The sequence below is a fragment of the Oncorhynchus clarkii genome, chromosome 20 (genome assembly GCF_045791955.1).
Source record: "Oncorhynchus clarkii lewisi isolate Uvic-CL-2024 chromosome 20, UVic_Ocla_1.0, whole genome shotgun sequence".
Taxonomy (NCBI): Eukaryota; Metazoa; Chordata; class Actinopteri; order Salmoniformes; family Salmonidae; genus Oncorhynchus; species Oncorhynchus clarkii.
Genome location: NC_092166.1, coordinates 26,832,400 through 26,904,488, shown reverse-complemented (window position 1 = coordinate 26,904,488; position 72,089 = coordinate 26,832,400). Strand labels below are relative to the sequence as shown.

At 42.3% G+C, this 72,089-nt stretch overlaps 2 protein-coding genes across 4 annotated transcripts; one reads left to right on the top strand and one right to left on the bottom strand.

Moving 5' to 3' along the window:
• Window positions 1–2,693: 2,693 nt before the first annotated feature.
• LOC139376138 (desmoglein-2-like protein) lies at window positions 2,694–11,295 on the bottom strand. The gene is made up of 14 exons (XM_071118377.1): window positions 11,049–11,295; window positions 10,013–10,138; window positions 9,107–9,262; window positions 8,865–9,006; window positions 8,441–8,604; window positions 8,163–8,297; window positions 7,762–7,947; window positions 7,069–7,343; window positions 6,785–6,927; window positions 6,381–6,602; window positions 5,920–6,153; window positions 5,429–5,556; window positions 4,913–5,260; window positions 2,694–4,777 (listed from the first exon to the last, which is right to left on the bottom strand). The coding sequence occupies exons 1-14, from the start codon at window positions 11,094–11,096 to the stop codon at window positions 3,572–3,574; spliced, it is 3,513 nt and encodes a 1,170-aa protein (XP_070974478.1). The 5' UTR covers window positions 11,097–11,295; the 3' UTR covers window positions 2,694–3,571.
• A 20,187-nt stretch (window positions 11,296–31,482) lies between these two features.
• Window positions 31,483–44,125, top strand: LOC139376137 (desmocollin 2-like protein). 3 transcript variants are annotated; one of them, XM_071118374.1, is made up of 16 exons: window positions 31,483–31,756; window positions 35,853–35,943; window positions 36,143–36,342; window positions 36,470–36,574; window positions 37,439–37,594; window positions 37,747–37,891; window positions 38,091–38,245; window positions 38,372–38,506; window positions 38,658–38,843; window positions 39,064–39,311; window positions 39,630–39,772; window positions 41,177–41,401; window positions 41,727–41,948; window positions 42,177–42,292; window positions 42,422–42,769; window positions 43,098–44,125. In XM_071118374.1, exons 1-16 carry the CDS (start codon window positions 31,718–31,720, stop codon window positions 43,296–43,298), a joined length of 2,715 nt encoding a protein of 904 aa, XP_070974475.1. In that variant the 5' UTR covers window positions 31,483–31,717; the 3' UTR covers window positions 43,299–44,125. The 3 variants fall into 3 exon arrangements, with proteins under 3 accessions (XP_070974475.1, XP_070974476.1, XP_070974477.1); XM_071118376.1 differs by having other exon boundaries at window positions 31,713–31,760; XM_071118375.1 differs by lacking the exon at window positions 35,853–35,943 and having other exon boundaries at window positions 31,611–31,756.
• Window positions 44,126–72,089: the final 27,964 nt, after the last annotated feature.

Below are 72,089 nucleotides of genomic sequence, written 5' to 3'. Positions count from 1 at the left end.
TGTATTTTTTTGTGAAGAATCAACAACAAGTGGGACACAATCATGAAGTGGAACGACATTTATTGGATATTTCAAACTTTTTTAACAAATCAAAAACTGAAAAATAAGGCGTGCAAAATTATTCAGCCCCTTTACTTTCAGTGCAGCAAACTATCTCCAGAAGTTCAGTGAGGATGTCTGAATGATCCAATGTTGACCTAAATGACTAATGATGATAAATACAATCCACCTGTGTGTAATCAAGTCTCCGTATAAATGCACCTGCACTGTGATGGTCTCAGAGGTCTGTTAAAAGCGCAGAGAGCATCATGAAGAACAAGGAACACACCAGGCAGGTCCGAGATACTGTTGTGAAGAAGTTTAAAGCCGGATTTGGATACAAAAAGATTTCCCAAGCTTTAAACATCCCAAGGAGCACTGTGCAAGCGATAATATTGAAATGGAAGGAGTATCAGACCACTGCAAATCTACCAAGACCTGGCCGTCCCTCTAAACTTTCAGCTCATACAAGGAGAAGACTGATCAGAGATGCAGCCAAGAGGCCCATGATCACTCTGGATGAACTGCAGAGATCTACAGCTGAGGTGGGAGACTCTGTCCATAGGACAACAATCAGTCGTATATTGCACAAATCTGGCCTTTATGGAAGAGTGGCAAGAAGAAAGCCATTTCTTAAAGATATCCATAAAAAGTGTCGTTTAAAGTTTGCCACAAGCCACCTGGGAGACACACCAAACATGTGGAAGAAGGTGCTCTGGTCAGATGAAACCAAAATTGAACTTTTTGGCAACAATGCAAAACGTTATGTTTGGCGTAAAAGCAACACAGCTCATCACCTTGAACACACCATCCCCACTGTCAAACATGGTGGTGGCAGCATCATGGTTTGGGCCTGCTTTTCTTCAGCAGGGACAGGGAAGATGGTTAAAATTGATGGGAAGATGGATGGAGCCAAATACAGGACCATTCTGGAAGAAAACCTGATGGAGTCTGCAAAAGACCTGAGACTGGGACGGAGATTTGTCTTCCAACAAGACAATGATCCAAAACATAAAGCAAAATCTACAATGGAATGGTTCAAAAATAAACATATCCAGGTGTTAGCATGGCCAAGTCAAAGTCCAGACCTGAATCCAATCAAGAATCTGTGGAAAGAACTGAAAACTGCTGTTCACAAATGCTCTCCATCCAACCTCACTGAGCTCAAGCTGTTTTGCAAGGAGGAATGGGAAAAAATGTCAGTCTCTCGATGTGCAAAACTGATAGAGACATACCCCAAGCGACTTACAGCTGTAATCGCAGCAAAAGGTGGCGCTACAAAGTATTAACTTAAGGGGGCTGAATAATTTTGCACGCCCAATTTTTCAGTTTTTGATTTGTTAAAAAAGTTTAAAATATCCAATAAATGTCGTTCCACTTCATGATTGTGTCCCACTTGTTGTTGATTCTTCACAAAAAAATACAGTTTTATATCTTTATGTTTGAAGCCTGAAATGTGGCAAAAGGTCGCAAAGTTCAAGGGGGCCGAATACTTTCGCAAGGCACTGTATATAGCATAATAACCAATTCAATCTAAAACACTGAGGAAAATAGAAATTTCATCAATTGCAAATTACATGACCCTCCACTAGACTAGACTTAAACAACACTAAACCCTCCACCTGACTGAAATTGAAAAACAATGAGCCTCCCCCATTTTCCTCCAGGGTCCCATTCTGTCCCTGCCCTAAAGTAACCTGGCAACGCTACTTGCATTACTCCTTTGTTGCCCATTGCTTACAGCAACAGTTGAGATTGCTCCCCCCCTTCTCATTATATTGTTCTGTATTGTGAATCCAGCACTATATCATGCACTTCAGGTCCATGCACAGTAGCAAGTCAGAACTGGTTTCAAACATCCTTATCGAATCAAATAGATCTATAGACCTAACATTCTCCTGGTAATTCACCTGTGATAATATTGTACCTGTCAGACTTCCGTGGGAAACAACTCTGAAAGATCAAAAGATACTCCCATTGCATTCTTGGAGGGGGTGGGAGGTGAGTCAATATTTCACTGAAGACTGGTAAAGACATGTAGTCCTCTCTTGTAGAGTCCCCTTTTGTTTTTGTGGATGAGCAGTGACAACGTCCGAGATTACATAAGGTACAGTGCTTTGCGAAAGTATTCGGCCCCCTTGAACTTTGCGACCTTTTGCCACATTTCAGTCTTCAAACATAAAGATATAAAACTGTATTTTTTTGTGAAGAATCAACAACAAGTGGGACACAATCATGAAGTGGAACGACATTTATTGGATATTTCAAACTTCCCAAAATTTTGCACGCCCAATTTTTCAGTTTTTGATTTGTTAAAAAAGTTTGAAATATCCAATAAATGTCGTTCCACTTCATGATTGTGTCCCACTTGTTGTTGATTCTTCACAAAAAAATACAGTTTTATATCTTTATGTTTGAAGCCTGAAATGTGGCAAAAGTTCGCAAAGTTCAAGGGGGCCGAATACTTTCGCAAGGCACTGTATGTAAACATGTTGAGGTGTGATACAGGAATGATACTATAAAACGGGATTTTCCACTCTCTCTCCCCAGAAGAACCACGAACAGTACCGGGGTAGGAAGGATCTCTTTCCAGCCACACGACTATAACATATGGGTCAATATTAAACCTTTACACATGACTAACAGAGCGTGTATGTTATCACTCAAGTTTTATTGTTACTCTCAAAACATTTGATCAAACTTTTTGATACAGAATGAGACACACAGCAGGAAAATCCCTTATATTGCCACAAAGCATTATATGTGAAATAACTGGCAAAAAAATATCATTAGCATTAAAAGCAACATCCGTGTGATACTTTAATGCATATCAGTGCATAATAAGCCAACCTCATGGTAAATATCCTACGTAATCTCTATTTTTATATTGCATGAACGGAAAAAAATATATGCAACAATTTAAAATACATTTTCTGTAAATTATATTAACTTGGCATCAATAACACACTTTTTTTTATCATGGGATAAGTTAATGCATGTGAGGCCAAACAGCAAAAACAAGGCACTATTTGGCTTAAAATGTAAACTATTTACAATAGAAAAATAGGATCTGTTTGAGGGGTCCCACACTTCTATGTCACAATATTTTAGTATGTACCGTTTGTACAACTGTAACATTGGAAACATTGGCCTACTCAACTATGAATTAGATCAATAATTGACCATCCCAGAAAGAAAAGCTAAATCAAAGATACAGAAAGATTTTGTTACCTGAACAATTAATACATCATCCACCACAGCCACAGATTTATCAACTCATCATATCAAGGATGAAATACCCGCTGGTAATCGTAATAAAGCCCATCGCTCCAGTAAAAACTAAAATCATTATAAAACAGTAGTGTTAACAGTCAGTAGACGTATTCATGAATCATTTCAGACCAGCAGAGAGCACCAATCCCTCTGTCTCTCCCTTGACTGTTGTTTCATTGACTAAAAAGAAAACATCTCTTTTAAACCCACAGTGACTTGGCTGTACTGTATGTTTTCAAGCAAATGTGAGGTTGTTTTTCTACGCTATAGTACTGGTCTCAGTGTATTTCTCAGTGACAGAGGATTTCTTCTCTTGCACAACAGCGGTGTGGCTCCTGCTACGTGGTGCAGCCGTGGGCATGGGTGTGGTGGTGACTGTGACAGCAGCAGCAGAGGCCTGATTTGACCCCTTCAAGCCACACAGGGAGCTAGAGGTCAAGGTGGAAGCACCCCTCTGACCTATCACCTCTACACTATGACCACCTGAGGAAAAGGTGGAGGATGACCCCTGGTCTCTCTGCAGGGTGACCTGGGGTGCCCATAAGCCTGCACTGCCCCCTACTGCCGAGGCTGGCCCGGACCCGCTCTCAACAACCAGCACTTTCCTAGAACCCTGTGAGAAGCTTCCTCCTGGCGAGAGATGGCCTCCTCCAATCATGGTCTGCCCTGCCCCCTGTAGAATCTGGCCTCCCTGCGTAATGGTTTGGCTCGTCTCTGTAATAACGTGACCTCCCCCAGTAATAGTCTGGCCGGCTCCCTGTAAGAACTGGCCTCCGCCCATAACGACATGACCATGGCCTCCCCCACCACCACCCACCCCCATCTGCTTCTCTACTAGCAGCATACCCTGAGAACCATTGAGCCCTCCTGTCTGCACCATCCCCTGACCGGTCCCTACCCCCACATGGCCTACCGCCTGCTGGGCATGGACATAACCACCTCCTCCTCTCTGCTCCACCAGCAACAACTGGGGCTGAGGCTCCACCATGTACATGGTGGGGGCAGCGGCATAGTACATGGTGGGCTGCTGGATGAGGACGGTCTGCCTGGGGATCACCATGTTCTCCTGGATATGAGACCTGGGGATGGTGACTGATCCCTGGTCCCGAGTAATCAGGCTCTCCTGTAGGGGGACGGAGGGGATGGAGGTAGTGACGGAGGTGTTCAGGGTATTGACATTGAGAGCAGTATTTCTGCTGACCTCTGTGTGAATGGATGTGGTAGGTCTAGGACGAGTGGGTGACACAGACACATTGACAGTCTCCGCCTCCATAGCTATCGACCCCTGGCAGATCTGGGCCAGGGTCTTGAACTTGTGCCCCAGGTCGTTGAGGAAGTCCAAGTCATCATCAGCCCCCAGTAGACTGCAGCAGCCCACAGACCCTACCGGTGACCCCTGACCTTCATAGTCGTAAATCAGCAGGGCATCTCTCTGTTGGTCGATCTGCGCAGTGTGATTGGCTTTCTGCAAAGGTAATTTGATAGGGACAGATTTATTAAGACAATGACTGAATTTAATCAAAATGGCTACAATAACACTGCCCCTCAACTCATATGTCAAAGGAGTAGTCCAAGAAGTTGGATGATGTAAGATACTCACTGCAGAGTAGTACTCCTCTAGGACTTCCTCAGAGAGTGCCATCCCGTCGTAAGCACCAGCAGGTAATCTGGAGAACATTGAGTGTTCATGATGTTCTGTCATGATTCCTCCGCCCATGCCATAGTCCACCTCTAATCTGCCACTGGGCTGGTGGAAGCCATGGTACTGTTGGTGCGCTCCTATGAACATTGAGGATGAGGTGAAGCCGTCCCCTGACACGCCTCCTGCTGCTCCTCCTATCTTCCCTACTCTTCCTATGAATCCCGCATTTCCCCCGTACTTCCCTACATTCACAGTTTTGATGGGGCCATGCTCCAACTCCACGGGAACGTTCAGGAGAGGAACTTCCTGTGAGGGGGAATGCGTGGGTCAATCAGAGGAGGCAACTTCAGAGCAATACACATTTTAACTTGAGCCATAATGGAACATAACATGTATTTCCAAAGATCATTCTTATTCACTAACTCTAGAATATTTCCATGTCATCCATTGGCAGTGCCATTATGTATAAAATACCTTGTCTTCTCCTTGTCCTTCAGTGTGATATGCAATCAGGTGTTCTTTCGTGTCAAACGGGATGGGCTTAAAGTCTCCAATGGCCGCTGCTCCTCCACATAGACAGAACAGCAGCAGGAGAGGAACCACTGTGAACCCACATTCCACATTTCAACTCATGGACACAAGACAAAAGCACAAGACATGTTGCTAGGTGAGAGGCCTGGATGTCTTCCCACTGGGCACAGACGTCAATTCAACATCTATTCTACGTTGGTTCCACGGTAAACGATGTTGATTCAACCAGTGCGTGCCCTGTGGGTTGGCTTAAAGGCCTGTTGTGGACATGACTCATTAATGACTTGTCTTGGCCATCTTACTAATCACTCAAAGCATGCTGAAACAGGTGTAGTTTTACGAGCATGATGAAGCAGTCTCTCCTTCCTAGATTCTTATCAGGTAAGCAGTCTGAGGAAGCCAATGAGTATGAAGATAACAGAGGGCCTACTCACGCAGCAACAGCAGGAGGCCTAGGAGGAGCAGCAGGATGGCAGGCGCTCCTAACGTGATGTCAGTGCCCGTCCGCCGCTCGAAGCAGACCTTATTGACCTGATCACAGGTACACACAACCACGTTCAGAACCTGGGTGTTAGCACAGGCCTTCCCCTGCTGGTCACTGATCTCCACAGCAACCTTGTAGTGACCTGGCCACATATGGGCATGGTCTCGTAAAATGGCAGTGGTGGCTAAAAGAAACATGAAAGGGAAAATAAAAATGAATTATACAAATTGTAAAATTAAATCTATCAATCAAATCCATTAAAACAAACAACAAGATATAATTTAAATTCAGTTTAAGACTGCACTTTTAAAAACAGGCTCAACAAAATAACTCCAAAACAGTCCCTTAGTGAGAAGCTTGTCTATCTGCTTCCTACATGCCAAACCTAAATGTCCTCGACTAGGCTGTTACCATTGAGGTGCTCCACCATCCACTTCTGTTTGCTGTCGTCCTGAATCACTCTGAACTTGAAGGGAGCTCCGTTGGGGAAGGCATCCCCATCCACAGCCGTGACGTACACAGCGGTATCCCCCAGACACATGGTTGTAGTCGTAGCTGTCAGCGTGGGACAGTGGTCGTTAAAGTCTTCCACCTGGATGGCTATTGTCCCTGTGGCCGTTTTGGATGGCAGATCTGGACACCAAAAGAAAATACAGAATTAGATACAGACCTGACTTGTTCTCTTTTAGCTTCTTGTGGAGCAAAGGTCCTAGAGTGCATCTCCAACTACAACTGTTCTGGGTAGATTTCTTGACTTAATTCCATATCTTACAGAATTGCATTAGGACCAATTGATTATTACTATGGGTACTTGCCTGTTGTGATGGCTATTATCTTGGCATAGTATGTTCCATTGACCAGGTATTTGGACTCCCGATCAGGCAGTTTGTTCAGCTTGATCTCCGCTGTCTTTTCATCTATGATCAGCCAGTGGTCTTCGTCATATATTTTGGCATACCTGAGAAGATGATCATGACAACGGCACGCGATCGGGATGAACTTAAGGATTCTTTAGTACTGTATGATGGAGATTAACACAACATCACACCACATAATCTTCAACCCCAATAAAACAATATGAAAACATCTGGGACCTCACCTGACATTAGTAGCGATCTGTAATGTGTCGCTGTCGATGGCTGTGTAGGTAGTGATAACCTTGTTAATGGTGACCAAGCTGGAGTCCTCAGAGATGGTCACCACTTTAACCGTTGGCTTGAATTTGGGGCCCTCTTTCTGGTTGATCACATTGATCTTGATGGGGTAAGCTTTTCCCATATCCTCTAATCCTTTGGAGGAGCCAAAGTAGTACTCTGCTTTGTTGGAAACACGTATAGCAAGGTTGAGCACTTTCAGCTCCTCATAGTCCAGTGCCTTTAGATTCAAACAAAAGGGAACAAACAGTAGAATCAGTCAAGTGATACAAACAATGTTGGAATAAGGTGAGAACACTAGTAGTTACAACCCGCTGGGCACAGACGTCATTTCAACATCTAGTTTTGATATATAGTACATTTGGTTGAGCTGTCAACTAACGTGAAATCAACAATAAATGTCTCCATGCCATTGGATTTAGGTTAAAAGTTATTTATTTTTTTAAAAATGGAAATCCAATCAGTTTTCCATGTTGATTCAACATCATGACATTGCATTTTTTGTTGTTGAAATGAAGTGGAAACTATTTTGATTCAACTAGTTTTTGCCCAGTGGGGACACTGAAGCTGGAATTCAATCTAAAAGAGAATGTTAACTGTCCTTCGGTTCAATTCTAGCCTCAGAGTCAATCTCTTACCTTGGTTATCCATATAATGCCTTCGTTGGTCTTAGCGTCTGTGGTGATGTTGAAGTAGCCGGCCTCATTGCCTGTGATGATGGTGAACACAGACAGCCAGTTCTCAGTGTACATCAGATCCAGATCAATGGCTTTGATCCTCAGTACTTCCACACCGACCGTGTTCTCCTCCACACTGCCCTCGTACTGCAAACACACATACACTCTTCATAAAGGTCATACAGCCCAGGAACATATTGCAGTGAATTCGGGGAGTCCAGCAACTGTCAACCCAACACCTTAGCCAAGGGATCTGAACCTATTGACGTTAGGTGTTAGGTTAAGGTTGCTACAATATAATAAATATAATTCCCTATTATGCTGAATAGAAAATAGAAAAGTAGTGGAGGTTTTGTCCTTACAGATTCTTTCTCCAGGGTGGGGATGTTGTCATTGATGTCCAGGATTTTAATCACAACTTCTGCTGTTCCCGTGTTTCCTCCGAATGCTCCGTTCATGTCTGAACCTTTTACAGTCAGGGTGTAGGTGTCTTGAGTCTAGACAACCAGGAAATACAATGGAGCTTACAGTCACTTACAGTTACTCAAATATTGACAAAATGGCCACTGAAAGTGTCACATAGATGCTCACATAGATGCACTGTGTACTGTATAATAGTATACCAAGGCATCTCTCTCACCTCTCTGTCCAGTGTAGTCCTGCGAACCAGTATCTCTCCAGTCTGGTAGTTGATGGCGAACATCTTATCTGAAGCACTCTTCTCCACTATGCTGTAGTAAATCTGAGAGTGTAGAGTGTTCACTTCATCCGCATCTGTGGCAGTCACTTTCATGACAACGGTCTCTGGAATTGACCAAGGGGAAGGTTTACTTGTGCAGCACAGCAGTACTATACTGTGGTATTATTACTATTCATTTTACTACTACTACTACTACTACTACTACTATTACTACTACTATTGTATCACTACTGTCACTATTCTACTGATTACACTGGTACCAGCAATAATAGTACAACAGCTGCTACAACTTCAACCATTACCACTACTCTGACTACCAACTCTGATAGAAACATATACAATAGTTGGAAACTACTGTACATGCCTGCAGCACTGGACTCATTGACGGATCCAGATTGGCCAAAAACGAACACTGGTGGGCAGTCATTCTGGTCCTCAACAAAAATATTCAGTTCAATGTCCTTCTCTGCACGGCTTCCATTGTTGTACTTCGCTACTCCTAGTAACTAAAAGAGACCATGATAGAACAACATATTTTGTATAAATTTCTTACATTTTGAGCACAAGCATTCCACGCCTTGGATTAGATTTTAGTGGGTAGCTTACATGGTAGGAAGCGATCTTCTCTCTGTCCAGAATGCCGTTGATTCTGACAAGGCCTTTATCTGGGTTGACGGTGAATAAGTTCGCGGGGTTTTGGTCTGCACCGATCCCGGTCAGTGAGTACGTCACTCTTGACTTGTACTGCTCATCAGAACGAATCTGGCACAGACACACATTCCAATCAGCCAAGATAGTAAAACACCATTGTTATTGTAATAGTATTCATATAGCAGCCTCATTTGTCCAAAGAAAAATGCAGTAACATGAGGCCCCTTTCAAACACTTCACACGTCTATATTTATACAGCTGGATTATGGTCACCAAGAATGACCCTAAATGCAGATACAATGTGTTATAAGCATCGGGGGAATAGCTAGGTTGGTACACTACAATGCTATAATGTTATTTTATTGCCAAAATGTTTTTAGTTTTTTTTCAATATAGCTTTCATGTCAAGGTATAGGTATGTAACTATAGATCAATGAATTGTATGTCTGAGTTCTAGAAAAGCAGGCATACAACAATATTTGTTGAGAGACTTCATATTTAGTTTTTAGCCTGAACCATTCCTCAGCTAGAATGACTGTACGTGCCCACACATTGGGCTTGTATCTCTGAGCAGCTTGTTCACAACACATACATCTTTATTTTTATTACTTGTTAAACGAAACCTCATTCTCTGAGCAACTGTATTAGTATAAAAATAATAAACAATATATATATATATTTAGCATACAATGTAGCTCAGTATTTGTATTGTTCATTTTACAGTATCTTTTTGCTCGTCTTTATCAAGGGTGCCGATCATTAGACCTGACTGTATGTCATGCTCCAGACAAAGGCATGGTTTTATGGTAGTCGGAAACATCTGAACCACTCCACGAGTTTGACAAAGAGACGAGCTCATACCTTTGCGATGTACTCCCTTTTACTGTAATCTACATTCTCCTTCAACGTTTTAGGAGGAATGATCCATTCTCTCTTCTGTCTTCTCAGGTTCAGCCCGCCGCTTTCTACAGCCGCCACACATATAAACTACAGAGAAAAACACAACAAATAACGTTGACTCCTCATTTAACATTACGGCAATAACACTGTAATACCAATGTATCTCTTCTAAATCACGCAACACTGTACAAGTTGTACAAAAACGTATATTTTCTAGCACAGTAGTTATAGCTTAACGTAACTAAGTGTGCTGTGCACAGATCCATGTCATGATTGTTTCCTCGGTGTCTGTTCCACTTTGTACAGATTAATGTGTGTGGTTTCTTGACAGGCCAAATTATAATTGCGTGTTTAGGCCTGTTCATAATGAAAACCATATGACATGCATACTTAAAATTATATAACTTTAGGCAATTAGGCCAATTAGTTTTCGTTCACTATCACAAGGCCTACAAAAAGAAGCTGGATCTATTCAGTTTATGAAAGAAGAAAACATATTACGTATGCTGAGGACCAATGAAAATATCTCACTAATTAATTTCACGACGTTTAAAGGAGAACGTTGTAATAGTGATATCACTGTCGATAGTGGGTGTCGGTATCATTTTTGGTTTTCAAAATCTGAGCTAAAACTGACATTGACCAGATGTGGTCTGGCATTCTTTAGGCTATGACTCCCTGGAGAACCACTACGCAGCTAAACGCTTTTTCTTCTCATGTAGTCGTTGTCACTTGCACGCAAACAATGACAGAGAAATTGCAATTAAATGACGGGATATAGAGTAAGCACTCTCTTCTTGTCGGTTTAAGGGATGGCTACAATGCTAAAAAAGAAAACGGTAAATTAATTCGAGATATAAACTGTATTGTCGAGATTGACGCTTAAATCTACTTGAGCAGTGCCACACCCCAAAAAGAGAGAACTGTTATAAATGTTAGGGTATATATATCATTATCAACACCTGTTACGATATGAAACGTATTATTCTTTACTTACCGTTAGTATGAACGGCAACAATATAACAACAGTTTCTATACGGGCCATTGCAATTCAGTAAAACGTTCCCCTCTTGAAGTACAATCCGCTTTAAATCCGCGGTTAGTATTTTCTATTCTGCATTGGACTTTGGCCTCTTCGAAGGTGTAGACACAACTTTTCTGAGATTATACCAACTGCAATAGGCGGCGCCTCGACGAGTTTCACCACAGCACATATGCTGATTACAAGAAACGCCAATCGAGGCGAAACTAGGGAGGGAATATGTGTGCACAGTCCCGACAGGGAAAGCTATTATTATTGTGTTGAAAATGAAATATAAACTATTACAATCTCATGTACAACACGCATCACAATATATTGACCAACATTGTTTTGATTTCTTTAGTAGTCCAAAACTGCAGCTAATGCATCCACAATCATTAATATTCTATAAAATGTTAGGACACCATCTTGTGTCCAGTGCTTTCTCATTCAGGTGTAAAACCTCATTCAGGGATGTGAGATTCCCAAATCTCTGTTTCTGCTAGGAAGGACTACACTCAGAACTTGAAAGACACTCCTGATGTTTACATTTTCAACAGTCTTTAGCCTGGTAATAAATTGATTAACCTAGTTAAATATTATTGCAGTGTGCCTGTCTGTGTGTGTGTGTGTGTCTGTGAGAGAGAGACAGACAGACAGACAGACAGGCACAGATTAAGAAAGTGTACTGATAAAATAAAACAATTCCACTTTTGCATATGTTGCCAAATTACAAGGAACTACTTAATGGTCTTTGGGGAGTAGGGCGGGTGATTTCATCTTTCATCTGGACTGATAAAACCATGGGTTTATTATGGGTGCAGTCTGTCTTCATACAGTAAAAGTCCATCAGGTCCCTTTATGAAAAAAATGCATTCAGAGTGCAGTATAACTGCAGTACACTGTAGTATAACTGTAGTTAGAGTGCAGTATAACTACAATTCAACTATCAAACACTCCAGTTATTCTGTAATTACTGCGTCCAAAATAATACAGTCAACTGCAGTTACTGCACTTTTACTGCAATTTCAAAACTGCAATCTTTTTTTTTAAGGGGTGGATTGCACTGTGTGGATTGGGGGTGGATTGCACAGTGAGACACGGTGTCACGCCCTGACCTTAGTTATCTTTGTTTTCTTTATTATTTTGGTTAGGTCAGGGTGTGACGAGGGTGGTATGTGTGTTTTTGCTTCTCTAGAGTTTTTTGTATATCTATGGGGTTTTGGTTTGTCTAGGTAAATGCAGGTCGATGGTGGCCTGAATTGGTTCCCAATCAGAGGCAGCTGTTTATCGTTGTCTCTGATTGGGGATCCTATTTAGGTTGCCATTTTCCATTTTGGTTTTGTGGGTTATTGTCTATGTGTAGTTGCCTGTCAGCACTCGTGTCTTATAGCGTCACGGTTGTTTGGTCTCCTCGCTATGACGAACGTGACACACGGATGCTAGGGATGTTGCAATCACAACCAAGTGAGAACCTAAGGGAAGGGAGAGGGAGGCAGGATGACAAGATAGAAGGGCAGGATGACAAGATAGAAGGGCAGGACTTCTACAGAAATTATTATTCAATGTTTTTCCTTAATGTGCATCCTGGCCGCCCTAGGCTAAACCAACAAATGTAGAAAAGACCCAGTAGGCAAAATTATGTCGACAAGAGGTCTAAAATACGTATTTTCCAGACGTTTAATTTTGGTTTATTTTATGTTCTGAATGAAATGTGAAAATACTTATTTTGTGACATTGGAAAGATGTATTTTAAGGATGTTGAAATCAGGTTCATTTTCGGTTCTGAATGAAAGTTTAAAAGATGTCCTTTATAGATGTCTATTTTTTTACCAAATCAAGGTCGGTCCAGACCGGACCAAACATAGATGTCTAAATTGCTACAGGGAGACAGGATGGACAGCTGATCATCCTCGCAGTGGCAGACCACGTGTAACAACACCTGCACAGGATCGGTACATCCGAACATCACACCTGCAGGACAGGTACAGGATGGCAACAACAACTGCCCGAGTTACACCAGGAACGCACAATCCCTCCATCAGTGCTCAGACTGTCCACAATAGGCTGAGAGAGGCTGAACTGAGGGCTTGTAGGCCTGTTGTAAGGCAGGTCCTCACCAGACATCACCGGCAACAACGTCGCTTATGGGCACAAACCCACCGTCGCTGGACACAGAGCTGGCAAAAAGTGCTCTTCACTGACAAATCACTGTTTTGTCTCACCAGGGGTGATGTTCGGATTCGCGTTTATCGTTGAAGGAATGAGCGTTACACCGAGGCCTGTACTCTGGAGTGGGATCGATTTGGAGGTGCAGGGTCCTTCATGGTCTGGGATGGTGTGTCACAGCATCATCGGACTGAGCTTGTTGTCATTGCAGGCAATCATAACACTGTGCATTACAGAGAAGACATCCTCCTCCCTAATGTGGTACCCTTCCTGCAGGCTCATCCTAACATGACCCTCCAGCATGACAATGCCACCAGCCATACTGTCGTCGTTATGTGCGTGATTTCCTGCAAGACATGAATGTCAGTGTTCTGCCATGGCCAGCTAAGAGACTGGATCTCAATCCCATTGAGCACTCTGGGACCTGTTGGATCGGAGGGTGAGGGCTAGGGCCATTCCCCCCAGAAATATCAGAGAACTTGCAGGTGCCTTGGTGGAAGAGTTGGGTAACATCTCACAGCAAGAACTGGCAAATCTGGTGCAGTCAATGAGGAGGAGATGCACTGCAGTACTTAATGCAGCTGGTGGCCACACCAGATACTGACTGTTACTTTTGATCCCCCACCTTTGTTCAGGGACACGTTATTCCATTTCTGTTAGTCACATGTCTGTGGAACTTGTTCAGTTTATGTCTCAGTTGTTGAATCTTGTTATGTTCATACAAATATTTACACATGATAAGTTTGCTGAAAATAAACACTGTAGACAGTGAGAGGATGTAACTTTTTGGGCTGAGTTTATATCCAGTATTTCTGAAAACTACAAACTCTCTTGAATACAAATCTGTTTTATTAACACCGCTATCTTTAACAGAACCAAAGTAAGAACCTTTTAACGTTGTCTACATCCCCAAATTAAAAAGAGAAAAACATGAACTAAAAGATTCAAAGACAGTCACCTGGGTTGTTTTCAAAAAGATTGTTAATGTATTTATATCTTTTGAAACAACACTTATTCATATTATTTGCAATAAAATATCACATAGAACAGATTATTTTGACAACAATAGTGTTGAATTATTGGTACCACTTGAATGAACACATTTCAGAGTCAATATTATTTATTTATTTTTACATCCGTTTACATTTAAAAGTTGACTAACAGGTTGGATACAGTGTAAAAGATCACAAACAATTAACTATAATAATTATATTAAAGGTCATATGTAATTATACAATCATTACACTATGATGATTATATAATTAAGCAATAAGGCACGAGGAGGTGTGGTATATGGCCAATATGCCAATATACCATGGCTAAGGGCTGTTCTTTGGCACAACGCAAGTTACGCAACCCTGTGGTGCCTTATTGCTATTATAAACTGGTTACCAGCAAAATTAGAACAGTAAAAATAAATATTTTGTCATACCTGTGGTATATCAAACAGTATACCACAGGTATGACAAAACATTTATTTCAGCCAATCAGCATATAGTACTATATATACAAATTATAATAATTATATATTCTTATATAAAATGATGTACTGTAACTTCTAAACATTACTGTAGGCTAGGTATACATTATAGTAGGCTAGTTATTGATTAAGTTGTTATTGTGTGTGTGTGTGTGTGTGTGTGTGTGTGTGTGTGTGTGTGTGTGTGTGTGTGTGTGTGTGTGTGTGTGCATGCATACGTGCGTGCGTGCTTGCGTGTTGGTGTGTGCTGTGCGAAACTGATGAGTTCTTCAGTTCCCAGTAAGCCCTCCTCCCAGGCTTAGGGACTGATGGGAAAGGGGTGGTGAATCCCTCCACTCTTCAGCGGTGAAAGGCCTTATCTCATCATAGCGATACCATGGTCATTTTGTATCCAGTCCTTTTGGAACAATCACTTTTTTTTTTCTCTAGCATAGACTCTTCATCTTTAAGCAGACTTTGCTGTGTGACTTCACTGTCTGCAAACTCTTTGTTCTCCACAGACCCTGACCCCTGTGTGAAATAAAATGTTGGTTATTTTTTACCCCCATCACTTTCCTGAAGAAACTGCCAAGGAATGCTGTCCAGTCATATGTTGGAACAATCACTTACCTCACAGTATGTTAACCTTGTTCATCATCATCATCCGTCTGATTGTTTTCCTCATCTGAATTGGTCAAACAACGTTTCACTGCTGTCACTTTGACTTCCTCTCTCATCATCATCTTCAGCAGCAGCAGGGCCCTCGTAAAATAATCATTTATCAATTCTGGCAAATCAGAACCACTATCAACAATTCTCATATTAATTTGATCTAATTAGCTTAAACAATGAGCAACTTCACTACCTGAAAAGGGTGCCATCCTGATGATTGATAGCTGTCCATTTTTGAAGTTGACGTCTTCATTTCGGGCACAGCGGGAAGCGCGGGGGAGGGGGTGACGTGCAGCGGGATGTGCACCTGAAGACTTTAACCATCTTCACAAGGTGCGGATGTGGGTAGTTTCTCCGCGATTGCTTTTCATTTAAAAGATTTATAGATTATAGTTTAACAGAGATAAAGGACTTCATATAATCCACTGCCTTTGCTTGAATCATTGGGAGGTTGCAGTCAAATGCAGGATCATTTCATGTGAATTAGGACAGGGTGACTGACCTGTCTCTCACTTCTAATGTTTTAACTATAGGGTAGGCTATCGTTTAACATGAAGTAGGGTCCAAAATATTCATCACTGTTTGTCTTTTGATCACTGTCAACTCCATTTTATTTGGGCCATCTGAATGGATTTAGCTTTCAGTTAGGCTAGGAAAGCAATCTCGGATAAACTCCCTGCATCCGCATCAACATTATAATGGTATGGAAAATTAGAATCAATCTGCGCTCTGATCTGTTGATACATAGCCTAGTTGTACTATAAATAATCAAGGAACTGACTACAAGCCTAAGCCAACACGGGAGCTGTCAGTTGGCTAGCCAGGCACCGAACGTGAACAGTGTAAAAACTAAATGGACTAATTTAAGACTTGTAAGCACATACTAAGTAAATGGTTCAAAGTATCTGATCCATTACAAATGTCAATTTCCATGAAAATGTCATTTTTACTCAATGGACATTTATGGGCATTTTGCCAACTATCGGTGGCAGCGACATCCGATGGGTTCTTCTGGGCCACCGCACATATGCCACTGGTTGAGAGAAACTGTAATTGTTTTTGGGAATAATTCTGTGAGGTTGTTGAAGGTGCGTCTTGGTCAGTTTCGCTTGGAAAATGTCACCCTTGTCAATCTGCTGCCATGGGCAGCCACCTAATCATGTCTAATGGGCAGGCCGGCCCTGTCCCTGCCCCTGATAGTTCTGTGCTAGTCTGTGGACCAGCACAGACAGAACAAGGAGCCAGATATTTTTCCGGATGTGTAAATGTGAAGCATTCAGTCGTCGTTTCCAAATGGTGATGAGAGGAAGCCCAGTGGCCGGCAGTGGGAGTCTGGGAGAAAGAAAATGGAGCGAGATGGATTTTGGCCGACCTTTTGCACATCAATGAAACATTTGATCTCCATAGATTTTTCTGTTTCCAAAACTATAATCTGAAACAAACAGAATGGACTATATTTTGTAGACTTTACTCCTTTCCCAAAAGGCAATCTCAATGTTCAATATGTGCTGGATTTATGGTGGAGTTGCTCATTGGTTGTTTTCCATGACAACATGTGGAGCCTTGAAAATATAATTAGAATTTATAAAGTAAAAAACAAACATGTAGTTGTTAGCTGGGCAAGATGTTTTGAAGCTTAAAATCAAAATCAAAACTACATTTTCTATGACCAAAAAGAGCTTTTGGACATCAGAACAGCTATCACTAACCTCCATTACGTCAATTAGCAGGAGTCTAAAGACATAATGATTATCACGTACCAGGTCCAAATCCCCAACACTAAAGTAGGAGACAGTGCTATAGAGGCCGGCGTGCGGGATACCTGACGAGACTAAGTCGGAGAGAGTGGATAAGTCGCCTCTACCCTCCATTCTATTGGCAGAGGTGCAATCACTGGAAAATAAACTGTATGAGCTCCGTTCGAGCTATACTATCAATGTGATCTGAAACTGAAACTGTAATATCCTATGTTTCTCCGAGTCGTGGCTGAATAAGGACATGGACAATATAAATCTAGCTGTTTTTCTATACATCAGCAGGACAGAATGGCTGGTAAGCTAATAGGTAGGGATGTCTTTACAAATCTGGTTTACCTCATTTCTACCAGCATGTCACATGTGCAAAAAATAACTCCACACACAGAGACACATACAAAGCTCTTCCTTGCCCTCCATTTGGCAAATCTAACCATAAATATATCTTCCTGATCCCTGCTTACAAGTAAAAACTCGAACAGGAAGTACCAGTGACACACTCAATACGGAAGTGGTCCGATGAAGTGGATGCTAAGTTACAGGACTGTTTTTCTATCATAGACTGGAAGATGTTCCGGGATTTATCCAACGGCATTGAGGAGTTTACCACTAATAAGTACATCGACGACGTTGTCACCACAGTGACCGTACATACATATCCCAACCAGAAACCATGGATTACAGGGAGCATCCACACTGAGCTAAAGGCTAAAGCTGTCGCTTTCAATAAGCGGGACACTAATCTGGACCCTTGCCAGGCCCTCTGACGAACCATTAAACAGGGAAAGTGTCAATATAGGACCAAGATGGAATCGGCTCTGACGCTTGTCAGATGTGGCAGGGCTTGCAAACTATCAAGGATTACAAAGGGAAACCCAGCCGCTAGCTGTCCAGCCGATCAGAATCGCTAAATACCTTCTATGCGCACTTCGAGGTGATGTGAGCTGATGTGAGCAAGACCTTTAAACAGGTTAACGTTCACAGGTCCGCATGGTCAGATGGACTACCAGGACGTGTACTCAGAGCATGAACTGACTGGCTGGAAAGTATCTTCACTGACATTTTCGAACTCTCCCTGACTCAATCTGTAATACCTGTACATGTTTCAAGCAGAACAACATAGTCCCTGCACCCAAGAACGTTAAGGTAACCTGTCTAAATGACTAAGCCCCATAGCACTCACATCTGTAGCCATGAAATGCTTTGAAAGGCTGGTCATGGCTCACATGAACACCATCATCCCATTCACCCTGGACCCACTTCAATTCACATACCGCCCCAACAGATCCACAGATAATGCAATCCCTATTACACTCCACATTGCCCTTTCCCACCTGGACAAAAGGAACACCTACGCGAGAAAGCTGTTCATTGACTACAGCTCAGCGTTCAACACAGTTGTGCTTTCCAAGCTCATCACTAAACTAAGGACACTGGGACACCTCCCTCTTCAACTGGATCCTAGACTTCCTGATGGGCCAGGTCGTGAGGGTAGACAACAACATATCAGCCACGCTGACCCTCAACACGGGGGCCCCTCAGGGGTGTGTGCTTAGTCCCATCCTGTACTCCCTGTTCACCCATGACTGCGTAGCCGCCCACAACTCCAACACCATCAGTAAGTTTGCAGACGACCCAACAGTGGTAGGCCCGGCAGTGGTAGGCCAGATGACACAACCACACTGTCCTGACAGTGTGGGCCGAATCTAGTTAGCATATTACAAAGATCCCCATCAAAATCTGTCTGTTTAAGATAGATATCGGTATAACACAGCTTGTGTTAAAATACACAGAAGACAGACACATACTACTGGGCACAAACTTCTTGAATCAATGTTGTTTTAAGGTACTGTCATTTGTCAGTGTATTGTGTTGCGGAATATATGTGGAAAATACATTGGATTTGCAAAAAGTCATCAAAGTAAACTGTTGTTTTTAGGTTGAAATTTAAACCACAGGATGATGTCATCATGGTAACCAATTTTCAAGATAGACAAATCTTGTATAACATTTTTTGAATTTGTAACTTTGAAACAACGTCAGATCTTCAACTATCAGAAAAAATGCTCTGTAGTACTTCCTACTGGAGAGTTGATCTATCTACAGCTAGCAATTGGTCTCCCATCAAGGATTTTAAACAAGCCCAGTCATGCTTAGCTTTGATATTTGTTACTGACTACTACCAATGTGCTATCGTGAAAATGATTAATAACTAAATAGATTCACTGTTGCTACCAAAGTCATTCCAAAGGGTAGGTTTAACAGAGCAAATGAAATCTAACCATACTTTATAATTAATATATAATCAATGATGCTATTTAGTATATAGCATTTGCAAAGTCATCAACAGCTATTGTTTCAATTTAACCGAGGGTTCAACCAAAAATATAATATATATATAGGCGTACTGTACGTTTTCAAGCTTTAGTTGCTTTCAAATGTAATCTTACAGTGAATAATTGATATGTTGGATTCATGTCTCCATCTCAACCAAAAATCTAAGTTAAAGAATAGGAATAAATCAAATAAAAGTTGATTTAAAGTTTGATTGAATTCCATTTAGTCGTATTCTTTAACTTTGAAAAGAATACGACTAAAATCTAAGTTAAAGAATAGGACGACATCAAATTTTTGACCTTTTGCAATCCAGGCTGTATCACTACCGGACGGGATTGGAAGTCCCATAGGGTGGTGCACAATTGGCCCAGCGTCGTTCGGGTTCGGTCGGTGTAGGCCGTCATTGTAAATAAGAATTTGTTCTTAACTGACTTGCCTAGTTAAATAAAAGTTAAATTATTTTTTTATTTTTTTTAAATACACTTAAAAAATAAATAGAATAGGAAGCAGGATAAGATCTTCAGTGTGTGTGTGTGTATGTGTGTGATACCACCTGAGGGCAGGACACAGGGTGTGTCCAGTGATATGGCTCTCTCTCTAACCTGAGTAGAACCCTGGACGCCTCACCACACCGTGTTTGGCAGGGAACAGGTTTCAGCGGCATTCCTCTCTGAAGAGAGAAGAGCAGATAACACCGCTATTGAAACCCCATAAATGAGACACATAACGACTGCAGTCAGCCAATCTGATAAGGCACTCCAGAAATGTGTGTTATATTTGGTGATGTGTCTAAGGATATGAATATGTGTTTATGTGACAACTATCTAGTGATATTGTGCATTCATAACCTGGGTCTTGGTCAAAAGTAAAGTATGATTGACTGTACACCAATAAAGACTGAGATGACTTGTAGGTAGGCCTCAGACCAGTCCTTTGACTGAACAATTACAATGTTCCTTCTGACTTTTTGTCATCTGAAATCTAAAATCAGAAGGGCCATTGACGGTGCAGTAGTTTGTTATCTCTTTGTATTAAAGATAGTGTCTAGATTTCTTAAAGCCTATAATGCAACTTTTCTCACCCAGACAATGATTCCTCTTCACACACAACGTTGGTGCCCCTCCCTCTCACTCACTGGCTTCAAGGGAAGGTATACGCAGAGCCACACCCTCGTCTGTCACTGACCTTTCTACTGAAGAAAGGAGCAACCTCCTTTATAGACTTTCCCTTTTACTGGAACAGTACTGACTAAGGTATTGTTTTGTGTTTACGTTGAGAGCGTTAACTGACAGTTGAGGGGAGAGTTGCACAAGCCTCTCTCTTTTTTTTTTTTTCCTTTTTTTCCTTCTAGGTCTCAATAGTTTGATAAGATTTACAGGTAAAGGGGGTTGAAATGATGTGGTTTGTTGAAAGAACAAGAACAATCATCAATCCTTGCCTGGTTAACCTGGTTAGGGGAAATAAAACTAGGACTCGTAAATCAGAGAGAATATGAAACCCAATCTGTCATTTGTATATGCCCATACATTTAACTGATTTAAATTACGGGATATTTTCTTCTGTTGGATCATGTGTGTAAAACTGACAGCGCACATGTGAAGGCGAGGGTTAGAACGGTAACATCAGAGCATCTCATCAAACTCTTCCAGAAAGTCTCCTGAACTGTCCAGCATGAGGATAACTTTACCTTAACTTTCTCACACTGTGTTTTTAATGCACAGGTTTTAATGCAATATATGGTCAGGGATGGATTTCTACTTAAAACAACACTCTTACATGAAATTGCTATCACAGGTAAGGTACTTTTGTTTGGAGTTTTGGCTGGGCCTTGGTTGACAATAACAGACATTACTACCTCAAATTAACTTCCCAGTGAAATTATTCTAACACTAACAGACCTGTGCAGAGGGTATCCTGGGGTTGTGTTCACACCTGCAGTTGTCTACTAGCCTGTAGTAGACACACCTATTCACACTAAGCTCTAAATGACTAAGTATTTATCAGTTAATGGATGACTCACGTGGAAGAAAGATTATGCCTCAACACAGGCACGACGACAGAAACTCAGGATGAGGTGGTTTTGTTTCCTGTCTATATTATTATCAACGTCTGCACACGGTGAATAATCCTTTATGCTTTGCACCACAACTTTGTTGGTCCAGCTCCTACAGTACTGTTTGTGCTGTTGTCTGTGACCAATGATGTTTGTACCATGTTTTGTGCTGCTACAATGTTGTGCGGCTGCCATTTTGTGTTGCTAACGTGTTGTTGTCACGTGTTGCTGCCATACTGTGCTCTCTTTGGTCTCTCTTTATGTAGTGTTGTGGTGTCTCTCTTGTCGTAATGTGTTTTGTCCTTCATTATTTATTTTTAATCCCAGCCCCTATTCCCGCAGGAGGCCTTTTGGTAGGCCGTCATTGTAAATAAAATGTGTTCTTAACTGACATGCCTAGTTAAATAAAGGTTAAATAAAATAAATAAATAAAATAAACAGTATAAAAGTTGTTCACTTGGAGACTGACATAGGAGAAAGGGGAGAGAGAGAGAGAGAGAGAGAGAGAGAGAGAGGAGAGGGACATTGTTGTAGGGGCATTTGCAGTGTGTTTTTGTGTGTGTGTGTGCCTGTGAGCGTGTGTATCTGCTTTGCATTATGGTGTTACATTCCTTCTCAAGGCCTGTCAAAATGTCCACAACCATGACCCAGACCCACGCGTGAAGGATTTTTCCAAAATGTAATAATAGCAGCAATTAGGATTAACATAATGTTTCTCTCTCTCTCTCTGTCTCTCTCTCTCTCTGTCTCTCTTTCTCTATGTCTCTCTCTCTCTCAGCAGAGATCTACATGTACTGAGCTGACTGAATGCTCCAGTCTTATCGGCAGTTTATTGTGATAGCATGAGCTCAACGGTCTAAACACAAATCCCAGCCTCCTCCACTTCAGCTCCCATCCAAGACACATTTACCACATGCAGCAAGAGGGGCAGAGGGAGGTCATGTACTTTCAAGTACAGACCCTGGAAGGCTTTACATGGGTTAACAGGCCTTGGGCGTGTCCGTTGGAGTGAAAAGAAAAGTTTGGGACCAACAGGTATGGTGCACTTGGCTCACTAAAATCTCATACTCATTTTAATAATGACAAAGCATATTCCCAGAACAAGTACACAAATAATTAAATGTTAAAAAAAGCACAATAAAAAAACAAGAAATTAAGATTGTTGGGACGAGTTCAATTAACCACCCAAATAGCACTGTAACGGTAATCAAAATGCAATCTATACATATATAGACCAGAAGAATTTACACCACATTTCTTTATGTCCTGGCACAAGCACAGCCATATGCCTTTCTTGCAAGTTCCAAACCCAATGCAGTAATCAATATCAATGTAGCACTAAAAATAACATAGAGGTAGAACAAAAAAACACATAAGAACTAGAAATAAGAAGAACATGGGAAAGTAAGAAGCTATATACAGGGTCAATTCCAATAACATATTTACAATGTACAGGGATACTGGGGTGTGGTATATGGCCAATATACCACGGCTAAGGGCTGTTCTTAAGCACAATGCATTGCGGAGTGCCTGGACACAGCCCTTGGCCTTGGTATATTGGCCATACACAACAAACCCCCGAGATGCTAGGTTTAACATAATGTCTCTCTCTCTCTGCCTCTGTCTCTCTCTCTCTCTCTCTCTCTCTCTCTCTCTTTCTCTCTCTGATTGGGATTATTAACTGGTTACCAATGTAATTAGAGCAGTAAAATAATCATGTTTTGTCATACCCGTGGTATCCGGTCTGATATACCACGACTGTCAGCCTGTCACGCCCTGGCCATAAAGAGGCTTTTATCTCTATTTTGGTTAGGCCAGGGTGTGACTAGGGTGGGCATTCTAGTTTCTTTATTTCTATGTTTTGGATTTCTTTGTTGTTTGGCAGGGTGTGGTTCTCAATCAGAGGCAGCTGTCTATCATTGTCTCTGATTGAGAATCATACTTAGGTAGCCTTTTTTCCACCTAGGTTTGTGGGTAGTTGTTTTCTGTCTGCACCAGACAGAACTGTTTCGGTTTGTTTCACGTTGTTATTTTGTGTCAGTGTTCAGTTTGAATAAATGATCATGAACAAGTACCACGCTGCGCTTTGGTCTTCATCTTCAGACGAGCTTATAGAACTACCCATCACCAAAGGACCAAGCAGCGTGGTAGAGAGGACTCCTGGACATGGGAAGAGATCCTGGATAGTAAGGGACCCTGGAGGCAGGCTGAGGAGTATCGCCGTCCAAGGGAGGAACTGGAGGCAGCAAAGGCAGAGCGGCAGCGTTATTAGGGAACACGGCTAACAAGGACGGGGAGGGAACACGGGGAGTGTTACAGAGTCAGGAATTAGACCTGAGCCAACTCCCCGTGCTTACCATGGCGAGCATGTGACTGGTCAGGCCCTGTGTTATGGGGTGATGTACACTGTCTCGTTTGAGCATTCACAGGCCGGTGTGCTCTGTGCCAGCGTCCCGTATTTGCCGGGTGGAAGTGGGCATCCAGCCAGAACGGGTTGTGCCAGCTCTGCGCTCGAGATCGCCAGTGCGCCTCCACGGCCCAGTGTATCCGGTGCCTCGGCCAAGGAAGAAGCCTCCTGTATGTCTCCCCAGCCTGGTAAGTCCTGTGCCTGCTCCCAGAGCCGGGCCTCCAGCCCGGAGCCCCCAGAGCCGGGCCTCCAGCCCGGAGCCCCCAGAGCCGGGCCTCCAGCCCGGAGCCCCCAGAGCCGGGCCTCCAGCCCGGAGCCCCCAGAGCCGGGCCTCCAGCCCGGAGCCTCCAGAGACGGCCTCCAGAGACGGCCTCCAGCCCGGAGCCTCCAGAGACGGCCTCCAGCCCGGAGCCCGCAACGAGGGGCCTGCTATGAGGGTCCCCCTGCTATGAGGGTCGGCGGCGAGGGTCCCCGCACCAGAGGTGCCACCAAAGTGGGGGGAGGCGGAGGGGGGTCTACGTCCCGCACCAGAGCCGCCACCGTAAAGGAAGCCCACCCGGACCCTCCCCTTTAGTCAGGTTTTGCTGCCGGAGTCCGCACGTTTGGGGGGGGGTGGTACTGTCACGCCCTGGCCATAGAGTCTTCAAATTCTCTATTTTCGTTAGGCCAGGCTGTGACTAGGGTGGGCATTCTAGTTTCTTTATTTCTATGTTTTCTATTTCTTTGTTTGGCCGGGTGTGGTTCTCAATCAGAGGCAGCTGTCTATCGTTGTCTCTGATTGAGAATCATAATTAGGTAGCCTTTTTCCCACCTGGGTTTGTGGGTAGTTTTGTGTCTGCACCAGACAGAACTGTTTTGTTCCACTTTATTTTGTGTCAGTGTTCAGTTTGAATAAATTATCATGAACAAGTACCACGCTGTGCTTTGGTCCTCTTCTTCAGACGAGCGTTACACAGCCAATCAGCATTCAGGCCTCGAACCACCCAGTTTAAAAAAAAATATATGGGATGTGTATAAACCAATGATGTGTATAAACACTGGATGACTGACAGGGGGAGCAGTATTGAAGCCACTGCACAGCCATGTTGGTACTCCTCCTCAATTTTACAAAAGATTTGGAAGCTATAGAAATGCATTTATTAATGTCTACATTTGTTTTTGACATTTGTTGTTTATTCTATTACAGACACCTTAATGCATATTTTAAAATTTGTGAGCTAAACAGAAAAATATAAAATTTTCTTCAGAGTACTAATGTTACTGTACCTACTACAATAACATAAATTTAGGATAAACATAAATTGATGCTGGATAATGAACAATGCCAAAATAGCCTTTGTGCAAAAACAAATTTCTAGAGGTTATCAAGGTACTAATGCGAAGTGAAATAAGGAACAATTAACTACATGAGCATGCCTTGATTACTTCTGGAAGTTTGTTCTTGCACAAAGGCTATTTCAGCATTGTTCATTATCCAGCACTAACTTTATTTAATAGTATTTAATCCCATGATCAAAGAGCACCAACTGGATTAACTACATCCCAAAGAGGCACTCTTCTCCTGTCACTTAATTATGTTTAATTGAAATACTGCAAAATGTCATTCATTCCTATGGAGGGCTGCTCCTACTGGGGAGTACCTTTTGTTATTGACCAAATACTTATTTTCCACCATAATTTGAAAATAAATTCATTAAATCCTACAATGTGATTTCTGGATTTTTTTTGTCTGTCATAGTTGAAGTGTACCTATGATAAATTACAGGCCTCATCTTTTTAAGTGGGAGAACTTGCACAATTGGTGGCTGACTAAATACTTTTTTGCCCCACTGTATGTGTGAGAGTGACTAACAAAATCAATGATGGTCCCTGGGCACCTTCAGCCATGATTACAACAAATGTAGATAGCTGGAGACTAATTTACCAAACTAAACATTTTAAGTGACATGGGCTAATTGAGTGACTGTCAGTGAGTGACATATAATAAAGAGAAACTGCCTATGCACAACCAAGTTTCGAAATTGCGCCTTGTGTATTCTACTATTCCGGACCTCGGTATCCTCATATGTAGCTACGGCCCTGTCTGTTTCTGTCGCAGATTGCTTTTTGACAGTACTAGTGATTTAATCGACCACTTGCATGATCCCAGATCCATTGGCTATTTACTTCCTGCATGGGGCTAGGTTGAAAATATACTGTCATTTTCAACCTAGGAATGGGTACACTCAAAATGGCTGTCAGTCCACACATTATGCCATCATTGACTTGAAATTAGATGCCCTTTCTATTCATTCTATTTCTACAGTTTGTCATTGGCAATTTAGCACTAGGTTCATTAGGCTGTAACAGCAGAATTCAGCAGGAATTTTGTTAGGGTGACATGATTTGTCTTACTGTATTATGAACATTTTTTGTCACAACAGAGTGTAAACCCAAATGTGTAAATTAATCTTGTGGGGAGACAAAACATTGAAAGATAATTTGGGTTGGGTGTTAATTTATTTGGTCTTTCACAATAGCTGATGAAAGTCATTATCATCCCCTACAATGGGCTAAAATATAGACTAATTAGTGTTTTTATCTCAGCAGGAACGCTACTGTTATTCCCATAATTTTATCATTTCACCATTTACCAATTTTGTTGGTGTAATTAGGCTATTTGAAATATCATATGCCAACTCATGTCTTAAGAAATATATATACAGAAATGCAATGAGGCTTATGCATTTTTATTAGCATTTATGGACATTGTTGAATAATAAGATACATAAAATGAGAATAGGCCATATTGAAATGCCCCTTGCCTCAAATATCCTGTTTTGTCATTTTAGTATCTAATGTAACATTAACATATTCATATACATATACATGAACATATTCAAACCCACAGGACTTGGGAAACATAGATCAGCGGTGGCCAACGCTCTTGGAGAGCTATACATGCACCTCTAGGCAGGATTTTCTATGGTCCTATTTTAAAGCGATAGTTCACCAAAATGAATGACATATTTACGTTTGTTTCTTATGGACAAGGAGAAACTGCAATCCATCCTATGGTTAGCCACTGCTACCAACTGTTAATATGAGCCATTTCTAACCAAAAACCAATGTAATTCAATATCCCCCAGTTAGCATATTCCAATTTTCATGGCAAAATTATTTCAAAGTACCTTCAAACCAAGTGGTCAAATGGTTTGTGTGTTTTCAACTTTAAAAGAATCATGTATTTGTATTTTTTTTATTCCACCCTGTTCATGGGCCTAAGCCATGTGAAAATATGTTGAATAGCAGGAAATTAGCTTTAAAACTAGTGGAGCCAATGGCATTCACGTTAGGAAATCTCACTCCAAGCTCTATTCAAACGTTGGCATGCCTGTATTATGAGAGAAAGAAATAGGAACATGTCATGTACGTCATCTTCATTTCCCTGGAACCGTCACAGCAGCTGTAGAAAATGCTGATCATAGGTTTGTTGAATGGAAAGACACTTTACATGATAGCTGCGTTAAGGATTACATTAACCATACAACATATTTTAATCTCTCCTCTTCTCTTCAGAACAAATCAAAATGGTAGGGGCTTGGATGTGGATGTGATTAAATGTATCTGACCCTATTTCCAAGGAATTACAAAAGAGTTACAAAAGCTCTAGTGATTAGAAAACCACTATCTCAATATACAATAAACATATTTCTCATACAAAGGAGGCCAAACTCTGAGTGACATTTCAAATGTTTACTCTGGGAAGATGTACCAGTTGAATGCATACATTCGATGCATACCCTTAGCACTCAAACCGTCCCTACTACAAATGTGTACTTCAGTACTTTTCCATCATCCAGGATTTCTCCATGCTCCTCTGTGCATATCACAGGACTTCTTATCAGTCACAAGAAGCCTTGAGTTATTGGGAGTAAACATTCCTACAGTTCACTGCAGTCCACTAAATACACTGAACAAAAATATAAACGCAACATGTAAAGTGTTGGTCCCATGTTTCATGAGCTGAAATAAAAGATCACCAACATTTTTGATACGCACAAAAAGCTTATTTCTATCAAATTTTGTTCATAAATTTGTTGACATTCCTGTTATGCCAATATAAATAAAATAAAATCTGATTTTATTTGTCACATACACATGGTTAGCAGATGTTAATGCGAGTGTAGCGAAATGCTTGTGCTTCTAGTTCCGACAATGCAGTAATTACCAACGAGTAATCTAACCTAACAATTTCACAACAACTACCTTATACACACAAGTGTAAAGGAATAATTCATCCACCTGACAGGTGTGGCATATCAAGAAGCTGATTAAAAGCATGAGGGGTACTGAGGGTTATTTCTGTCTATAATGAAGCCCTTTTGTTTGGAAAAACTCATTCTGATTGGCTGGGCCACACTCGCCAATGGGTGGGCCTATAACCTCCCAGGCCCATCCATGACTGTGCCCTTGCTCAGTCATGTGAAATCCATAGATTAGGGCCCACTGAATTTATTTCAAATGACTGATTTCCTTATACTGTGTGAACTGTAACTCAGTCAAATCTTTGAAATTGTTGCATGTGGCATTCATATTTTGGTTCAGTATAATTACACTTCTATACACAAAGAGCTTAAACCTAACACTACGTTCAATCTCTAAGGATACGTAAAAACTAGATATTAATACTAGGAGGATATAATTGTATAAAAGAGTAAAGACATAAAATATATATAATAATTAGTTCAGTAGTCAAATTTGGCTTAACAAATCACACAATCATTTACATGGGCTAACTCTGTGTGAAATAATACAGGTTGACATGATTTTTGAATGACTAACCCTTCCTCTGTCCCCTATACATCTCCTGTATCTGTAAGGTCCCTCAATCAGGTATTGAATTTCAAGAACAAATTCAACTAAAACGACCAGGAAACTTTTCGAAAGCCTCATTAAAGAAGGGCAGTGATTGGTAGATGGATAACAATAACAAATCAGACATTGAACATATTTTTAAGCATAGTCAAGTTATTAATTATGCTGTGGGTTATATATTAAACCACCCAGACACATCAAAGATAGTCATCCTTCTGAACTGAACCGCAGGACAGGAATGAAACTGCACAGGGATGTTATCATGAGGCCATTGGTGATTTTAAAACAGCTACAAATATTGCACAATCCAGGTGTGCAAAGCTCTTAGGGACTTACCGAAGAAGACTCACAGCTGTAATTGATGCCAATGGTGTTCCTAACATGTACTGACTCAGGGAGCTGAATAATTATGCAACAACTATATTTTTTGTTATTACATTTATATTAAAAACTGTTGTACTTTTTTGTGTAGATTGCTGACAATTAATTCCATTTCAATCCCACTTTGTAACACAATAAAATGTTAAGAAATCCAAGGTGATTGAATACTTTTGCAAGGCACTGTAAATCCATTGCATGGTGGGACAGTTGATAGGTGGGAACAAGCGCTAAGGGGCATTCCATTTCAGACAATGACCCTTTGCCAATACGTTTCCCCCTGTCGGTAACATTTCTTCACAGTGCTTTCTCATGTTACAATGTAATCAATCACACTTGTATATTTTATTTTTTACAGACCAGGGGGTGGACTACAGTAGGGTAACTTGGGGTAAAGCGAACCCCGGTGAAAGGCGCCTCTGCCTGTAATTCTCACAAAAAAACACTTTTTGTCATCCATTTTATTTCTCAACACCTTCCCTGGCTGCCACTACTCTTGCTTAACTAAAAATGTAATCTGTATCATCTCATCTAAGTTAAACCAACAAAATGATTTGGAAATCAAATCATTAAAAAAATAGTAATTTAGAAAAAGTTACATATGAAGTTAGATCTATAAACGTTTTATATATACCAGTAGGGCAGACTAAAGATAAGTAATTCACCTGTTAAGAAAGAAAAATTTAAATCCGTTTTTTAATAAAGTTGTAATATTTTAAGTGATGTTAGGGCCCCTCCAGCGGGGAAAGATGCCCTCAGGGTAATCCAGTGCAAATCAACGGTACCTACTGTATATTACCATTTTCCAAATCATGTATAAGCAACTTCATTTAGTTTCACAATCAATTTGTAGATACAATTTGATTTGGACATGAAGCTTGAAAATTAAAAACGTCATCATAGTGACGATATTTTTAGTGAGAGGTGCAATAACATTTTCTTTCGATATTTGATTTAATAAATAAAAATAAGATACGTAGAATTTAGTTTTTAAGAGTCAATTACTTAACATTTTTAAATAAAATGTATAAAATTGATTTTAACACACTAATCTTCATGAGGCATCTTGCCCCATGGGGACTAGGGCTGTGACAGTCATGGATTTGTGGTATGACGGTAATTGGCCAGCCAAATGACCGTGGTCACTGTAGCAACCATTCGAATAGCAAACTTTGTATAAATATGTATTTATACATTTTGTCAAGTCGTAGTTTCATACCCCTGCACATCGACTCGGTACTTGTACTTCCTGTACATAGCGGTAATTTTCTACTCCCTATATGTAGCCATGTTATTCTTATGTGTTATTCACTGTGTCACTATTTCAATTTATTTATCCTATCCTTAACTCTGCATTGTTGGAAAAGGACCCGTAGGTAAGTACTTCAGTGTTGGTCTACACCTGTTGTCTACGAAGCATGTGACAAATAAATTGGGATTTAATTTAATTTGAACCCAACTCAATTTAAATCTACTGAAAAAAAAGTATAATCTGCTATGGTCAAATATACAGTATATAATAAATTAGTGCCAGTATATTTTCCCATTGGTCACAATTGTTACCGCTAAAATATGGTCATATACCACGTGCATCATGGATTCAATGTATTGAAAATGAAGGTACATATGTAAACTACAATGAAAATCTTTAACAAATGTAACAATGTATTTGTTTTTTAAACTTTTAAATACAGACTATTGGTGTCAAATTCGTCTGTGCACGCTGACTGCAATCTGTTTTAGTAAGGGGAGTGGGATAGTCTTGAACGGCATTGTTGGTTAAGAGCTTGAAAGCATTTCACGGTACGGTCTACACTTGTTGTATTCGGCGCATGTGACAAATACTATTTTATTTGACCCGGTGTCCAAGTAGGCTACATGTAGCTATGTGTGTAGAAAACGTTTCACCACAGGTAAGACATTTAACTTTTTACTATAGTCAGTTTATAACTCCACTCACTACTTGTGAGTGGAGCTGTTTGTTTGTGTTGTTGGTCTTGGCTAGCCTAATGTTCCGGTCGGCAGCTAGCACGAACTCACTCACCTGGCTGCTAGCACCGTCATGAAAAGGGGCATGAGGGTTTTCTAAGTAGTGAGAACGCTAGGGAGCAGGCAATGTTGCCCTTTAGACATGTTGCCCTTTTCTTAGATGTAGTTGTGTAATTGACTAAAACAAACAGACAAAAAACATTTTTTGCTGTGAGCCAACAGGTTGTTTTCCCCACAGGAAGGCTGGGCATGACTTCCATCTAATTCCTACTGACGATTGCTAGAGGGGGAGTATCTCATCCCTAGACTACGAATGCGTCATCGACATGCAGGTTAGTGAGTAATCGCGGGCGTGGTAGCATGCCTTCATTTCTACGGTCATATTAGAACAAACGAAATCGTCATTCCGCTACCGGCAATGCCAGTCGCCATAAGGACAAAATGAGTGTACTGACGTAAATAATATCCACCATCTCAACCCCGCCACTTGACAGAACAACTTTTAGTTATTGTTTTTGCGTGTATAATTGTGTCTAGTCGGATACAGTGTTTCGAATTGCGACAACAAAAATGGCACCGAATTTACCTGTACATTTATGCATTTTTTTGGTAAGTAAGTCAATTCTATTAAATTAAAGTGTTTCTGTATTTTTTACATTTGATTTTGATATATCACCTGCTCAAGTTTCTATTAATGTAATTGAATTTGCAAACTTTGTAGCCAAACTTTGACTTTACAGTGTTGCATAGCCTGGGAATATGTTTTTTTTGGGGGGGGGCTTCATAGGTCAGTTAATACAGGACTACTAAAGGCCCAGTGCAGTACGTTTGTGATTATTATATATTTTTTTAAATGTATACATTGTCCCGTGTTACAGATGGCATTGGTCCACTAATACAGGACTAGTAAAGGCCCATTGCTCTACTTTTGTGAGGGAAAAATAAATATATATACAGTACCAGTCAAAAGTTTGGACACACCTACTCATTCAAGGTTTATTTTTTAATATTTCCTACATTGTAGAATAATAGTGAAGACATCAAAACTATGAAATAATGGATATGGAAACATGTAGTAACCAAAAAGGTGTTAAACAAATCTAAATATATTAGATTTGAGATTCTTGAAAGTGGCCACCCTTTGCCTTGATGACAGCTTTACACACTTTTGGCATTCTCTCAACCAGCTTCATGAGGTAGTCACCTGGAATGCGTTTCAATTAACAGGTGTGCCTTGTTAATTTGTGGAATTTCTTTCCTTAATGCTTTTAATGCATTTTAGCCAATCAAATGTGTTGTCACAAAGTAGGGGTTTTATACAGAAGAAAGCCCTATTTGGTAAAATAACAAGTCCATATTATGGAAAGAACAGCTAAAATAATCAAAGAGAAATGACAGTACATCATTACTTTTAAGACATGAAGGTCAGTCAATACGGAACATTTCAATAACTTAGAAAGTTTCTTCAAGTGCAGTCACAAAAACCATCAAGCACTATGATGAAACTGGCTCTCATGAGGACCGCCACAGGAAAGGAAGACCCCGAGTTATCCTGCTGCAGAGGATACGTTCATTAGAGTTACCAGCCTCAGAAATTGCAGCCCAAATAAATGCTTCACAGAGTTCAAGTTACAGACACACCTCAACATCAACTGTTCAGAGGGGACTGCGTTAATCAGGCCTTCATGGTCGAATTGCTGCAAAGAAACCTCTACTGAAGGACACCAATGAGAAGAAGAGACTTGCTTGGGCCAAGAAACATGAGCAATGGACATTAGACCGTTGGAAATCTGTCCTTTGGTCTGATGAGTCCAAATTTGAGATTTCCCAACCACTGTGTCTTTGTGAGACGCAGAGTAGGTGAATGGATGATCTTTGCATGTGTGGTTCCCACCGTGAAGCATGGAGGAGGAGGTTTGATGGTGTGGGGGTGCTTTGCTGGTGACGCTGTCAGTGATTTATTTAGAATTCAAATCACACTTAACCATCATGGCTACCACAGCATTCTGCAGCGATACGCCATCTCATCTGGTTTTAGCTTAGTGGGACTATCATTTGTTTTTCAACAGGACAATGACCCAACACACCTTTAAGCTGTGTACGGGCTATTTGACCAAGAAGGAGAGTGATGGAGTGCTGCATCAGTTGACCTGGCTTCACAATCACACAACCTCATCCCAATTGAGATGGTTTGGGATGAGTTGGACAGCAGAGTGAAGGAAAATCAGCCAACAAGTGCTCAGCATATGTGGGAACTCCTTCAAGACTGTTGGAAAAGCATTCCAAGTGAAGCTGGTTGAGAGAATGCCACGTGTGTGCAAAGCTGTCATCAAGGCAAAGGGTGGCCACTTTGAAGAATATCAAATTTAAAATATATTTTGATTTGTTCAAAACTTTTTTGGGTTACTACATGATTCCATATGTGTTATTTCATAGTTTTGATGTCTTCACTATTGTTCCACAATGTAGAAAATAGTAAAAATAAAGAAAAACCCTTGAATGAATCAGTGTCCAAACTTTTGACTGGTACTGTATATATACACTCGTTGAACATCTCATTCCAAAATAATGGGCATTAATATGGAATTGATCCACATGCGTTTGTATACATAGTGTATATAGGCCTATTTCCGCTTATAGTTTTTTTTTTATTAAGATTTTTCAGGGGGTGCTGCAGAACTCTCAGCAACCCTACTTCTAACATTCAGCTAAAAAGATCACTGGCAAGGTGCAGCTTGTTGATACATCGACAGTACCTTCAGGAGGTATTCATACCCCTCTGTAGACTTATTCCACATTTTGTTGTGTTACAGCCTGAATTCAAAATGGATTATATATATTTATTTTTCTCACCCATTTACACACAATACCCCATAATGTCAATGTGAAAACATGTTTTTAGACATGTATGATTCACATTCCTGAGTCAATACATATTAGAATCACCTTTGGTAGTGATTACAGCTGTGAGTCTTTCTGGGTAAGTCTCTAAGAGCTTTGCACACCTGGATTGTACGATTTCTGGCCATTATTCTTAAAAAAAAAATATTCAAGCACTGTCATGTTGCTCATTGCTAGTGTCGTCGAAACTCTAATCAATAAGGAGATACTTGTCATTTCTTCAAACAATCAACCTTTATTTGATAAGATTTGCAATAATGTAGCTGGTCAACCCTACACTCTGAGGTGGAAGGCCGAGAGCACAAATGAAACAAGGAGTACAGAAACCTTATATAGGCCCACCGTCTTACGCAAGAGTGTACAAAACGCATGATCTTGTTATGTGTACGTGTGTGGAGAACAGGACGAAACTGAAGTTAAAGTTACAGACTAACTGTGAATTTGGTCATCTCGTTCTGGAGCAACTGCTGGTTATTCTAATCTTCTAGTGAGGACAATAGGTGTCAAAGCAACAGGAAATCACTCCAGACATAGTTCCTCATAAAGTAGCCAGCAAGAGCCTTTTACTGTCTGCCCGGATGATGTATGGTTTCACTTACACACACACACACACACACACACATTCACAAGCATGAACCTGTCGCCCAGCAACAGGCTCTATGACTGGTGTGCAGGATACAACACTTTGCTCTGTTTTAATATACTGAAAAGGAACCAGATCATTCCCTTCTGACTAACAGGAAACCATAGGTTGCCCCAGTCAGCTCCTGACTGTGTGCCCAGAACATCATAGGGACCTAATTTCCTAGTTAGGGGTTTCTATGCTACACACTCACAAGACAAGTTAAAACAGGCCTATACTAATGAACGTACATAACTTCTAGCTTATATGATCTAATTTCTTTAGCAATCTCAACCTTAATGCCTAAGCAACTAAGCTTCAGGAAAGATCTTCTAGTACACAAGCATCAGCAAAGTTTAACAAAAATGTCCCTTACACTAGACAGACATTCTCAAGTCTTGCCATAGATTTTCAAGCCGGTATCTTTGTAGTGACTGGGTGTATTGATACACCATCCAAAGTGTAATTAATAACTTTACCATGCTCTACGGGATATTTAATATCTGCTTTTTTTAATACTCATCTACCAATAGGTGCCCTTCTTTGTGAGGCATTGGAAAACCACCCAGGTCTCTGTGGTTGAATCTGTGTTTGAAATTCCCTGCTCGACTGAGAGAATTGACAGATAATTGTATGTGTGGGGTACAGAGATGAGGTAGTCATTCGAAAATAATGTTAAACACTATTATTGCACACAGAGTGAGTCCATGCAACTTATTATGTGACTTGATAAGCACATTTTTACTCCTGAACTAATTTAGGCTTGCCATAACAATGAAGTTGAATAGTTATTGACTCAAGATATCTTAGCTTTTAATTAAATTAATTATTTTGTAAACATTTTGAAAAACAGTTCCACTTTGACATCATGGAGTATTGTGTGTAGGCCAGTGACACAACATCTCAATTGAATCAATATTAAATCCATGCTGTAACACAACCAGGTGTTGAACAAGTTAAAGGGTGTCAACACTTTTTTAAGGCACTGTACCTGTGCAGCCTATGCACTCCTTGAAAACGTCCATGTACACATTTAAATGTATATTATTTTGGTTCATCTAGTACAAAGAACTGACAAGACAGAATATCCATGAATGCAGCACCATATTTGTAACACAGCTTTTGTATGATATGCCACCTGTTAGAATGTATGAACAATATATCTCTCTCATGCAATTCCAGACCCTCTCATGTGTGGACTCCTGCTTCATCCCTGCCTCCATACAAGCAACAGTACCTCAGACAGTACAAGTTAGACATGTTATTGCAAAAGGTCCTGCCATTCACAAATGTTTCCGTCCTGTCTAACTTTGAATGTACTTAATACTGAATGAAACAATCAATATAGTCATGAACTGTTTATAACCAGTTGACATCGTTAATCATAATCAAGTTATTGTGTTGTGGATGATCCATGTTTGTTTTTTAGTTCTTGTATAGTTGACAACGTTTCTTTCTCTCTCGTCGTTCAGTTGATGTGGACCAATGTGACACCATCACATTGCACTTTACAACTAGTGACCCCGACTTCACAGTACGACCTGATGGCACTATAGTAACAGTCGCCATCACCATGGTACCAGCCAATGGCAGAACATTCTCAGTGCAGTTTCAGGACCCCAATGGTCAGAAGAGAGAAATTAATGTTTACCTTGTCCAGAACTCTAGAAAGGTAAGGTGGATTCTGCATGGGCTTATAGTACAAAGTCTAATTTTTCAAAGACGTATTGTTTTTGTGAAATTATCTATATCACATTGTTGACTTGTGACTTTGTGTGGTCTTTTTTCTGCTTTTTCAGGTATTGAAAGATGGCCTACTAAAGCGCTCCAAAAGACGTTGGAGTCCTCTGCCCTTCAACATCATAGAAAACGACGTTCCGCCATTTCCAAAGGACGTTGATTTGGTAATGTCCTTAAAATAAGTCACAACTTGCATCACATTTCAGCACATTTTGTGTTTGAATATTGATATTAAACCTAAGCCATGTACATATTTTGTGTCATGTAACAAACTCCAATTTATCCTCTACATGTCCTTGCCTTTCTTCCACCCCCATGCTCCACTCTATTTCTCATTCGTTCTCACTTGGAGCTAATGCACATTCTGTACCTGTATGGTCCACGCCCTCACCTGGGGGTTCACACACCCAGACACAAACAGAGGGATCAGTTGGAGCGTTTACTTAGTTGTTTTTTCTCCTTTTTAACCCTTCCCCTTCCTTTCTAACTACTGGGCTGGGTGTGCACTGTAATTGGATCTGTTGTAACCTGCCTAGGGGAATACATATTAACACAAAATAACTTTCTAACAGTAGTCGAAAAGTATTGTGCTTTAGGCCTATTACCTGTAAGGCTTATGAGTATTTCTGTTATGCATAGCTCAATGCTTCACATTCTAAATTGTGCAATTTCTTAACCTGAGCAGGCACGCACACAGATAGGGCTCTACCTGAGCAGAGCACATGCCCCTTTGTCCTTCTAGTCACTAATGTGCCCTTTTGGGTGGTGGTATAATTTTGTATTCATTTTTTTGTCATTGTTGTTCGTAACCCACTGCCCGCAAGTCATTGTCAAGTTCACAATTTGTGATAATGAGTGAGAGTGTTGCTGCACAAATAAATAGGCTTATGCTCAAATATGTTAAAATTGTCATTTTGAGCACCTGCCCCATGAAAGGTCTGTGCACGGCCTTGAACCAGGGTGATGTTATTATCCCACTGCTTGTTGAAGCTTGACCGCAAATAATACTTGATTGTTTCCTGGTCCAGATTGCATCTGATTCGTCGGCCACTCGCAGTGTGTACTACACCATCAGTGGGCCTGGAGTGACAGAGGAGCCTGTGGGTGTGTTCAGTGTGGTGATGGAGACTGGGATGTTGAGGGTCAACAAAGCTGTCGACCGCGAGAGAACTCCTCAGTTTGTAGTGAGTAGTAAACAACAATTATTGATTGCTTGCTTGAATAATTGATTGATTCTTTATCTGTGATGTTAACATGACAATTGTACTCTTGATACCATAGCACAGACAACACAAACAGTGTAAGCCATTTCTAAACTGAGTCCATCTTCCTCCAGTTTCAAGCCAGAGTGTTTGACAGATACACCAACCAGGAGACAGATCTACCATTACCCATCACAGTGAATGTAGACGATGTGAACGACAATGCACCAACTTTCACTGGCCTACTGCAGTTTACTGTGCTGGAGCAAAGCAAAGCAGGTGAGAAACACACAGCTGAAATAAGAAATACCAGAGTGCCCGTAGCCTCTGCAATACAGTACATGGAAAAAGTGACATACGTTTCACAAGTTAGTCAATTTTCTGAGCAATTTGTGCACACATCCAGACATTGACCTTTGTAACGGGAACTTGTGGATGTGAACTAATAGTCGGTGTGTTGTGATACGTTCTATTGCAGGGACGATGGTGGGGATGGTGAATGCCACAGACATAGACGAGCGTGGTACAGACCACACTAAGATCAGGTACTCCCTCCTCTCTGGGACTAACCTGTTCTACATTAACCCAGAGACGGGAGTCATCAGCACCAAAACAGACACCCTCGATAGAGAGGTCAGTCCCATCGCTGTACCTTTAAAAAAATATCTCACTTACAGTTTTCCAGGGTTCCACGTTGTTGATCACGGCTATCATTGCTTCAATTATTGATCTAAATGTATGTTTATATTTGTTTTTCAGGTGAATGATAATTATTTGGTGACAGTTGAAATCAGAGACATGAATGGAGCTCTGAATGGTCTATTCAACACAGCCACAGCCACCATTGTGTTGGGTGATATCAACGACAACCCTCCCACATTCACAAAGACATCTGTACGTTTTCTTTGACAACTTTTTACAGTAGTGGAGTTTGTGTATTGCAGTTTATTCCGCAATGTAACAAAAAAGGCATGGATGTCCCAGTTTGTTTTATGAATACTCTGTTTGCTTTGGCCAAATAACTATATGTTACTTCCTTTTGCAGTACGATGTAAAAGTTAAAGAGAACCAAGGAGAGGGACTCATCCTCAGAATCCCCATTGAAGATAAGGACTTGGTGAAGACACCAAACTGGAACACTGAGTTTGTCATCCAAAAGGGGAACGAAAACGTGAACTTCAGGATCGAAAGAGACCCCAAAACGAACGAAGGACTAATTTACCTAATAAAGGTGAGCTGGTACTCACAATGAACCTCTATTTTTTCATCTGATCAAGACTTTCCATAGATGTCTTGCTAGTTATTTATAAAATGAGGCTAATCTATACATTTGGTGAACTATCCCATAACATAAAGACAGTCAAAATATTGAGCCAAAAGGCTTCTTTGCGCATTGTCATTGACGGATGATAATACAGAAAAATAACACTAGGTCCTTGCTGTGTCTCCAGCCTCTAGACTACGAGAAGACCAAGAACCTAAAGCTGGAGGTGTTGGCCCGTAACCAGGCTGAGCTGAGTGGGACCAAGGCCCAGTGGATGTCCATCCCTGTAGACGTCTCTGTAGTGGACGAGGACGAGGGACCAGAGTTCACCGCCCCCACCGTACTCTTCACAGTCAAGGAGAACACTCCTAACGACACCCTGATTGGGACCTACATAGCCATAGATCCAGAGACCAAGAGCAGCGCCGGCATCAAGTAAGACCCTAGTTTACCTTATTGATCTCACCAATAATTGACCTAGCCAGGTCCCAGATCTGTTTGTACTGTCTTGCCATAATTACAGGAGATGGCAAGACTGCACAAACAGATCTGGAACCAGGGTAGTATTGGCCTATTGTGTGACATGTTGATAATAATCATCATAATAACAATAATATGATGTTATAACAAGTGAGGTCAGATTGTGTTTCAAAAGAAGATAGAGGAATGACATGTTTTTTCTCACTCCAGCAGAATTGTACCGTTATACAAGAGAATGCTGTAAAAGTTAATTCTCTCTCTGTTCCCTCTCAGGTATTACAAGGTCTCAGACCCTGCTTCATGGATCAAGGTAGATGAAAGCACCGGGCAGCTGAAGATCGCCAATAATATCGACAGGGAGTCCCACTTTGTAACGAATGGCGTGTACAACGTCACTATGAAAGCTGTTGATGCCAGTAAGTAGATATTGTTTACAGTGTCTTAGTTAAATACACAATATATACAAAAGTATGTGGAAACCCCTTCAAATTGGTGGATTTGGCTATTTCAGACACAGCTGTTGCTGACAGGTGTATAACATTGAGCACACAGCCATGCAATCTCCATAGACAAACATTGGCAGTGTAGTGGCCTTACTAAAGAGCTCAGTGACTTTCAACGTGGTATTGTCATAGGATGCCACCTTTCCAACAAGTCAGTTCATCAAATATCTGCCCTGCTAGAGCTTCTTCGGTCAACTGTAAGTGCTGTTATTTTGAAGTGGAAATATCTAGGAGCAACAATGGCTCGGCCGCGAAGTGGTAGGCCACACGAGCGGGAACACCGAATGCTAAAGAGCCTAGCACTTAACAATCGTCTGTCCTCGGTTGCAACACTCACTACTGTGTTCCAAACTGCCTTTGGAAGCAACGTCAGTACAATAACTGTTTGTCAGGAGCTTCAGGAAATGGTTCTCCATGGCCGAGCAGCTGCACACAAACCTAAGACCACCAGGCACAATACCAAGAGTTGGCTGGAGTGGTGTAAAGCTCGCCGCCATTGGACTCTGGAGCAGTGGAAACAAGTTTTTCTGGATTGATGAATCACGCTGCCCCATCTGGCAGTCCAACTGATGAATCTGGGTTTGGCGGATGCCAGGAGAACGCTACCTTCCCCAATGCATATTGGCAACTATTAAAGTTTTCCATGGTTCAGGCTAGGCCCCTTAGTTCCAGTGAAGGGAAATCTTAAGGCTACAGCATACAATTACATTCTAGATGATTTTGTGAAACAGTTTGGGGAAGGCCCTTTGCTGTTTCAGCATGGCAATGCCCCCGTGCACACAGCGGTCCATACATAAATGGTTTGTTGAGATCGGCGTGGAAGAACTTGACTGGTCTGCACAGAGCCCTGACCTAAACCCCATCGAACACCTTTGGGATGAATTGGAACAATAAGTCTGTGTTGTTTAAGTGACAAGATGAGGAGTATAGTAGTCACTCTATAACACCTGGTGTGACTTGGTATTTTATTAGGATCCCCAATAGCTATTGCGAAAGCGGCAGCTACTCTTCCTGGGGTCCACACAATACATTACATAATACAGCACATTAACAGACAAGAACAGCTCAAGGACAGAACCACATCTACCCTAGCTACTGGCCCTTATCTCTGTTTTGAATTTATAACAGGGAGGGACTACTAGGGAGATACCAGTACTGTATAGCATCTGTATTTCACTGAACTTTAAAGTTTATTGCTGAGTGTGATTATTGAATACATTGGAAATCTTACTCAGTCAAGCTCTCACAATAAAACCACAAAAAAAACATCAAGAATTGTTCATTGATATGTTATCGTGTTTCTTACTCTATTTTTAGGTCTCAAGACAGGTACAGGGACAGTGATTATTCAAGTGGAGGATGTGAACGACCACGTCCCAGTCATCCCCTCTAAAGACCTGGTGGTGTGTGAGAAGGATGGGGGAGAGATGGGCTCCGTGCTGGTGGTAGCAGAGGACAAAGACCGAGCTCCATTCACCGCCCCCTTCAGCTTCGAACTGGGAGAGGAGCATGATGGGAGATGGGCTGTGAAGCGACTTAACGGTATGAAAATGATTCCTACCTCCGGACTCCGTTCCATCTCTATATAAATTGATATCTTGCATATGTGATTTAAAAAGTGAAGCAATTATTTAAATCTAAACGGAAAATGCGCATCTTATAGTGAGTAGTCAGTCTCATACATTCTTCAATACAACGTTAGAGCCAAAGTACTCTAGAATGCAACCTCACCAGAGCCACCTTACACAGCACCTAACTGACAATGAGTATTGTTTAGAGCCAGGAGTTTTTGTCCTTACAATGTAATCTCACCAGGAAAACTAGTGCCCAAACTCCTGTTCTTTACAACAGTGTATTTCCTCCTCAGACACTGCAGGGATGTTGGAGCACACCATGGAGCTCCCTAATGGTCTGTATACTGTCCCCCTGATGGTCAAGGACCTACAGGGATTTGGAAAGACCCAGACGGTAATGGTCCGGATCTGCCGCTGCAGGAACGGAGCGTGTTTGGCCTACCAGAACTCCACGTCGCTGGGGGTGTGGGCCATCCTGGCCATGCTGCTGGCGCTGTGCCTGCTACTTCTTCTCTGTGAGTCTCTAATGTTTTATTATGTTCATTCATCTTATTTATGTAGGCCTGACAGGTTTGTGTCAGAGGCGTTAGACATTAGGTGACGTCTTAAGCAGCTGATGACAGCTAGTATAACTTTGTTCCTTAGCAAATGGCTTGTGCTTCTTGTTCGTCAGACGAACCTGTGAGCACTTTCGGACCATACATTTTTATTGAGCTACTTTTCTTTTTCGTTCTTTATTGCAGGTATATTCTTTGCATTCATCTGTGTTACAAAGAATGAGAAAATGGAGCTGGAAGATATGGGAGACAGTGGCGGTATCCTCCTGAAGTCTAACATTGAGGCCCCAGGGGATGCAGTGGTAAGTCTGTCATAATGACAGCATTACAAAACACATTTCTCATGTTCATGGAATCTTAGCAAATTTCACTGTTATGTCCTAATTTGTTTTTGGATGTTTTCTTTCTTTCTCTGAAATATGGCTCCTCAGGATTCAAATCTCATCATCGTTCCTGCATCTGGGATCGACTCATCAGTGAAGGGATCCATGATTGACGTGGGGTGGGAGGGAGCTAAGAACTCTGGTATGATTGGAGGAGGCCTGGGCGCTCAACAGAATCTGCTACAGGAGTCCGGTGGTGTCATAGTGACCGATATGGAGACCGGCTTCTCAGGCCAATACGAAAGCAGCCAATACGTTGGACAATATGGCAGTGGACAATATGGTGGAGGTCAATATGGCGGTGGAAACATGACTTTTGACAACACACGTTTCATGAAATTCAACGACTCTGCAGCCTGGCACACCTGGCAAACGAACGGGCTGTTTTTACAACAGGTAAAGTGGTTGTAGAGAACTTGAGAAACAGCTCAAACAATGTCAATCGTTCTTCATATTGGTAAAAGCCTAGACAATTCCCAGCTGAAATGCTTTCTTACTTGCTAAATCCTGTGTTAGCTTTCATATATCTTGTCTGGTTGGTGAAATGTTGGTCTGTTCTCAGTGTAATACCTGTCAGTAATATCCTATGCAAAGATGTAATATCACCTACTGTAATATTTTCCCTACCATCGGACTAGTCCTTGGCTGCTCCCTATGGACCAATAACAAAATGCATTCTCCTTTCTTCGCCTCATCTCTTACATTGTCTACCTGGTCTTTGCAGAAGTTGGCTTACCTAGGGACGAGGGAGGAGGGGCGATATGCCGATGACATCATCCACGCGTACGGCTTCGAGGGGGTGGGGTCTCCAGCCGGCTCGGTGGGCTGCTGCAGTGACCAAGGCAACCAGGAAGACCTGGACTTCCTAAACACATTGGGGCCAAAGTTCAAGACATTAGCTGAGGTCTGTAACAACAAGAAATGAACAAAGAGAATATAATGCAATATGTTTTATTACTCTAAGTGTACTCTTTTTCTGATAATACCATGCATTTTAGGAATCTGTTAAGAGGGTTGCTATGCTATCATTCAGAGTAATCACACTGAATTGCTCTAACTGTTTGTTAGTTCGACATTTTGCACTGGAAAGTACTATGTATTTACTTGTACAGCAAATTCCCCAGTGTTGAATCAACTCTGCGATTGTTAAATGTAACACTTTTTCAGAGTCTATACATACGGGTCCACACTTTTTTTCAGTGATATTAACATTTTAATGAATACCTGTAGTGTTAAGGTAACTCGTATTTGGGGTATGGTGTAAAGCCATATTTGCATATTTCCCAGTGTGCCTTACCTTTTCGAGTGAATTGTAGATTTGTTAGTGACAAAGACATGGTCATTGCATTCATTCATTTTCAGTCCTGTGGCTTTCCCCAAATAAAATTACTAACAGTGTCCCGAAACTCATAGTTTACAGGCCACATCAGGCGTGCATTCACATTATGCTGGCTTGCAAGGTGATGTCATTCCTATTGGAATCTAGCCAGAGTGTGGATATCCAAGAGTTTACATTTTTGATCACCCGTAGCCTGCATTCAGAATGACTGTCAGAGTTTGGAAAATTTGATAGATGAGACTACCTAAACCATCTAAACTGAAACAACCATTGCAATAAATAAAACTAACAGATTGAATTAGTTTAGAAAAAATTATGTTATTTATCTTTGTGTAGCATAATATTCATTGATCAGTCAATGTACAGTACATGCAAACACACAGATATGGAAACAAACGATAATAAAAATAAAATACTGTAATAGAGGGAATGGGAAATATGATAATGATGGCTGTGTTTTTAAGTGTTTTAATCACACTCAAATCTGGTTATTAACACCAACACTGGAGTTCTTTTGCACCACTGAGTGTTCATTTAAATCCTGAACTAGAAATGTTCCACAAAAAAATCAATACTAGTTAACACTGACCAATTTTCTGTGTGTAAATAATGTACATTATGTGATTTTTAGCGCTAAAGATTTTTTTGGGGGGGGCATTGGTCATGTTATTTTATTTGTGTATATTATGGTAAAGCCCCATGAAGTTTAGTATTGTAAAATCAAATGTTTGTTCATGTGACTCTAAAAACAGGTGCCTTGAAGAATACATTAATATTTGACGAGATTATTCGATTTTTAAAATAACTTATGAATTTAGGTGGATGGGGTACAAACATTACACACTATTCTATATGAGTGTTGATTAGACTGCATTGGGACTTCTATGTTTTATTGGTCACATTACGATCGTCCCTTTAATCCATTCGATTCCTATGATTGATTGGCTGCAGAGAGTCTTGTGTTTAGACTAGAACAGAAGGTTATAGGTGCTTCTGTTTAAAATAAAAGGTTCTGGGTGCTTCTTTTTAGAATATAATGTTCTGCCTGCTTCTGTTTAGAATAGAAGGTTTTGGGTGATTATTTTTAGAATAGAAGGTTCTGAAGAGACAGGTGCTGATACGGCCCATGGGGTTGATGAGACAGTGTCTGACAGGGAGTCAGTTCACACACTCAGCATGAGGCTGAGTGTGTGAACAGGGAGGGGTTTGAACCAGACAGACAGCCTGTGAGTATTCATAGCGACATGTTGTTCTATTGATTGATCCATAGAAAGGGAGATACCTAGTCAGTTGTACAACTGAATGAATTCAACTGAAATTTGTCAGAGATGTGGGAGGCTTCCTTTATCAACATCCACAGCGCACAGGGAACAGTGGGTTAACTTTCTCAGGGGCAGAATGACCTATTTTTACCTTGTCAGCTCGGGGATTCAATCCAGAAACCTTTCGGTTGCTGGCCCAACATTCTAACCACTAGGCTACCTGCCGCCCCCTTTGACATTACTAGAGGTGCTATGTCATAAACCCTCAAAATTTGTTCCATAATGGGGCGAAAATGGCAGCTGTCTTGGTCAGGGAGAAATCCATAACTAGTCTAATTGGAATGAATGGCAGTAGAGGCATAGGTGATCTATTTCCTGATTTTACTTATGCAGAAAAATAAAAGTGAGGCATGTGATGTATCAGAAATTGTGTAATGTAATTATAGTCGACCTCAAATATTGTCATAAATACAATGTATATGGGTTTTATACAAATGTTATGTGTAAATAGCCCCTAAATGTCTCAGATGTAGTTTTATTGGAAAGCAGTGAGTGCTAATATATGATACAATTTCAGTACTTGTTGCATTTACAACTTGTCTATGTCCTATCATCAACTGATTTGAACCAGTGTATGGCTGTGAATTGACCACATTGTTTGAATGGAATGTTGGCATATTGGGAGTTAATTTGGAAAATCATTCATCTAAAACTGTTTGGCTAGCTAGCTAACACACGTACAGTGCAGATAAATTCTCCACATTCATTGTTTTACACTATCTTATCAGAGCACTGGCATACTCCCTGACCAACATGGCTGACCTTTGGCCAATTTTTAGAAGGTTCATTTCCATTCTAGTATTCTAATTCCTAATTCTATGGATTCATCAGCATTGTCATATGTTCATATTATTAATTTGGAATTCAATTACCAAACTGACCCATTTTGTAAATGAATCGTATTGCCTATTTCGTAAGTGTCAAATTTTGCTAATATGTTTTATTAAGTAAATAATATAAAATACACTTGTTGTGTTATTCACTTTGGTCATGCTGTTTTACTGTAAATACTTCATTTTAAGTAGAGAGAGAGAGTGAGGATGTGAGTGAGAGAGAGAGTGGATTAGCTTTGAAATATTGTTACTCATGCCTAGATAAGCCTGGTGAATGGTTAAGAGGGTGTGGTTCATTGTTCAGTACAGTACATATAGCCTTGCACAATAACTGTAACATCACAAGGTACTGTAACTAAGGACACTATTCACCCTTGAACCATAGACTTAGACGACACACTGCATCTGTCCTATTGTGGCATCTGTGAGGGAATGGGCAGCGCCATTGAGCCCATCTACATTTTGAAGTAATGAATTTTCTTCTACTACTATTACTTGGTAAACAAACTGAATGGTTGCATACTTCCATCTGGAGTGTGTTTGAACACCTGCTGTTATGAAATGTTTGCTCACTAGTATAATTCATTTGATGACCTGGATGTGATCCTTCCTTAATCTATAGGAAGTCCCACCCAGTTGGCTACTTTAAAATGGTGGTCCTCAATGGCAATGTCCATGCAAAAACATATTATTTCCAAGTAGTAATCTGTACAGTGCCTTCAGAAAGTATTCACACCCCTTGACTTTGTTGTGTTACAGCTTGATTTAGAATGGATTACATTTCAATTTTTTGGTCACTAACCTACATACATTACCTCATAATTTCAAAGTGGAATTATGTTTTCAAAATGTTTACTAATTAGTTAAAAATGAAAAGCTAAAATGTCTTGAGTCAAGAATTATTCAACCCCTTTGTTATGGCAAGCCTAAATAAGTTCTGGTGTAAAAATGTGCTTAACATAATAAATAGTATGGGCTCACTCTGCAATAATAGTGTTTAACTAGATTTTTGAATGACTAACTCATCTCTGTACCCCACACATACAATTATCTGTAAGGTCCCTCAAAAGAGTAGTGAATTTCAAACACAGTTTTAACCACAAAGACCAGGCAGATTTTCCAACGTCTCGCAAAGAAGGGCACCTAGCGTTACATTGGTAAAAATTAAGACAAAAAACAGACAGTGAATATTCCTTTTGAGCATGGTAAAGTTATTAATTACACTTTGGATGGTTTATCAATACACCCATTTACTACAAAGACACAGGCTTCCTTCCTGACTCAGTTGCCAGAAAGTAAGGAAACTGTCCCGACTTCCACCAAAGTTGGTCCCTCTCCTTGTTCATTCGGCGGTCGAAGTCACCCACCTTCTAGCCATTGCTGATCCTATTTTCATTTTCCTTTGGTTTTTGTCTTCCATCACACCTGGTTCCAATCCCATCAATTACATGTTGTGTATTTAACCCTCTGTTCCCCCTCATGTCCTTGTCGGTGATTATTTATTGTAAGTGCTTGTGCACGTCTGTCCTGGTGTGTGTCGGGTTATGTACCCATTTATTGATTGTTCTGTTTTCCGGTGGGTTTTTGTTATTAAACTGAGCTGTTGGAAACACCGTTTTTGCTCTCCTGCGTCTGACTTCTCTGCCGCCAGTACGCACCCCTTACAGAATCACCGACTCAACTATGGAGTCAGCAGGAGCAGGTACCCCGGGTATAGGGGTGGAGGAGTGCATCCGGGAGCACGCAGCAATGCTCCACCATCTTGGCACCGCCATGGACCGCGTTGTCCAGACTATGGACCACTTGGAGAGACAGGGAGTTCTTCCAGCGCCTCCACCAGCACTGGGGTCTCCTCTGAGCACCCCTCTTCCTCCTGGTCCCAGTGGGGTTCGTCTCTCCCTGCCCCAGGAATACGACGGAAAGGCAGCGAACTGCCAGGGGTTCCTTCTTCAACTGGACCTATAAATGGCCACCGTCCACCTGGCTCCATCGGGCCGTGAGAGGGTGTCCGCCCTCGTCCCGTGCCTCACCGGGAAAGCCTTGGAGTGGGCCAACGCCGTGTGGAGAGAGGGAGATGCGACATTGGACCAGTTTGAGGAGTACACCTGCCGTTTCCGGTCTTCAACCACCCGCCCGAGGGTAGAACTGCGGGTGAGCGCCTCTTCCATCTGTGGCAGGAGACAAGGAGTGCCCAGGAGTTCGCCCTGGAGTTTAGGACCCTGGCTGCCGGCGAGGGATGGAACGACAGGGCCCTGATCGACCATTATCGCTGTAGTCTGCGCGAGGACGTCCGTCGGGAGTTGGCCTGCAGAGACACCACCCTCACGTTCGACCAGCTGGTGGGCCTGTCCATCCGGCTGGACAACCTGCTGGCTACCCACGGACGTTCTGATCGGGGTCTGGTGGTTCCATCCTCCTGCACCCCCTCTCCGATACCCATGGAGCTGGGAGGGGCGGTGCGCAGGGAGACCGGAGGGGGTTCCAGTTCGTGCACCATCTGTGGCCGCAGAGGTCACACTGCCGGTCGGTGCCTGGTTGGTTCCTCTGGGGATCGAGGCAGCAGGCAGGGCGCTCTGGAGTCACCCCAGGTGAGCCTGCAACATTCTCACCCAGAGCCCTCTGTTGCACATATGTTTATGTATGTCACTTTCCCTGAGTTTTCCACGCATTCCCAGCATAAGGCGCCCGTCGATTCAGGTGCGGCTGGGAATTTTGTTGATAGAGCGTTAGCCTATAGTTTAGGGATCCCCATTGTTCCCGTGGCTGTGCCCTTCCCCGTTCACGCCTTAGATAGTCGACCATTAGGGTCAGGGTTGATTAGGGAGGTCATCGCTCCTTTGGGCATGGTGACGCAGGGGGGTCACAAGGAGAGAATTAGTCTCTTCCTTATTGACTCTCCTGCGTTTCCCGTGGTGCTGGGCCTACCCTTGTTAGCTTGTCATAACCCCACTGTTTCTTGGCCACAGAGGACTCTCACGGGGTGCTCGTGAGAGTGCTCAGGTAGGTGTTTAGGGGTTTCCGTTGGTGCTACTACGGTGGAGAGTCCAGACCAGGTCTCCACCGTGTGCATTCCCCCTGAATATGCCGACTCTATTACCAGCTCATTGACGGGGCGATTGTGCGCTAAATCTCCTGGTAGACGCTGCACTTCCCAGGAGACACGTGTATCCCCTCTCACAGGCGGAAACGGAAGCTATGGAAACATATGTCTCTGAATCCCTGCGTCAGCAGTACATTCGGTCCTCCATTTCACCCGTCTCCTCGAGTTTCTTTTTTGTGAAGAAGAAGGAGGGAGGTCTGCGCCCGTTTATTGACTATCGGGGTCTGAATCAGATCACTGTGAGGTATAGTTACCCGCTACCGCTCATAGCCACAGCGATTGAGTCAATGCACGAGGCCGCGCTTCTTCACTAAACTAGATCTCAGGAGCACTTACAACCTCGTGCGTATCCAGGAGGGAGACGAGTGGAAGACGGCTTTCAGTACCACCTCAGGGCACTATGAGTACCTCGTCATGCCGTACGGGTTGATGAATGCGCCATCAGTCTTCCAAGCCTTTGTAGACAAGATTTTCAGGGACCTACACGGGCAGCGTGTGGTGGTGTGTATTGATGACATTTTGATATACTCCGCTATACGCGCCGAGCATGTGTCCCTGGTGCGCAGTGTACTTGGTCGCCTGATGGAGCATGACCTGTACGTCAAGGCTGAGAAGTGTGTTCTTCCAACAGTCCGTCTCCTTCCTAGGGTATCGCATTTCCACTTCAGGGGTGGAGATGGAGAGTGACTGCATTTCAGCCGTGCGTATTTGGCCAACTCCCACCACGGTAAAGGAGATGCAGCAGTTCTTAGGGTTTGCCAACTACTACTGGAGGTTTATCCGGGGTTTTGGTCAGGTAGCATCTCCCATTACCTCACTGCTGAAGGGGACCCGGTATGCTTGCAGTGGTCAGCTGAGGCGAACAGGCCTTTAGTCACCTGAGGGCTCTGTTTACCTCGGCTCCCGTGCTGACCCATCCGGATCCCTCTTTGGCGTTCATAGTGGAGGTGGACGTGTCCGAGGCTGGGATAGGAGCTGTGCTCTGTCAGCACTCGGTATGCCACCGAAACTATGATGTGGGGGACCGGGAGCTGTTGGCTGTCGCCAAGGCCTTGAAGGCGTGGAGACATTGGCTTGAGGGGGCTAGACACCCTTTTCTCAACTGAACTGACCATCGCAATCTGGAGTACATCCGGGCAGCGAGGAGACTGAATCCTCGCCAGGCAAGGTGGGTCATGTTTTTCACCCGTTTTGTGTTTACCCTTTCCTACAGACCAGGCTCCCAGAACGTGAAGGCAGACTCATTGTCCCGGCTGTATGACACAGAGGAGCAGCCCATGGATCCCACTCCCATACTGCCCGCCTGGTGGCACCGGTAGTGTGGGAGCTGGACACGGACATTGAGCAGGCGTTACGTGCAGAGCCATCTCCCATCCAGTGTCCCGCTGGGCGTCTGTACGTCCCGTCTGCTGTTCGTGACCGGTTGATCTATTGGGCCCACACGTCACCCTCCTCTGGTCATCCTGGGATCGGTCGGACAGTGCGACCCAGAGGTCAGCTACACCCCTTACCCGTTCCACAGCGGCCTTGGTCGCACCTGTCAGTGGATTTTCTGACTGATCTTCCACCCTCACAGGGTAACACCGCGATCCTGGTCGTTGTGGATCGTTTCTCTAAGTCCTGTCGTATCATCCCTCTGCCCTGTCTCCTTCCGGCACTACGGGTTGCCTGAGGATATCGTGTCTGACCGGGGTACCCAGTTCACGTCTAGGTTCTGGAAGGCTTTCATGGAAGGTCTGGCGTTCTCGATCAGCCTTACTTCGGGGTTTCACCCCGAGAGTAATGGGCCGGTGGAGAGAGTAAACCAGGATGTGGGCAGGTTTCTGCGGTCCTATTGTCAGGATCGGTCTGGGGAGTGGGCGGCGTTCATGCCCTGGGCCAAGATGGCACAGAACTCGCTTCGCCACTCCTCCACTAACCTCTCTTCCTTCCAGTGCGTACTGGGGTAGAAATCTGTCATCAAGGCAAAGTGTGGCCACTTTGAAGAATCTAAAGTATTAAATATATTTTGATTTGTTTAACACTTCTTTGGTTACTACTTGATTCCATATGTGTTATTTCATAGTTTTGATGTCTTCACTAGTATTCTACAAGAAAAACCCTTGGATGAGTAGGTGTGTCCAAACTTTTGACTCATATTGTGTATATATAACAAGAAATAGCCTTTGACTCAGTGGTACTTTGCGCTTAGCAATATAATTTCGCCCAACATTACATACCATAGAACACAGCTTAGGAACACAGGGAGCACACCCAAACCAGATACAATATGCTGATCTCAGTGTTAGGCTACATTCACACAGGCAGCCCAATTTTGATATTTTTTCCCCCATTAATTGGTCTATTGACCAAATGAATCAGATCTTTTTCAGAGCTAATCTGATTGGTGAAAAAAGGATCTGAATTGTATTGCCTGTCTAAACACAGCTGAATAAAAATAGTGTAAACCCTACTAATAAAAAAAGTGGTTATCGTACCATAACCCTTGACAGAGGGTGGTTTCAATCTAACAGTGATTAAAATTGTTATACAGAGTAGGCCTATAGGCATAATGAAAGAAAATTGTGCTACATTCCAATGGTGGAATTGTACCGTGTTTCAGTTTAGGAGATTTGCAGTTATCATTTCTCAATTTAATTCAAATTACTCTGAAGATGTCTTTGAAACATATAATACAGAAGGTCCAGATTGGAACATCTGTCAATCGATTGTGGGTGATGAATATTAAAGATGAGAGTGGACAGTAAAATGGGAATGGAAACTAATGTACAAAGTCTGAAATTCCTCACAATGATCAAACAGTGAAGTGCTTTACAAAATACAATGTTATCTGGTAAGATTACAATTACTGTCATAATTCTGAGAGGATTACACAATAACATATAGTTTTTATTTCATGTAAAGGAGCGTTGCTAGAGAGTTGGGAGCAGAGCAGCCACATCAAAGATTTCTGCACAAATTCCCACAGGAGCCAATTAGTTTTATCTTAAAAGACTCTTTTTCTTTTTTAATCCACAAAAATGACTTCTGCATTTAAAAATAATAGAAAATAACAGTTGACCCAATTTTAATAAGAAGGCATTCTAAGAACAGACTTACAAATAACCTCAAACCAAATATATGTATTTTTCAAATGTTCCCCTGTGACATTAAAACTGTGCTTGGATAAGGCAAGGAATGACGTAGTACTTTTTATCGTTAAATAATAGTTTTTAATTCTTCTTTTTCTTTGAATTACTAGTATTTTACAGTAGCCAAAGCCTGGCCGGCATGATCCAAATAAGCATTCCCCTTTGTACACAGAGTTACTTAATATTCAAAATGTGTCATGCTTATTGCTCATGCTGTAAAGAGGTTACTGGAACGCAGACCGTGCGGGATAGAAGACGAGGTTGAAGATGGGATATATTTTGAACCTAGTTAGAAAGAAGGATGCCGGATTGGAGTATATTCAACAAATCTAACAAAGTGGATACTCTGGCAATCTCAACCTCTCTCTCTCTCTCACAGGGCACTTCGGATCCTCAGCTGCATCTGCGCCCCCACAGTTGACACACAATGCTTTCTCTATCCCAACTTTACACTCCCTCTGACTACCCTCCTGCACATTTCTCACACTTCTACACAATGCTTCAACATGTCTGAATCCTTGGCACCTATACATAGCTGCGGGATGCAGGGATGTTGAGGGTGCTGTTGAGGGTGCTGCAGCACCCCTGATAATATATGTGTACAGTGTATATATATTTATATTATATAAACACATATACACTACTGTTCAAAAGTTTCGGGTCACTTAGAAATGTCCTTGTTTTTGAAAGAAAAGCACATTTGTTGTCCATTAAAATAACATCAAATTGATCAGAAATACATTTTAGACATTGTTAATGTTGTAAATTACAATTGTAGCTGGAAAAGGCTGATTTCTATGGAGTATCTACATAGGCGTACAGAGGCCCATTTTCAGCAACCACAATCACTCCTGTGTTCAAATGGCACGTTGTGTCAGCTAATCCAAGTTTATAATTTTAAAAGGCAAATTGATCATTAGAAAATCCTTTTGCAATTAGGTTAGCACAGCTGAAAACTGTTGTTAATTAAAGAAGCAATAAAACTGGCTTTCTTTGGACTACAACAGTGAGGAGGCAACTCCGGGATGCTAGAAGGCCAGAAGGCCAGAAGGCCAGCATCCCGGAGTCGCTTCTTCACTGTTGACGTTGAGACTGGTGTTTTGCGGGTACTATTTAATGAAGCTGCCAGTTGAGGACTTGTGACGTGCACCCGTGTTACGTGGACCTGTTGGAAGCCTGGTAGTCAGGGTTACCTGGTACAACAGTTGTTATTATTAGGCTCAGCTGCATGGTGTAAAATATATCACCTCACCTCAAAATGGCTGTCTCATAGGTGAGAAGTTGAAGCGAGGCTAGCAGACTGTCGATCAAGATGACTGGGAGATGTCAGTTGTTTCATTCTTTCCCTTTTCCCACACCAAACTTTAGAAAAAAGTGGGGAAACAGGCTGAGGCAATCTAAGCACTTATGGCCATTTATAGCCTGTAGATAGACCACATAAGATGTATGACGAAAATACTGAAGCAGCAATTAAATGAGGTTTAGCGCATTCCTTTAAGAAGCATGAAGTGCAACCTTCAGCACGGCGATGCCATTGGTACATAAATTAATACAACACTTTGTCCACTGTTATCACCACTCAAGCCATCTCTTCCAGTCAGTTCTTTAAAGATGCAATTAATTCTAAAGCGACAGCGTGAAATTAATTTATTGCTTGTAATTAGTTTTCTGCATACTCTGAAACCAGTCTCTCTAGATGTTCGTTTTCGTCCTCCACGGGACACTGAGGGCACTTGGCTGCTGCATCTCAGTCCACCATGGCTGACAGGGACTGGCTGACAGGGAGACACAATGCACTGCAGGGGCTCTCTCTGTGGCCTCTTAAACCACTGGTGGCTGTAACCCCACAGTCCTATTATTTAAACACAAAGGCCTACTGTACGCTCCAAAATTGCTTTTTTTTCTTGTCACTGTGAAAAATGTTTCCAAATCTATATCAAAGTCAATAGACTTGAAATTTGATTGTTGACTTTACATTTTTGCTTCTATGAACATAATTCAAGTCAAGATCATTTCCATAAACAGTATACTCTGATATTAGTGGATTTTAAATAAAATTGTCCCTTACCACAGTGGACTTCAAAATGATTTTTAGTTCACTGTAAGGATATTTCCATTTACAATATGAAGGACCTGGACATTGGAAATGTCTTATTACAATGCAAATTATAATTTTTACAACCGCTAGGTGTCACTCTTACCCCTTCTGTGGTCTGTAGTCTACTTACCCCTACTGTAGTCTACTTATGGATATTAGAGGCATATCTGGAAGATGGCTGTTGACTGATGAGTTCAGTTAGGGTTGCAAAACTACCAGTAATTTACCAAAGTTACCAGTAAACTATGGCAATCTATAAACACTTTGGTAATTTATACTTGAAGAACAAATACAACAACCCCAAAATATGAATATATAGACCATGTTGTACACAAGTTTCTAGTGGATAGACCATATGGTTAAAGAGAACATAGCCTAATTAATTTAAAAAGCATTTAATCAACAACAGCATTATTTTCAATTAACTCTAAAACTCTTCCAACTATTGATTTTTTTCACAACTGCCACCGGTTTGGTGCCAAAACATTTACAACATACTGACATAGTAAAATTAATAAGTGAGTAAAAAAATATAATGGATATTTCATGCTTAAAAACCCTCACATTAAACACAAATGGTGTTCACTAAGTTGACAGTTTAAATTTAGGATAATGTTTAACAGCTTTGTCATTCTATTTCATATTTTTAAATTATCTTATTTGATTATTTTAAATATTTGATATTGCTGCGATAGGCTGCGTTTACACAGGCAGCACAAATCTGTTTTTTCCCACTAATTGGTCTGTTGACCAATCAGATCAGATCAGCTTCAGTCAATAACTGGGCAAAATATCAGAATTGGGCTGCCTGTGTAAACAAAGCCATAAGAACACACAAAGGGCCATAGATAATTACAGATACAGTTGAAGTCGGAAGATTACATACACCTTAGCCAAATACATTTAAACTCAGTTTTTAACAATTCCTGACGTTTAATCCAAGTAAAAATGTCCTGTCTTAGGTCAGCTAGGATCACCACTTTATTTTAAGAATGTGAAATGTCCGAATAATAGTAAAGATAATTATTTATTTAAGCTTTTATTTCTTTCATCACATTCCCAGTGGGTCAGAAGTTTACATACACTCAATTAGTATTTGGTAGCATTGCCTTTAAATTGTTTATCTTGGGTCAAACATATCAGGTAGCCTCCACAAGCTTCTCGCAATAAGTTGGGTGAGTTTTGGCCCATTCCCCCTGACAGAGCTGGTGAAACTGAGTCATGTTTGTAGTCCTCCTTTCTAGCACACGCCTTTTCAGTTCTGCCCACAAATGTTCTATGGGATTGAGGTCAGGGCTTTGTGATGGCCACTCCAATACCTTGACTTTGTTGTCCTTAAGCCATTTTGCCACAACTTTGGAAGTATGCTTGGGGTCATTGTCCATTTGGAAGACCCCTTTGCGACCAAGCTTTAACTTCCTGACTGATGTCTTGAGATGTTGCTTCAATATATCTACATAATTGTCCTGCCTCATGATGCTATCTATTTTGTGACGTGCACCAGTCCCTCCTGCAGCAAAGCAGACACAGAACACGATGCTGCCACCCCCGTGCTTCACGGTTGGGATGGTGTTCTTCAGCTTGCAAGCATCCCCCTTTTTCCTCCAAACATAACGATGGTCATTATGGCCAAACAGTTCTATTTTTGTTTCATCAGACCAGAGGACATTTCTCCAAAAAGTAAGATCTTTGTCCCCATGTGCAGTTGCAAACCGTAGTCTGGCTTTTTTATGGCGGTTTTGGAGCAGTGGCTTCTCCTTGCTGAGCGGCCTTTCAGGTTATGTCGATATAGGACTCGTTTAGCTGTGGAAATAGATACTTTTGTACCGGTTTCCTCCAGCATCTTCACAAGGTCCTTTGCTGTTATTTTGGGATTGATTTGCACTTTTCGCACCAAAGTACGTTCATCTCTAGGAGAGAGAACGCGTCTCCTTGAGTGGTATGACGGCTGCGGTACGACGGCTGCGTGGTCCTATGGGGTTTATACTTGCGAACTATTGTTTATACAGATGAACATGGTACTTTTAGGTGTTTGGAAATTGCTCACAAGGATGAACCAGACTTGTGGAGGTGCCTCTTTGTCAAGCAAAGAGGCACTAAGTTGGAAAGTTGGCCTTGAAATACATCCACAGGTACACCTCCAATTGACTCAAATGATGTCAATTAGCCTATCAGAAGCTTCTAAAGCTATGACATCATCATCATAGCTGTTTAAAGGCACGGTCAACTTAGTGTATGTAAATGTCTGACCCACTGGAATTGTGATAAGGGTAATTATAAGTGACATAATTTGTCTGTAAAAAAATGAATTGTGTCATGCATAAAGTAGATGTCCTAACCGACTTTCCAAAACTATAATTTGTTAACTTCTTGGTGAAGGGGGGCAGTATTGAGTAGCTTGGATGAATAAGGTGTCCAGAGTAAACGGCCTGCTACTCTGTCCCAGATGCTAATATATGCATATTATTAGTAGTATTGGACATAAAACACTCTGAAGTTTCTAAAACTGTTTGAATGAGGTCTGTGAGTTTAACAGAACTCATATTGCAGGCAAAAACCTCAGAAAAATCCAACCAGGAAGTGGGAAATCTGAGATTTGTAGTTTCATTTAAGTGATTGCCTATCCAATATGCTGTGTCTATGGGGCCAGATTGCACTTCCCAAGGCTTCCAGCAGATGTCAACACTTTAGAAAGTTGTTTGAGGCTTCTATTGTGGAATGGTGTCGAATAAGAGCTGTTTCAACAAGTGGACTAGGCTGAGGCCAATCAGTTGTCTACTACGCGGGCGCGCCGCGCCTTCTTTTTCCTCTGTAATGAATACGCTATTGTCCGGTTGGAATATTATTGAAGATATATTATAAAAAGACCCTAAGGCTTGATTGTAAACATCGTTTGACAAGTTTCCACAAACTGTCATGGAACTCTTTTGACTTTTCGTCTGGATTGCCTTAGGAATAGTGAACTAAACACGCAAACAAAACAGAGGTATTTGGACATAAATATGGACGTAATCGAACAAAACATTTCTTGTGGAAGTGGGAGTCCTGGGAGTGCATTCCTACGAAGATCAGGAGAGGTAAGTGAAGATTTATTATGCTATTTAGGACTTTTGTTGACTCCACAATTTGGCGGGTAACTGTATGGCTTGCATTTGTGGATGAACGCTGTTCTCAGATTATTGAATATTGTGCTTTTGCCGTAAAGCTTTTTTGAAATCTGACACAGCGGTTGCATTAAGAACAAGTTTCGCTTTAATTCTATGTAAAACATGTATCTTTCATCAAAGTTTATGATGAGTATTTCTGTTATTTGATGTGGCTCTGCAATTTCTCCTGATGTTTCGGAGGCATTTCTGAACATGGTGCCAATGTAAACGGAGGTTTTTGGATATAAATATGAATTTGATCGAACAAAACATACATGTATTGAGTCCTGGGAGATTCATCTGATGAAGATCGTCAAAGGTTAGTGATTAATTTTATCTATATTTCTGTTTTTTTGTGACACCTCTCTTTGGTTGGAAAATGGCTGAATGCTTTCTGTGACTAGTTGCTGACCTAACATATGTTCTGCTTTTGCCAAAAAGCCTTTTTGAAATCGGACACTGTGGTTGGATTAATGAGAAGTGTATCTTTAAAATGGTGTAAAATACTTGTATGGTTGAGGAATTTTAATTATGAGATCTCTGTTGTTTTGAATTTGGCGCCCTGCCATTTCACTGGCGAGATGGGACGCTAGTGTCCCGAACAATCCCAGAGAGGTTAACAAAAAAATTGTGGATTGGTTGAAAAACGGATTTTAATGACTCCAACCTAAGTGTATGTAAACTTCTGACTTAAACTGTAACTGTCATAATCTGAAGTACCCAGAAAGGTCACTAGATGTCATGTGATAAAGTTCCGGTAGTTTCTGATAATTCTGGTGGTTTTTCTGGTGTAAGTTATATACCCTTTTACAATTCCAGTCAACAGTCTTGCTGGTGCTCTCAGTTTGAAAGTTTTTGCCCGTTCTCCTGCTTTTTCTATTTCTCCTTTTTCTAGTCCTCCTGGTTTTGACCCTTGTCTGTTTCTGGACTTTGTACCTGCCTGCCTGACCATCCTGCCTGCCTTGACCTTGAGCCTGCCTGCCACTCTGTACCTCCTGGACTCTGACTTTGTTTTGACCATTTGCCTGTCCAAGACCATTCTCTTTCCTACTCCTTTTTGGATGATTAAACATCTAAGACTCCAACCATCTGCCTCCTGTGTCTGCATCTGGTTCTCGCCTTGAGTTATGATAGTACGAACTGGCCTTGACAGACCCAGCAGACTTGGACCAGCTTTGTCACGCAGTCTCCCTGCGGGGAGCCACCATTGGGAGACATGAGGAGCTGTTACAGGACCTTCTGGAAGGGCTTCGTTCTCTGACAGAACGCCACATCCAAGGGTTTAAGGCTACTATGGAGCAAATTAAGGAGTTAACTCATAGGCTGTTTGCCATCCCTGAGAGACCCCAACCTCCGGGTAAACATTTTTCCTTTTAGTGGTGAGTTGGTACAGCCTACCCCGGTTCCCAGAGAACCCTGCTTACCTACTCCGGAGCAATATTCTAGAGATTCTGGTACCTGTCAGGGCTTTCTTTCTCAGTGCTCGCTTATTTTTCTGTATACTTCTGGCCCTTCTTTGGACACTGTGTTAACAACCCTCCAGGCAAGCTTCAATGCCATACAACTCTCCTTCCGTGGCCTCCAATTGCTCTTAAATACAAGTAAAACTAAATGCATGCTCTTCAACCGATCGCTGCCTGCACTTGCCCGCCTGTCCAACATCACTACTCTGGACGGCTCTGACTTAGAATACGTGGACAACTACAAATACCTAGGTGTCTGGTTAGACTGTAAACTCTCCTTCCAGACCCACATCAAACATCTCCAATCCAAAGTTAAATCTAGAATTGGCTTCCTATTTTGCAACAAAGCATCCTTCACTCATGCTGCCAAACATTGTAAAACTGACCATCCTACCAATCCTCGACTTCAGCAATGTCATTTACAAAATAGCCTCCAATACCCTACTCAACAAATTGGATGCAGTCTATCACAGTGCCATTTGTTTTGTCACCAAAACCCCATATACTACCCACCATTGCGACCTGTACACTCTCGTTGGCTGGCCCTCGCTTCATACTCGTCACCAAACCCACTGGCTCCATGTCATCTACAAGACCCTGCTAGGTAAAGTCCCCCCTTATCTCAGCTCGCTGGTCACCATAGCATCACCCACCTGTAGCACGCGCTCCAGCAGGTATATCTCTCTGGTCACCCCCAAAACCAATTCTTTCTTTGGCCGCCTCTCCTTCCAGTTCTCTGCTGCCAATGACTGGAACCAACTACAAAAATCTCTGAAACTGGAAACACTTATCTCCCTCACTAGCTTTAAGCACCAGCTGTCAGAGCAGCTCACAGATTACTGCACCTGTACATAGCCTATCTATAATTTAGCCGAAACAACTACCTCTTTCCCTACTATATTTATTTTATTTTCTTTATTTATTTTGCTCCTTTGCACCCCATTATTTTTATTTCTACTTTGCGCATTCTTCCACTGCAAATCTACCATTCCAGTGTTTTACTTGCTATATTGTATTTACTTTGCCACCATGACCTTTTTTTTTTCCTACCTCCCTTATCTCACCTCATTTGCTCACATCGTATATAGACTTGTTTCTACTGTATTGTTGGCTGTATGTTTGTTTTTCTCCATGTGTAACTCTGTGTTGTTGTATGTGTCGAACTGCTTTGCTTTATCTTGGCCAGGATGCAATTGTAAATGAGAAACTTCTCAACTTGCCTACCTGGTTATATAAAGGTGAAATATAAAAAATAAAAAAATTGAGCTACAGCTATCTTCGTTCCCTTCGGACCGATCGAAGGGAGCATATATTATTACGTTAATGTCGGGAAGGGCGCTCTCCTGGGCCATGGCTGTTTGGGTGCAATAAGCCACCCTTTGATGTCAACTGGAGGAATTCATGGCGGCGGTGAGGAAGGTATTAGAGTCTCCGGTATCCGGGAGAGAGGCAGCCAGTAAACTTCTTGATTTTCGCACATTGGCCGCTGAGATTGCTTGGAATCCGTAGTCTCTCTTCGATACATTTCTTCACGGATTATCTGAGGTGGATAAAAGATGAGCTAGCTGCTCGGGAATTGCCGGTAGATTTTGACTCCCTCATTGCCCCAACCATTAAAATTGATGGACGCTTAAGGGAACGCAGGAGTCAGAGGAGGTCTGGCCTCGGCCACACTCGTTCACCCGCTATGGCTCGCTCATCTTCGAAGTAATCGGGAAGTTCTCGAAGGCAGTTTTCCCAAGAGGATCCGAAGCCACCCAAGCGCCCTCGTGAATTATCAACGACGGGTGAGTTGAATACTCCTGAGTCTATGATATTCGGAAGAGCTAGGTAATCTGTTGGGGAACGCTCACGTAGGCTGAATCCCAACTGTTGTCTTTACTGTGGAAGGCAGGTAATTACATACCCACCTGCCCTGTTAGGAAACCCTTGTCTTTGGTGGGTACAAGTACTTTGGTGAGTCAGACTGGGAGTTCCCTAATTCCCATCACCCTCACACCTTTTTTTGTGCTTTTGCTGTGGGAGACCAATCTAAGTCTCTCCGAGTGCTTATTGACTCTGGGGCGGATGAAAGTTTTATGGATGCTACTATTGCTTCTGAGCTAGGTATTCCCATTCAACCTCTCTCGGTTCCCTCCTCATTGCACCTCCCCATGTTCCTGTTGTCTTGGGGTTTTTCTGGCTCCAAAACCATAACCCTGTTATTGACTGGACCACAAGCTCCATCATGGGTTGGAGCCCATTTTGCCATTCCCACTGTCTTCAAGCAGCACAGTCTTCCCCCAGATGTCTACCTCAGGACGTCAGCAAGGCTTTAGAAGTTTCTGCCATTCCCACTGAATACCATGACATACTTAAATGTTTCTGTAAGGAACGTGCTACTTCCCTACCCCCCGCACCGTCCTTATGATTGTGCCATTGATCTTCTCCCAGGCACCACACCACCTCGGTCGGCTATATTCTCTATCCAATACGTGAAGGGGATGAGTGGAAGACAGCCTTCAACACAGCCAGCGGACATTATGAGTATCAGGTCATGCCGTTTGGAGGCTTTGGTAAACGATGGGATCCGGGACATGCTTAACCGTTTTGTGTTCGTCTACTTTGACATCCTGTTTTTTCCCTGGTCTGCCCAAGAGCATGGTCTTCACTTCAGGCAGGTCCTTCAGCGCCTCCTGGAGCCCCAACTGTTTGTGAAAGCCACTTTTCTGGGATATGTCATTGCTGAGGGTAATGTCCAGATGGATCCTGGAAAGGTGAAAGCAGTGGTGGATGGGCCTCAACCTAGGTCCAGGGTGCAGTTGCAACGTTTCCTAGGATTGAAAAACTTCTACCACCGTTTCATTTGGGGTTACAGCACCCTGGCGGCCCCCCTTTGGGCACTCACTTCTCCAAAAGTACCGTTCAAATGGTCTCCTGCTGCCAAAAAAGCATTTCTGGACCTGAAGCATCGATTCACAACAGCACCCATTCTCATCCATCCGGACCCGTCGCTTTAATTTGTGGTTGTGGTGGATGCTTCGGATGTTGGAGTGGGGGCCATCCTGTCCCAGTGATCTGCCCAGAACCAAAAGATTCATCCCTGTGCCTTCCTGTCCCATCGTCTCAATCCTGCAGAGAGGAACTATGATGTAGGCAACCGAAAACTCCTGGCGGTCAAGATGGAAGAGGGGAGGTACTGGCTGGAAAGAGCAGAACAGCCATTCTTGGTTTGGACCGACCATAAAATTCTGGAATATCTCCGTACAGCCAAGCGCCTTAACTCAGGCAGGCCCGGTGGGCTCTTGTTAACCAAATTCAACTTCACCATTTCCTACCGCCCAGGGTCCAAAAATGTGAAGCCTGACACTCTCTCTAGCCTATACAGTTCCTCTGCCACACCCTCGGTCACCAAAATCATTCACCTTACCTCATGCGTAGCAGCCACAGTGGATTGGGTTATTGAGCCCTGGTTCGCAAGGCACAACGCTCCCTGAGTGGACCTGAAGAGGGCCCCGGCTGCCCAGCTGTTTGTCCCCAACTCAGTCCGGTCCTGGAATGGGCTCATTCCTCCAGGCTAACCTGTCATCCTGGTTCCCGCCATACCCTAGCCTTCCTCCAACAACGTTTCTGGTGGCCACAATGGTTCCTGATGTCTCTGCCTTCGTCGCCGCATGCACGGTTTGCACCCAGAACAAGACTCCACGGCAAGCTCCTTCTGGTCTTCTTCAGCCACTACTGCTCCCACATCGTCCCTGCTCCCATATCTCTCTGGACTTTGTCACTGGACTTCCCCCGTCTAATGGCAACACCGTCGTTCTGACAGGCCGCTCATTTCACCCCTCTCCTTAAACTATCCTCTGCAAAGGAAACTTGCCAGCTCATGGATCCGGAAGACCATGCTGCACCATGGTCACCCGGTGGATATGGTCTCCGACCAGGGTCCTCAATTCTCATCTCAGTTTTGGAAGGCATTCTGCAACCTAATTGGGGCATTGGCCCGTCTATCCTCAGGATTCCATCCCCAATCGAAAGGCCAGTTGGCGCGAGCTAATCAGGACCTGGAGACCACCTTAAGATGCCTAGTCTCAACCAACCTCACTACCTGAAGCCGTCAACTGGTCAGGGTGGAGTATGCCTGGAACACCCTTCCCTGTTCTGCCACGGGACACTTCCCTTTCAAGTGCTCCATGGGGTATCAGCCTCCACTCTTTCCGGAACAAGAGCAGGAGGTCAGCGTACCCTAGGCCCAGATGTTTGCCGCTGCTGTCGACATACCCGTAGAAGAACCAGGGTGGCTATTCTCAAGACCAACTTCAGGTATCGTCAACAAGCGGACCGTCGCCGGACGTCAGGTCCCCGCTACCGCATTGGGCAGAGGGTATGGCTTTCCACTCGGGATCTGCCCCTCTGGGTGGAGTCCCGTAAGCTGTCTCCCCATTTCATTGGTCCTTTTCCCATCTCTAGAGTCCTGAGTTCCACTACTGTCAGTCTTGTGTTACCCCATACCCTCCATATTCACCCTACCTTCCATGTGTCTAGGATTAAGGCTGTGTTTCACAGTCCTTTGTCTTCTGTTTCCAGGCCCTACCATCCCCCACGGGTCATCAATGGCCAGACAGCGTATACGGTGAGACGCCTCCTGAGGGTTCGACGACGGGGTAGGGGTTTCCAGTACCTGGTTGATTGGGAGGGTTCTGGCCCGGAGGAGAGGTGCTGGGTCTCTGCTAAAGACATCCCGGACCCAGCCCTCATCGACCGATTTACACCACCGACACCCCGGTCAGCGCCCAGATAGGATGCCAGGTGGCGTTCTACCTGTCACACGCAGATCTGTTTCACCTGTCCTTGTTATTGTCTCCACCCCCTCCAGGTGTCGCTTGTTTTCCCCAGTGTATTTATCCCTGTGTTTCCTGTCTCTCTGTGCCAGTTCGTCTTGTATGTCCAAGTTAACCAGCATTTTTTTTCCCCGTTCTCCTGCTTTTGCTAATTCACCTTTTTCCAGTCCTCCTGGTTTTCACCCTTGCATGTTTCTGGACTCTGCACCCACCTGCCTGACATTCTGTCTGCCTTGACCTCAAACCTGCCTGCCACTCTGTACCTCTGATCTGGTTTTTCCTGGCCATGACTATTCTCTTGCCTACTCCTTTTTGGATTACTAAACATCTGCCTCCTGTGTCTGCATCTGGGTCTCGCCTTGAGTTATGATAAGCACCATGTAGTGAATCCTTACCACTGCTACACCTGGCTATCAGCCGAGCCTTGTCTGACAGCGAAACAGTTAATTCAGCCTAATTTACTGCCTTTAAAAAAACATAGATGATATTGCTGACTTGCTTAAACAAGTGTGGTTTCTACTGACAATTTAGATGTACATACTATGGCATAAGGGGATGATAAGAGGCAAGAAGCAATCTGTAATTTGGATTAAGACATCAATTCAGCGAGCTAGGATGGACATAGTCAATATAACTATTTGTTCAGCACTTTTGAAATGTACAGCGACAGAATTCAGAACATGAGCCGTTCTTACAGTATTCTCCCTGTACATCAAGTCAGAATTGTAGGATAAATTAACGGGGCATATAAGCAGACAATGAAAGCTCTTACAATATTTGATGATTACATTTCTCTAAAACAGGCTATAGGCTACATGTGCACCACCAAGTCAGAACAGTAGGCTAAATTATGAGAGGGAAGGTCACAAATGATTAGGGTGAGGCACATGGGCTATTAACAGCTTACTACACAACATACACTTAGTATTACTTTCTTAGTTACACTATACATATCTCCATGGCATATTACATAATTTATGCAGCAGCATACAATACATTTTTGGACTCACCTTGTTGTGCTGTGCTCACTTGAACAGGAAAGTGGCGCAGCGGTCCTTCTTGTGGGCTCTAGAAAGAGGCCCGAAATCCTGACTTGGAATTCTGAGCTGGATGACCGTTCAAAATTATTTTCTGCGTTGTCCCAGTCGGAGCGAGTTTTATCCAAAGTTCCCAGTTGTCTTGAATTCACTGAAGTCTGAGATTTCCCAGTTCCTAGTTTCCAGTTTGTTTTGACCGTGGCAGAAGTCATGTTGGATTGACAGCATGGCCAATGTATTCAAACTTTTCGGGCCCATGGCGTTACCCCCTTTTTCGTGATATCCAATTGGTCTACATCGGTGCAACTCCCCTATGGACTTGGCAAAGGAGGGGACTCCTGCCACAAGGAGTCGCTAGAGCACAATGACACAAGGACATCCAGGCCAGCTAAACCCTCCCCTACCCCGAACGACGTTGGGCCATTACCAACCCCTATGCTCCGTATTTTCCGCTGGATGCTCCACCAGCGAACAATGCACTGAGCTAGGTAGGCTGAAACACCTGCATTTTGGAGCTGCCTTACTCAATAAAGCAAATGCGGCTTTATTAACTCAATTATATATTATTTTACATTGTTTGCAAACTGATGTGACATGTATTAATGTCAAAATAACATACAAAACAGGCAAAATGTGTATCTATATATATATAAAGGGAACACTAAAATAACACATCCTAGATCTGAATGAATGAAATATTCTTATTAAAAACATTTGTCTTTACATAGTTGAATGTGCTGACAACAAAATCACACAAAAATGGTCAATGGAAATCAAATTTATCAACCCGTGGAGGTCTGGATTTGGAGTCACACTCAAAATTAAAGTGGAAAACCACGCTACAGGCTGATCCAACTTTGATGTAATGTCCTTAAAACAAGTCTAAATGAGGCTCAGTAGTGTGTGTGGCCTCCACGTGCCTGTATGACCTCCCTACAACGCCTGGGCATGCTCCTGATGAGGTAGCGGATGGTCTCCTGAGGGATCTCCTCCCAGACCTGGACTAAAGCATCCGCCAACTCCTGGACAGTCTGTGGTGCAACGTGGCGTTGGTGGATGGAGCGAGACATGATGTCCCAGATGTGCTCAATTGGATTCAGGTTTGGGGAACGGGCGGGCCAGTCCATAGCATCAATGCCTTCCTCTTGCAGGAACTGCTGACACACTCCAGTCACATGAGGTCCAGCATTGTCTTGCATTAGGAGGAACCCAGGGCCAACCGCACCAGCATATGGTCTCACAAGGGGTCTGAGGATCTCATCTCGGTACCTAATGGCAGTCAGGCTACCTCTGGCGAGCACATGGAGGGCTGTGTGCCCCCCCAAAGAAATGCCACCCCACACCATGACTGACCCACCGCCAAACCGGTCATGCTGGAGGATGTTGCAGGCAGCAGAACATTCTCCACGGCGTCTCCAGACTCTGTCACGTGCTCAGTGTGAACCTGCTTTCATCTGTGAAGAGCACAGGGCGCCAGTGGCGAATTTTCCAATCTTGCTGTTCTCTGGCAAATGTCAAACGTCCTGCACGGTGTTGGGCTGTAAGCACAACCCGCACCTGTGGACATCGGGCCCTCATACCACCCTCATGGAGTCTGTTTCTGACCATTTGAGCAGACACATGCACATTTGTGGCCTGCTGGAGGTCATTTTGCAGGGCTCTGGCAGTGCTCCTCCTTGCACAAAGGCGGAGGTAGCGGTCCTGCTGCTGGGTTGTTGCCCTCCTACGGCCTCCTCCACGTCTCCTGATGTACTGGCCTGTCTCCTGGTAGTGCCTCCATGCTCTGGACACTACGCTGACAGACACAGCAAACCTTCTTGCCACAGCTCGCATTGATGTGCCATCCTGGATGAGCTGCACTACCTGAGCCACTTGTGTGGGTTGTAGACTCCGTCTCATGCTACCACTAGAGTGAAAGCATAGGAACTGAGAAGTGGTCTGTGGTCCCCACCTGCAGAACCACTCCTTTATTGGGGGTGTCTTGCTAATTGCCTATAATTTCCACCTGTTGTCTATTCCATTTGCACAACAGCATGTGAAATTTATTGTCAATCAGTGTTGCTTCCTAAGTGGACAGTTTGATTTCACAGAAGTGTGGTTGACTTGGAGTTACATTGTGTTGTTTAAGTTGTTTTTTGAGCAGTGTATATATTATTGTTTTGTTTGTTGTTGTTGTAGCTAAACAGGTGGGGCTCAAAACAGGTGCACGTGCCCTGAATGACGTGTCAACACTGAGGCTTTATGTGCTAGAGGCATCACTACAGACTCTGGTTCGATTCCAGGCTGTATCACAACCGGCTGTGATTGGGAGTCCCATAGGTTGGTGCAACATTAGCCCAGCGTCGTCCGGGTTAGGGTTTGGCCGGGGTAGGCCATCATTGTGAATCCGAAATTGTACTTAACTGACTTGCCTAGTTTAAAAAAAAAAGTGTTGCTCGCTGATGTTCAGTGTCACACCACTGTTAGGCATGCATGGGTTATATTCACTTACATACTTAGTTAGATTCTCCTTATCCACCACCCCTCTCTTTAAGGTCTCATTTATAAGGCAATTATTTTTATTTGGTATTTATTTATCTTTTTTTAACTAGGCAAGTCAGTTAAGAACAAACTCTTATTTACATTGGCAGCCTACCCCGGCCAAACCCAGACGACACTGGGCCAATTGTGCGTCACCCTATGGGATTCCCAATCAAGGCTGGATGTGATACAGCCTGGATTTGAACCAGGTACTGTAGAGACACCTCCTGCACTGAGATGCAGTGCCTTAGATCGCTGCTCCAGTCAGGAGCTGACGCTGAGCCTTTACTGTACATGGGCGAGATCAGTAATAGATGATTTAGGAGCATTTAAACCCGGCAACAACTAATGAAGCAATTAAGGTAGAAGGAACAAAGAGATCACAACAATAGTATTTTTTCTTCTTGCTCTTATTTTTTTCAGAGATTATTGAATAGGGAGGAAGAGGAAGGAACATATGTTTTGGTCTCTTCCCACAGCAGCATCGATCGTAGTGCCTGTGTAGCAGAAATGTGTAGGTTACTGGATGGACTTTATGTAATTATAGTCTGTTAGTCAGTGTAATGGAATGACATTTCTTTAGAAATACCAAGAACACTGGGTATGAAATATAGTCATGATTGAAGAATGACATTGTTGTTTTGAAGAGAATTGTTTACATGTAGCCTAGAAAGAGAAAAACATGCTAGGTAACCATGAGATTTTTCTCAGCCATTGTATACAGTGTAGCTAATCAATTTGTATGGGAGAAGTAAGAGTAGATCAAGAGTATGACTAATGTGATATGCCTAAGCATAATGAAATCATCTCATCATCGGATCTATCCTCACCATTTGGGAAAATATTCCATTAATTATTTGTACATTAATTATGCAAGAGTATAATTTCCCTGTTTAATGATTTGTTTGGGCTATTGTGTTTCTTTCGGGGTTACAATCACTATCAACCACGCTAATTTTATACACGCAGCTGACAAGTTAATTAGATAAATACATTTAGCAGCGAAAAGCCCCAGAGAGGAATCTTTGTCTCAATTAGTCAACATGATTCAGGAGATAATAAAGAAACAATAAATTCAAAAAATGTACAGGATTCAGGAGATAGTCAAAACAATTACAGAATTAACATCTATGGATGATGTTCTACCAGATTCTGAGGACTGACATCATCTCAGTACAACATGCTCATTCTCTCATAAAAAAAAAAAAAACTGTGTATGCCAACAGTTAAATTCTAACTAACTCACTCTTTGTATGAATGTCCTAGCTTCATTCTAATTCACACTATTTACAAAATGTACAATACCACTGCTATTTGTATGTCTCTGTGACATACACAATATGGTGATACACATTCATACAAAATACCCAAGAATAGGAAGTGAAGAGTTCAACTTACGTGTGTTGTACTGAGAAAATAATATTGATCTGGCATTTTAAAGTACAGCATACGCAATCCCATCTGTCTAGGGGTCTAAGGTCTAAGGCATAAGAGTGGGGTACAAAGATATAAATTACACACATGCTACAACATGAAAGTGATATGAAAATGTATCTAATAGTGCTCTGATGATGGAGCTTGCTCCAGAACGCGTCAGCAATGGCATTAAACAATTTAGAAGGGAATTGGGTTAATTTATTTTACGTCCTGAACTGTACAGAATTTCAGTATCTCATTAGAATTAAAATCTTGCATAATTGCGTCAGATGCTCGATTAAATTCTGGGGGTAGATGTTAAGAGAGAGACACTAACGCGACATGCGAAGTCTCCAGACCCCTAAACGGAAACTGTGCAAGTATCAGGCACGTTTATGGCCCAAATGTCCCCTCCTCTTTTGAAATTCGAAAGATGCGAGCTCCTGCAAAATTGTGATTTGTCCAAATTATCAGTAACGAAAAAGAAGCGTACTGGAACAAAGCTCCTCATTAATTTTCACATCCCACAGTCTGTTTGACAGACGCTACTACCATTTATGTTACGTGCTTCTGTCCATGAGACGAGCTGACAAGGTACAAATCTGTCGTTCTGCCCCTGAACAAGGCAGTTAACCCACTGTTCCTAGGCCGTCACTGTAAATAAGAATTTGTTCTTAAACTGACTTGCCTAGTTAAATAAAGGTTAAATAAAAAAATACGTATCTTATAGATCTTGTCTAGCATATTTCTTCCATCTTTTTTTCAGTTTGAACATCTGTCCAATTGTGCCTTACTTTATACCAACTATAAACAGGAAGTTGGAAACCAATTTTCCATTGGACGATTATTCAATGCATCTGGTCTGGAACACATAAAAATACATTATTTGGTCTTTGGAAGAATAAGATGTTTGTGCTTGTCTTTGCGTAAGACAATTTTTTAAAGTCCATTAATAGTGTGGGGCTGAAGAGACACATGTAGTCATCATGCTGTAATTTCATGTTCCATATTTTGAACCTGCTGAGAGTCCCACTGGTTATCAAACTTTTGGAAAATCTTTGAAGCAGAAACATCTGAGACGGAATCCTCAGCTCATCTCGTTTCCAGTCGCGAGGTTGAAAGTAAGATCAATTCGACTGACTGTGTCAAAACGCAGTTACAATCTGTTTAATTAGTACGCAATGCACTCGGAGAGAGATGTACGAGATGGTTCCTGATTACAGACCAAGCGGTGGGATCTAAAGGGAGATGCTGCTAGTCTCTGTAACGCATCAGAGATGAAAGAAGGGCGCTTGTTTCCGAGGCCCACTCAGAGTCTCAGCGTGACACTGCACTCCTTCGGCGAACACGGTGTCATTACCAGGCGATGTCATCTGAATCTGGCATGGATAGGAGAGAGAACAAGCAAAGTGTTTTCCTCTGTAGTTATAATCAAAATTAAGGCCAATCCCCAATCTCTTTCCCGTGTTTCCCAACTCCTGGAATTTCACAACTGAGCAGTCAGCAGTCGACGCTAGGGGATGAGCAAAGTGAGTTAGCTACAGTTTCTTCAGAAAGTATTCACACCCCTTTACCTTTTCCACATTTTGTTGTGTTACAAAGTGGGATTCAAATGTCATTTTCAAATGGTCATGTCTTGTCAACGATCAACACAAAATAATCTGTAATGTCAAAGTGGAAGAAATGGTCTAACATCTGTAAAAACAAATTATATGAGAAATGAATTGCTAATATATATTGGTTAGATAAGTATTCAACCTCTGGGTGATGTTAGATGTACATGTTAGAATCACCTTTGGCAGCGATTACAGTTGTGAGTCTTTCTGGGTAAGCCTCTAAGAGCTTTCCACCCCTGGATTGTTCAACATTTGGCCATTGTTCTTTTCTTTTCATTCTTCAAGCTCTGTCAAATTGGTTGTTGATCATTGATAGGCCATTTTCAGGTCTTGCCATAGATTTTCCACTCAGGAACATTCACTGTCTTCTTAGTAAGCAACTCACGTGTAGATTTGGCCTTGTGTTTTAGGTTATTGTCCTGCTGTAAGGTGAATTATCTCCCAGTGTCTGGTGGAAAGCAGACCGAACCCAGTTTTCTGTCTTATCTGGTGTGAATTTAAGTATGCTCCCTCTAATTCTCTCTCTCTCCCTCTTCCTCCCCTCCCGGAGGACCTGAGCCCTAGGATCATTCCTCAAGACTACCTGGCTTGATGACTCCTGGCTGTCCCCAATCCACCTGGTCATACTACTACTCCAGTTTCAACTGTTCTGCCCACGGCTAGGGAACCCTGACCTGTTCACCAGACGTGCTACCTTGTCCAGGACTTGCTGTTTTCAATGCTCTGTCTTTACCGCACCTGCTGTCTCAACCTCTGCATGCTCGGCTATGAAAAGCCAACTGACATTTACTCCTGAGGTACTGACCTGTTGCACCCTCTACAACCACTGTGATAATTATTTGACCCTGTTGATCATCTATGAATTAACATCTTGTAGAACAATCTGGCCTAAAAATGCCCATGTACTCTTATAATCTCCACCCAGCACAGCCAGAAGAGAACTGGCCACCCATCAGAGCCTGGTTCCTCTCTAGGCTTCTTCCTAGGTTCCTACCTTTCTAGGGTGTTTTTCCTAGCCACAGTGCTTCTACATCTGCATTGCTTGCTGTTTTGGGTTGTAGGCTGGGTTTCTGTATAACACTTTGTGACATCTGCTGATGTAAAAAGGGCTTTATAAATACATTTGATTGATTGATTGATGACCTACAACATGGTCAGGCAAGGTAATGTTTCCAAAATACTCGGTCTACTAAACTAATATTGATTTAGAACCACGAAGAGTTATCACATGTCGCAAAGAAAACAGGAGCTGCCTCCACTATTCCAGCACCATTTCAACTTCATCATTTCAACATCCTCTAATCAACTATGCTTAGTCTAATACAGTGACTAAAAGACAGCAAAAACGATTTAGTTTTAACGTAAGCTGAATATGATGTGGCTGTCCATGGTACTGATTTCTGTGTGTGCGTGCAAGTAGAACAAACATGTCGACTTGCCCTACTTGTAGAGAAACGCCAATGCGATCCTCCTCTTTCATGTTGCCTAAACGATCTATAACTGTCATACAGTACATGCTTTAAGTTTTTGTTTTCCTAGGCTACCTCACTAAAGTACTTGCTTGCTAGCCTAACTTCCTTTCATGGGCAATGATACGTCAGGCCCGCTAGTTATAATTAGCATATTACATCTAGCTAGCTACATGTTGAACTTCCATCCTCTCTGGCCAAGGGCACAATGTATGAATTTATGGTTGGATCAGAATCACCATTATAATCATTGGCCAGTACAGAGAATTAAATAAAACCACAAGTCCAAATCCATATCTTCATCCATGGCTATTTAGGAAAGCTAGCTAGCCACTGGAGTACAACAACACAAGAAGACGCAAAATATGCAAAATTAATGTTTTTTTTCTGTCAATAATGACCTTTGGGT

What these genes read in the sequence shown, in the direction of transcription:
- LOC139376138 (XM_071118377.1), bottom strand. Translation starts at nt 11,096, where the DNA reads ATGGCCCGTATAGAAACTGTTGTTATATTGTTGCCGTTCATACTAACG. An exon ending in TGTTGCCGTTCATACTAACG is followed by an intron (nt 10,139 to 11,048) that starts GTAAGTAAAGAA and finishes TTTTCTCTGTAG; the next exon opens with TTTATATGTGTGGCGGCTGT. An exon ending in AGGCCTCCTGCTGTTGCTGC is followed by an intron (nt 5,557 to 5,919) that starts GTGAGTAGGCCC and finishes GTGGGTTCACAG; the next exon opens with TGGTTCCTCTCCTGCTGCTG.
- LOC139376137 (XM_071118374.1), top strand. Translation starts at nt 31,718, where the DNA reads ATGGCACCGAATTTACCTGTACATTTATGCATTTTTTTG. An exon ending in AGAGAACTCCTCAGTTTGTA is followed by an intron (nt 37,595 to 37,746) that starts GTGAGTAGTAAA and finishes ATCTTCCTCCAG; the next exon opens with TTTCAAGCCAGAGTGTTTGA. An exon ending in GTGCCTGCTACTTCTTCTCT is followed by an intron (nt 41,949 to 42,176) that starts GTGAGTCTCTAA and finishes TCTTTATTGCAG; the next exon opens with GTATATTCTTTGCATTCATC.